The sequence below is a fragment of the Nuphar pumila genome, chromosome 10 (assembly GCF_984573655.1).
Source record: "Nuphar pumila chromosome 10, dmNupPumi1.hap1.1, whole genome shotgun sequence".
In the NCBI taxonomy this organism is placed as follows: Eukaryota; Viridiplantae; Streptophyta; class Magnoliopsida; order Nymphaeales; family Nymphaeaceae; genus Nuphar; species Nuphar pumila.
The window spans coordinates 111,600,495-111,672,583 of NC_143258.1; the positions used below are offsets into that span (position 1 = coordinate 111,600,495).

Consider the following 72,089-nt stretch of genomic DNA (forward strand, 5'->3'; position numbering starts at 1 on the left):
GTTTTCTAGTGTTGATTGTTGAGATATTGTTTTGTTTGTTAATATCGATTAGTAGGCTATTATGTTGAATTGTCATATATCAATTTGTAAGATATTATGCATAATTGTTGTATATCGGTTTGTGAGATATTATGTGTTTTCTAGGGACGAATTTTATGATATTTATAGTATGATTTCTATTGTAGAATTACAACAAAAAATTATAACATTAAAACAAAGAATTATAGAATTACAACAAAGAATTATAGAATTATAAGAAAGAATCATCGATTTACAACAAAGAATTATAGAATTACAACAAAGAATTACATAATGCTAAACATTACAACGATTTACACTAATGAAAGTTAAATGCTACAAGTATTTTGTAACTGAAGAATCCACACGTGATTTCTGTGTTGTGTTGCTCACTTTTGAATTGAACTGAGCATGTCATTAAAGAGAACAATATCAAGCACTACAATAAGTTCAACAAGAAATGCAAACATCATCCCAAAATTATATTAAAAGACAAAATTGCCCCAACCTTACATCTCCTACTTCCCATGTATATAACATGTACCATACATTTGTTGCAAGAGGCGATAGCCATGACCTGCCTTCTCCATTGCCATTGCATGAATCCTCTTCCTAACAGAAACTCCACCGAGAATGTCATCCTTATTTCATCGTCTGCAATTCTTCCCCTCTTTGCCAATCATCATAACCATCGCCACCATCATCATCATCATAGGATACTGTTACCATCATTCCTTGCAAATGTAGTTACCATGATCTGCTATTCTTCTTGCAGCCTAGCCAGCATCACCAACATTATTCATCATCATCCATATATGTTCATATGTAAGGGCAGACATCATCACCCACCCTTGTTCATCTTCTCCCAGTTTTTGTGCATTTTGATCCAATTTTCTGTCTTTGAATATGGTAATTTCTAAGGTATACGTTAGATTTTAGGAGGGTTAAAAAATCAATGGCTTATAGTACCAAATTTTCAAGCCTGCACAAAATATATATATATATATATATTTTTTGACCATGTCTATAAGGGCAGATTTCAACAAAACAACTAAACACTGTGAGTTCCAACTAAAGGGTTCCTTACCCACGAGGGTAGCAAATGCTATCCCTTAATCATTTGAAGAATAGCAAGCAACAGATTTGAAGAGTAGCTTTAATAGTGCAACTCAAACAGGTTAAAAAGTGTAATTGGCGTACCATGAAAGTCTAGTTATAATGAAGAAGACATCACAACTATGACTTCAAATGTTTTCCATTGTGAGGGGTCAACACCATTCGAAACCTTCCCAATTAGGGGCGTCTCTTAAGAGGTATTGTAAGGGTGTGTTTGCAGAGAAACTTATCTGGGAAAAAAAGTCGTGTCGATTGGTCCTCCACACAACTTTTCCCCCCAACTTTTTGAGGATATTCACTCCCCAAAATGGCAGAAGATAGGGGAGAATTAATCGCGTGTTTTATGGCGTGCATGGGCCCCACAAAACACAATTTTTTCAATCGAGAAGAATTAATCAACATCATCAAACGAGCCTCAGCTGGCGTTTGCTTGTCACGGAACAGGGTGCCGTGGCAACCCTTCCATAGATTCCTCCACCGTGGAAACTGAATCAGACACTCCCCCTCCCCACCCCACCACACACACACGAGAACCGTTTCCACGGAAAAGGAGGGTCCAGCGTGAAAATGGCACACCATGACATGTTTGTTTTGGCATTGTACGCTCTGCTTAAATGTGCGCCCATCCATGCATTTCCTCGGAAAACCCAGATTTTCTGTGGCACGCAAACGCCCCTTAAATGTATAAAAAAGTATGTCAATATTACACAGATATCATTCATAAATGGGATCCCAAAATAAAACTAAAACATGTATGCCACTCATTGCACCTGATCCTTCCTCCTCGTAATGAGGAGGCTCATGTACCATACAAAAACACCTAACCACAGACTCCCTCAGCCAGGATCTGTCTTTTTCTTGTTTCTGGGTAGACTATTGTTTCTGATGGCATCACAGTGAAAGAGCAGATATTGGCATATTTTAGCATCTTATGTACGTGACATATCCCTGAAAAACCTCAACTTGTAATAGCGCACTTCTATGTGCATCCAACGATGCACACATCTGGACCATAGGCGATGATGGCTGTTCATCATGTAAGCCTATATAACCAGTTTTTTTTTTATATTGAATATCCCCAATAAATAAAAAAATTATAAGATGAAATTATTTCAGGCTGTTCATCATGTATGCTCTATGCTTGTACTTTTTACCTCTAAATTCCTTGTTTCTGCATGTGAATGCATGTGAACGATGGGCCTTTAACTTTGATATATTGGAAACCGTGTTTGCCTATATAGAAAAAACAATTATTCTCAGTACGCAACCATCATTGCTGCATCAGCTTGCGGTGAATTCGTCTCAACCATGCAAACCAATTGCAATTTTCATTGTATTGGTTATATCTCTATAAATGCTGATTTGTCTCATCCATTATCCCTAGGGTCGAATTATTTGGAGATATTACGTTTTAGGAGAGAGTTAGTATTCAGACGGCATTGCATACACCGTTGTATCTATTTGTGAATAATACAGAACTAACCCCTACAACTGAAAACTCAAGTCACCGTAAAAGTTTTCCAATAACAAAGTCTAATTGGCGTTGGTATTCAGACGGCATTGCAGATAACATTATATCTATTTGGTGCTCAATTTCATTCATGTTGTGCATCCAAATATCTTTCTTAACAATGTCGGCTCCCACAACCACATCGGCATTGTGCTCTTCCTCCAACACGCTTTAATAAGGTACCAATCTACCTATATTTCTTTTATTGTTAGGCCTATAAACATGCATTTATTAAAAAAGAACATACGAAATATCAACAATACTTATGTTTGCCGATGCAGCGCAGTCAACACGACATGCAAGGACCCACCAATCTTCAATCACAAGCATCTTCGTTGCATGACCAACTTCACATTATGACACGTGAAAATTCATGGGTAACGTCGTGCATTTGGGGTTTTTCAATAGATATTTGCTCCTATATCCAAACCAGTATAACAATGATTAACAAAGATTAATGCATAGTATGTATCAAAACATATTATATAGGTATAAGAATAACTATAAATCAAAAGTTTAAGTACAGAATAAATACCTCCAACAACACCAACATCTTGGCAAGATTTTTTTCTTTCACTCTTTGTGCTACTCAAACTTTCATACGGGTGTGCAAGTGTGGTTGCTCATCATGTGTATTGATTGATGTGATTCAGGTCTTTCGACAATTCGATGTACGATGCAAGGACCGACTTTCAATTAAAAATATAGCATGAATGTTATTATTGTCTTGTTCATCCTACTACCGCCCTTCCCACTAACATACGGTAGTTTTGCATTCATCCTCCTTGCCTTACTAGGATCATAATTGCTGCTAAGCTGTGAAAACTTGATCTTATCGGCTTTAAACACATCATCATCTACTTGCAAATAAATATCACACAAGTATTTAAAAAATTTTCACTGTTGTCCACTAACTGACTCTCCATAGCACTTCAGCCCGATTGTTTGTGTCACATCTTCCAATATGATGATTGTTTCAAGATCTTCGAACTGAAACGTGTTGGTTGCCAGATTCTAAAACTGCACAATAGCCTCTAAGAGAGAGTGAATGATATTATATAATGTGATCTTCAAGAATTTACGAAAATGCATTTGATCCAATAACTCATTTGCTTCTTCCGTTAGTGTTAAAAATCATTGGTGTGCTTGATTCCGGTAGAACTGATGCATTAAGGATGTTGGCTTTTTTGAATCAATTGGCTAAGAATCCTGCAATCCAAATTAATTTTACTCAAATCAGTCAATTTCAATGAATTCATGTATTGTAGCATATATATATATATATATATATATATATATATATAGAGAGAGAGAGAGAGAGAGAATTGAACATATTAGACCTTATTTCTCATTCTGCCCCATTATGCCCTATAGGTTTTAAGTGTTTTATGACATATCTGAACTGTTAGATGTGTTTAGCTTAGCATGCTCGATTTAGTGAAAATCGACTCTTGAATCATGTTTTTTTGACGAAAAAACATGGTTTTCTAAGCTGACAAAAACTAGTGTCTTTGGTGAGATTTTTGGAAAATGCCTTTTAAAATAATATTTTTAAATAAAATCAAGTGGAAGCCAGACACCAAAATTAATAAAAACCAGTTCGCACAAGTGGTGGAGTCTGGGTTGATCTCAGGGAACGGAAAATACTTTGTATTCAAGCACATAATTAAACTACGCTTTATTGTCAAAAAGAAAAATCAATTAATTGAGTAAATAAGGAGAGAGTGCAGCCCTCTGCGGAGGACTTTAAACAATAATTAAGCGGCCTTATTACAAACCCAAATTAATTGAAATAAAAGAAAACCTAAGCTAGAAATAAAAGAAAGGGTCTTCAGTGCTTCGAGTCTTCTGGTCCCCCTTGTTTGTTCACTTTTGTATGTGTTTGATTAAGGGCCTTTTGAGGGGACCTTTAAGGACTTCAGAGGTCTCTTCGAGGGTATAAAATAGGCTCTTCTCATATTCGATCATTCTCTTGCAAAAAGCAAAAACAAAAACAAGGCAGAAACGAATTGAACTAAACAAAATCTAACAGCTAATGAACTAAAAATCAACAAGAAAAGAAGGGCTAAACTACACTAGAGGATAAAATAGCCTAACTAACTTAACAAACAAGTGACAAATTCAGAAACAGACTAAGCAAAGAATAACTAATTAACACAAATATACAACTAACTCTAGCACAATAAAAATGTGTAAGAGGATCAATCTATTGAATCTAATCAAATAGCCTAATGAACTAAAAAAATGCTCTAGCTACACAATCTGGAAACAAACTATTTAATTGAAAACAAGAAAGAATTACTAATCAGTAAAACTCAGCATGAATCTAAATAATGAAGGATGGTCTAACGAATGAAGTAATCCACCAAGACGGGTGAGAACTAACTACAACAACCAATAGCTAATGAAGTAAGTCATGGCTAATAAAATAAATAAAACAAGTAATAGCTAATGAAATCATAACTAATGTTGAACAAATAATAACTACTGCTGAATAACTAAAACACATAATGGCTAATGAAATTAAATCTAACAAATAAGAATTAATGCAACTAACGTCAAATGCTGGAATCAATGAAAACAATTAACCAATGCAGCAAATAACGAATGAACTCAATGCAGCTAATGACTAATGTAGTAAATAACTAGAGAAATAACATCTAACTAGTATACCCCTTGAGCATCCAGCGTCATTCACGTTGTGACTAAAAAAAACGCTGACTAGATCATTAAAACAAATAACGTTGATTCAATCAATAACTAAACACTAAACGTTTAATGCAATAAACTAAAACAAATAATTAACTACTGAATCACGGGTAACTAAAACATATAATTAATGAAATAACTAAACGTCTAATGCTAATGAAATAGGTAAAACAACTGACTGACGTCTAATGCATTCAAGACCTAAAACACTTACTGTATTAATATGCTAACGAAATACTAAGGAAATAAAGTAGACATTGCAGATTCCAGACGTTAATGCATAAAACGACTAATGCTAATAAAACTAAAACGAAGAAAACCTTAAACTAAAGACTCCTAAATATAGTTGACGCTGCAGATTCTGATAAATAAAAAGTAAAACTAATAACACTTGCCGTGAATTAACACTAAGAATGAACTAAAAAAATATTAATCTAACGATCTATGTGCAAATCAAGAAAATTGGTTAAAATAGATTAATCTATATATTTTTTTATTTTCTTTTTTCATATGTTAAATTTAAACTAAGCTAGGCTAAATATGCAGAATGTGCAATGATCAAATAAAACTGAATGCAATGCTATGATTTATGAGATGCAAAAACTAAAAACTACGGTGAAACAAAGGAGAAGACTATGGTTTTTACCTGCTGCACCCAAACGAACTTCAACTCTCTCTCCGACAGAGAGGATGCGAGGAACCGACGACGACAGGGTTTATAAGATAGATTGAGAAGCATATGAAGCAAGAAATGAAGAAGGTAGGTAACCAGTTGATCGAAAAAGGGAAAGAAAGGAAGAAGGGGAAGCAGAGAAGAGAGAGAGGGGCGCAGGATCCAATCAAGAAAAAATGAGTTTTCTTTCTCAAAAATCCTATTTATTATCCCAATTAGGTTAAAACCCAAATTTTAAAAAAGTCCTATAATTTTCAAGAATTTCCAAAAGGGGCCTCCTCTAGAAAACATGTATTTCAAAAGGGGGTTTTCTAAAACTAATTAAAAGTAATTAAATAAGTCCTAATCTAACTAAACTATGAATTAGAAAAAAATTCTAAGTAAAAGAACACTGAAAAACGCAGGGTAAACTCTAGAAATGTGATTTTTCCTGGATTTTCTATCTCGAAGCGAATTCTCGAAAACAATGATAAAGATGATTTTTTAATGTGTTTTTATCATGGATCATGCATAAATAAGGATGAATAAAATGCGAATATTATGCCTAATCAGTCTTCATAGCCATTAATTTTGGATCACCGAAAAAACTTGTCTACAGGTCAGATTTTGATGATCCAAAAGTCAGTTCTTACTAAACAAAACCTATAGATCATATCTATGGTGTTAGACGTGAGAAAAAATATTTAAAACTATGATTTTTGAAAGGGCCTAAGAGACCTAACAAAAAAGAGGACCTAAGGAACGTATTATATATATATATATATATATATATATATATATATATATATATATATATATATATATATATATATATATATATATATATCAATTTAATCAGTGTCAGTCAATTGCAATGAATTTCTACATATCTACGAGCACCAAACATTTTCCCCACTGTGGCCTCTTTGTTGGAGCATGCACTTTCTTCGGCGCATGGAGAGCAGCATCGGACTCCTGAGCGGTATTTGCATCCGACCCAGCCACATGACCTTCACTTGCATCTACTTCCTGAGGAGGGTCCACATTAACCTCAGCCTCTTGGTTAGGTACTTCCTCCACCGTCTCACCACTGCCACTACAGGTGGTCGCATCTCCAGCTTCATATATCCGGGCATTAAGATTAGCAACAACTTCATAGTCAACCAATGGGTTACCCTCCTCTTCCTTATAAGCATCCACAATGAGAGACAAGATTGTGCCTACAAACTGCTCCACTTTTTTCTGCACACTCTACCTTAAATACGAGCCACTTTGAAACTTGTAGACGTTCACTGTACGACAATTCATGTTGTGTATCTAGCTCCCTGCTTAAACGCAGTTGTATGTGAATATTGATGCCGCATTTTTTGTGAAAAATATCAGATACCCACATTTTTGGTAATGGATGTGGCTTCCTCTCTATACACTTATGCACACTGAGTTGTGTTTCCAAATTACCAAGATAATCCAGTTCATAGTTTTTTGTTGGCTTTTGTTGTTGTGCTCGAGAAATTTCAAATGATGTGGGTGTGGTCCCTTTATTCTTATTAATCATATTGTATTAATAAACAGATTCAATTTTTTCTATAATAATAATATAAGGAATATTGAACAAGCATTATAAAAAATAAACAACATATTTGTATTTCAAAAAAAAAGGGAACACTATGCTTACCAAAAATAATAAAAAAATATTTCAAGCCAAAAAAACAAAAGTGAACATTATTTCATTCCATTGTTAAACAAAATAGAAAGGTGGTTAATGCAGTCATTAAACAAAATAGAACGGTGTTTTATTCAGTTGTTAAACAAAAGGGGGTATTGTGCTTTCCAGAAAATCACATCATTGATGGTTCAACAACAATGAAATGCCTCTGATGAATAGTTGCCGAAAATAGGTGTCAGAAATATTTGACAAAAATAGTTGCCGAAAGGAAAGCAGGTTGGGAACTATTGGTTGGGGACAAAGAACAAAAAAAAAACTCTAGATTATGCGAAAATAATCAACTTGGGAACCATATCGGATTTATATGTGATTCAAAAAATTTGCAAAAAATAAAAAATATTATATATTTGTCATAATTTTGCAAATATTTAAATACAATATTTGTGAGCGATATCTAAAGTTTCGCAGATAACTTCTACGAGAGCATGCAGTATATGCAAAAAAGTAAGTTATTCACGAAATTAGTGGTAAGTGTTTTGCACATAAATTTATGTGATTTCGAGAACTATATGTGAAACAGTAGGATATTTGAGAGAGTTGTTTCGCAAATATATTTGTGCAAAATATTTTATTATATGTGAAGGTGTAGGATATTTGTGATTTTGGTGGTTTTAGTTTCACCAAAATTTTGCAAATAAATTTACGAGAGTTGGTGAGGTCTAAATTCGCATAAAAAGGTGTTGAAGATAGCCGACCGACAATACAATTTTATCGCAAAAAGGCGTAAATTCACAGTTGTGAAAGGTAAAAAGGTTATCTCGATGTCGGATATTTGCGATTTTAGACATCAAAAGAATATAAAAAATTATAGGGTTTTTTATAGAATCGGGTCGAATTACATTTCCCGTAAAATCTAGCACAATGACCTAACAATTTTCGGTGCTGCTGATTGCCTATAGCATTAGAGTCATTCTTACATTATACTCGCCTTCTTACATTTAGTTAGATCAAGTGCTGCTATAGTAGGTTCTGCAGTTGATCAGGTAAAGCAGGCTGTCAGATATGCAAGCGTAGGAGGCCCATTCGTACTGATTTCTGCCATCCTATTTGGAAGGCATCACAAACCCATTGTGCAACCCTCAAAGCCAAAACTCTGTGTCAGGACCAGTGCAATGTGTAGAGGCTAGAGAGCAAGCTAAAAACTGCAGACGCACCATATCGAAGGGACCTCCCACTTTAAGCTGGCGACCAGCATATGATTCTCAACTGGCTGATTTGATCGATGGCTTCATTTTCCAGATCGTAAACTCAGATGCATGAGCTTATTTGGTGACAGTAATGGGATGTCTTATGATTATTTGCATCCAGTTGAACATTTATGTTGTATTGCTGCCAAAAGACAGCTTGTAATAATGTCATGACACTAATCTTAGTGATAAGTTGCAAAGCCAGAGCAGCCTGATTTGGCAATTCCAGCAGAGATCTGAATTTATGGGACAATTTCCACTCGACATATCCTAGATACACCTCAAAGACCAGTGCTTAGTCAAAACAACCCTGCAGGTGCTCGGTAAGCAACTCGAGCTTGTATGCTCCAGTCCAAAGGCATCAAAAGCCGATACCCTGTGCAGGTTTTCCAAAAACTTCATTGTCCTGAGAACCGACCATGCCAATTGGAGTTTTGCAGAGAGAAATTTTCGATCAAAAATGAAAAAGAACAATGAAAGTACATTCACACAAGTGAACAACTATTTTGTGGTAAGAGGAAAAGGGAGTCCCAGGATCGGTTTTGCCATGTAGGCAGCGGCTTAACTATTGCCTACAACTTTCCACAACTTTATGTTGAAAACAGGAAAAGCCAGTATTTTTTTCTGAGAATAAACCCTTCATTTAGCTAATAAAACACTAGCTCAGGTTTGATTTCTCCATAAATACTTCATAAAACACACTCCCAAACATCTATCAATAAAACCTGAAACTCCGGCAGTGCGACCCAGTTTTCCACAAACCATCCACTTACATGTTCACTGGTTATTCAAAAGGTCAGCAATTTTACAAGGGTGACCCAGCTCCACTACCCAATATAATTTGAATTCTGTGAAGCACCTGCCTGTGAAATTTGTTGCTGCAGCGGCCAACAGGATGACTTGGTTCTTTCCAAGAAGAAGATACATAAACTTGGAACATGGCATGTCAAACCATCGTGATGTTCCACCGTTGACCATCAAACAGCAGACTACCCTGCAAAAGCTTGAAATCAAACATCGTCCTCACCATCATTGCCATCTTGTTGGTCATCAGAAGCGGCTCCACCCTCCCCAACCATGCGGTTTCCATCAGAGCCTTCACCTCTGCCTACACCAGCTGTATCATCTTCGAATTCTGCATCATGCTGGTTCCCACTGTATTGTTGATTTCTCCATCCTCTCTCCCTATCAACAGATTGGTCCTGCGAGAATGGATGTTCACCCTCTGCTATACAGGAAAAACAAGAGTTATTAATGGTTCATAAATTTCATATCGGTGCTTAATGAATGAAGAACAAATGGACAAATTGACCACAATCTTTTCCAAGTTGCCGCAGTCAAAGTGGTGGGCAAGATGTGTATCACATTCTTCACCGAAAATGGGTCCTATATTCTTGGTTCAATGATATTTACCAAGAAAGTGAAAAACTATATTTCAATCTTAATTGTGCTAGAAGATGCCTAGATCTGCAAAAGTAAACAACACAGGGCAACTTCAAGCATGACACTTACGTTTCCATACCACTTCCAACTATTCAGGACAACCTTTACACACTGTCCTGTCGATTTCCTAATCACAGACAAATATCCCCATAATCACCAATAATCTATGTCACATAGGTGCGGGTGCGGCGATGCGGCACTTTAAAAAAACTTGGGTGTGAGGGTGCCGTAGGGTATATATAGAGAGAGAACTTAAAAAAAATACTGTTAAAAAATAGTGTTACTGCTGTTAACTGTTAAAAAATTTATATATATATATATATATATATATATATATATATATATATATATATATATATATATATATATATATATATATATTAACAGTTAACAGCAGTAACACTAATTTTTAACAGTATATTCTTTTTAAGTTCAGATTTGGACATTTATTACCGTGGGTGCATTGACCGCACCCAAGATCGGCTTGACCGCACCAGGTGCCGCACCCGCACCTGAGTCGTGTCAGGTCGACGCGGGTGTGGCACCCTGCTGGCCGAATCCCTGTGACATAGCCAATAATGCACCTGACTAAAGGGCAAAAAAAAGATGACCAAGATAAATTGTAGATATCAATCCTACTCTATTTCCCGGCCATTGGTACAAAAAACAGAGCACTTTTTGGGAAAGACAGAGACATCAAGGAGATCATGCGGAGAAAAAAAGAGAAAAAGAAAAAGCCAACAAACCTTTGAACACACGGCATCGGATGGCTCTGGACCTTACCATTCAAACTAAACATACCAGCCATGAAATAATTTTACAACTCTAACATGGGATCACACCATGGACACCAAAACAAGGCCACAGTCAACATGGCACCTCTTACTCGTAATGGGATGGATGTTTAAAACTTTAAACCAAAGGGGTGGTTTCTCCCCCACTATCAAAAGGGGAAAAAAAGTAACATGGGATCACCATTGAATGCATAATCCAAGTACTATAGCTTGAAATAGTGAATTTCTAAGGTTTGCACTATGAACGCGATATTTGGAGCATGGGCCTGATCCAAATCCAGCTCAGATTTATGTTTGTAATGCTGTTACTGTTTTATTCTTTGTATTTTCTTGTATTACTAAACAGGACTATATGCAAAACATCTTCTGTAACTGTTTTAATATATTAGAAAGGAGACTGCACAACTTCCCTCGTTGGGAATAGTGACATTGCTGCAGCCCCAAGTTTCTTCTCTTCTATTCTTCATGTCTCAAGTGCGGTGGACTGATTAGATACCAAAAGTTAACATGGTATCAAAGCGGGATTAAAGATTGATTTGTCTTGGTGGTTTTTCTTCTCTATATCTCATTCTCCTTGCTTCTTTCCTTAATCTGTCTATTTCTCCAAGTTTTATCGTCTCTAAAGTCTTTCTTGAACTCTTTTTTTGATTCCCAATAGGTTATGAAACCCCTAACGTTTTCTTACCATCTTTCTATATCTAGTGTTTGCTTATTCATGATCTTTGTAAAAGGTTGATTTAGGTTTTCTTCCAAACAGCAAGATAATCCTTTTATTGTCATTTCCTTACTCTGTTCTCATCATTATATGTCATTGTTTGGGTCACGTCATTTATCTGATTCTAGTCTTGTTCTTTCTTTTCTGCTTTTTCCTCTATGGATTAAAATACCTATTCGTTGTTGCCCTCTACCTTTTTACCTCAGTTAGTGCCCGAAAAACTCAGCAATATCAATTACCTTACCTAGAAAAGACAGATCACCCCTTTTATTAGAAATCAAGATCTGGGTGGTCGTCTGGATGGATCAATTCAAGTCCTCCCAGAGTTTCTTGTGCATGAAGAAAAAGTTGAGAAAGAGACTGTTACCAGTGCTTCTCGCATCAAGAATTCTGAGTATGTGGCCTAGATGATAAAGGATCAGGCATTGGTTGCCTATAACACCTCCACTCTTTCTCAAGACGTTCTTATTGGCATTCCAGACTACTGCACAACAATGGAGTTGTGGGCAAGGCTTGCTAAAACATATTCGCAAATATCAGAATCTCGAATTATGTTTCTCAAAAGGCATTTTCATGATTTAAAAAAAGGTTCAATGGGAGTGATTGAATATCTGAACAAGATGAAATTTCAGCTGGCCTTGGTGGGTTGTGAAATTTCAGAAAAGGAAAAAGTTTAGCAAGCATTGAGTGGTCTTAGTGCATAGTCTCATGTTCTATCTACTACCCTGCAGTATCAGTCACGGTTACCTAGTTTTGAAGAGCTGAAAACTAAGCTTCTGCATTATGAGATGACATTGTCAAACATGACAGAATCTAAGATTGGAGGTGATTCTCATGACGTCCAAGCTACTGGAGTAGCCATGCGTGGGAGAGGAAGAGGTGGATTCTATAGAGGAAGAGAGTGTGGTAGAGGAGGCAATCAAGGAGGTTGTGGTCTTCTTCTCCCAAATACTCCAACTATGGATAATCCAAATCGGGGAAGGAGGATACCCACTTGCTACATATGCAAGAAGCAAAGTCATATTAAAGTCAATTGTTAGTTTAAAGATTACCCAAATTACAATCCAGAAGTAAATTTTGTTCAGAATAAAGGGCAACAACAATTTCATCGGAAGGCGCCTAAAGTGGAAACTAGTGGGACTCCAATTGGAGACAAGGAGTTGATTGCTCTTGCCGGTCTTAGTTTGAAAAAGAATGACCAGGGAACATGGTATCTGCATTCTAGAGCAACTAACACGTTTCAGGTGATGCAGGTAGAAATAGTGTGATTACTAGACATGGAACTCAGCACTCCATCACTCACACTAGAGGTGTCCATTCCTTTATACAATTCTGGTTCCATTAATTTGTCCAATGTTCTTTGTGTTCCCAATATAAAAAAGAATCTAATTTATGTTTCTAGATTGGTTAATGATATCAATTTGTGCATAGTTTTACTCCTATCTTTATTTTTGTCAAGGATATTCATATTAAGAAGACGTTTGTTGAAGGATAACGATGTGGAAACATGTATCTCTTAAGAGAAGATCCTCAGAAAATCAAGTTGGTTTTGAAGCCAAAACAAGAGCCATCATCTACTGGGGCGGAGACAAGAATTTAAGCCAGGGTGGGCACAAATGCATAGTGACTCGGGAATCGACTTGCGGGGAGGGTGGAGCCACGGAATAGAGAGAGTGGGGGCTTGGGCTGCCTGGATGTGGGGTCGCATCAGGGAGGGGACCACAGTGGGGACGTAGGGAGGGTGGAGACACGGAGGGCCAGGGAGAGAGAGAGAGAGAGAGAGAGAGAGAGAGAGATTTCAAGGAAAGCCAAAAGAAGAGGAGCATCCCGACTTTGTGGTAAGGACCTTATGGTTGTTGGGCGGGGCACCAGTGCCCACCCTAACCCGGTTAGGGTGGGCACTAGCCTTACAGGTCAGGGTGGGCACGTGCCCACCCTGAGCTTAACGTAGCTCCGCCTTAGATCATCTTAGTCTTTAGTATGTCTTTAATATTTTTGAGTCAAATAAACAAGATGTTTGGCTTGATCAATTGGGTCAAAGCCATCCTTTTATTGAAAAATTCGTTTTTGATAGTCATATTCCTATGTCTAGTTTATGTCATGAGTTTGAAAAAGTTGTATTTGAGTTGTCAAATATGTAAAAGCCATGTTTTCCCTTTTACTTTGTTAAATAAAAGAGCTTTGAAACCTTTCAATATTATCCATTTTGATGTTTGGGGACCAGCATCCAAAAATTCCTTTTTGGGTAGTTGTTATTATGTGATTTTTCCTGTTACTCTTGGATATTCTTTATGAAGCACAAATCTGAAGCTTTTTGGGTTGTTTCATAAGTTCCTTGATATGGTCCAGAATTAGTTTTCCATTTCTATCTTGAATTTCCAGTGTGATGAAAGAAGAGAGTATTCATCAAAAGGATCCATTGAATTTCTGCAAAATAATGGAATTAACTGAAGGGTTTTATGCTCACAGATACCTCAACAAAATGGCATTGCCAAGAGCAAGCATCACCATATAGTGAAGAGTGGCTTGACTATGATGCATGCTAGTTATACAGTATTGAAACTCCGGACTAAAGCTTTCCACTCAGCTGTTTATATTATAAATAGGTTGCCTGTAAAGATACTTGAAAACAAGTCCCCATATTTTATTTTGTTTGGCAAGCATCCAGACTATAGTGCACTACGCACTTTTGGATTGTATTTGTTATGTACATGATAAAAGCTTCCGAAATAAATTTGATAATAAAGCATATGTAAGAAAGTTTGTCGAGTATGCAGATGATTATAAAGTGTATCATTGTCATGACAAGAAGCATAGATGTGTTCGGGTGTCAAGAAATGTTTTTGATGAATTAAATTTCTTGCAAGTTTCTGAAAGGAATCTGGTTCAGAATGAAGAAATGGATATTCCTCTATTGGAGTTTTATGATCCCTGGTTGAGTGCAGATTTATTTTATCATATTACTAATGGTGACAATTCTAACTCATATTGTGAAGTACAAGATACTGTTGAACAGCAAGCTGAGGACCAATAAGTATTGCATGATCAGCAGCAAGCATATGATTTCATTGATGGGCAAGAGGTGCCAAAAATTCAGCAGCAAGATGCAAAGAACACTCGTGGCTTCAATTTCAACAGATATAAAGAAGGGCATGTTTATTCGAGAAGACCAAAGGAGCCAAGCACAATGAATTTGCAGCAAATTACAAATCAAGACATAGTGCCAGCTCAACAAGAGTCTGCTATCAGGTAACATTTAGAGGGTCAACCAGAATTTGACATATGATTTAAAGATAGGCCATAAAGTTTTGGTATGGATCATCAAATATTCCTGAGATAGAAAAGCAAGAGGAGCCTAAATGTTTCCTTCAAGCAGCCAGAAATAAGAGATAGATAAAGACGATGAATGAAGAGATGAGAACTTTGCATGAATGACAGACTTGGGAGGTGGTGAGAAGAGCACCAAATAAAAATGTGATTGGTACCAAATGAGTTTATAAAACTAAGTATAAACTTGATGGAAGTATAGAAAGATATTAAGCTAGGCTTGTGGCAAAGGGTTTCACTCAAAAGTATGGGCTTTATTATGATGAAATCTTTAGCCCAGTTGTTAAAATAGGAATAGAACATGGTTGCTCCATGAGTGGACTTGATGTCAAAAATGTGTTCATTGGAGATCTAAATGAAAAGGTTTAAATGAAACAATCTCATGAATATAGTGAAGGAGACCCAGGTAAAATATATGCAAGTTGAGGAGGGAAACATACGGTCTCAACCAAACCTCCCAGTCCTGGTTTGAGAGCTTTTCTCTAGAAATTCAGAGACATGGATTTTATTGGTCTCCCCTTTATCATTTGTCGTTTGTTCACAAAGGTAAAGAATTCATTACCTTGTTATTGATATTTGTTGATGGCATAATTGTTATAGACAATGTTGTGAAAAGTGTTGAGGCATAACAAAGCGCTCTACCAAAAATGAAGCGAAGCATAAGCCTCGAGGCGTAAAGCGTAAGACTCAAAAATATATTTTTGAAAACTTAAAAAAAAACTTTAGAAAATATCTAAAAATACAAAAAATAAAAGAAATGTTTGATTGATAAAGCAACAACCAATAAGAAATAGAAAATCTCAAATAAATACCGAAAAATATGAGATTAACATGTAAAACTAACATGAATGCAACAACTTGATCTGTGTAAGTATCTAACAAATAAAAGATGATCATTTAATGAAAATTTAAGTAACAAAATCACTAACAATTAAAATTTTCAACATCATGCCAACATATATTCTTTTGCAAACAATTGCTTCAAAAATGCCTTTCCAATCTATTCTTTTGCAAGCAATTACTTAAAAAATCATTTTTTCTCAGAGTGCCTTTTTAACCTACATGTTTGGTGCACTACCTGGCATCAAATATTTTCCCAACAGATATTTGCTCTCAGAAATACTATATTCATATTTTATTGGCCTATTTTCAGGTTCTCCTAGGCTGGATGATAAGTTTCTCAATGGTCGAGAGTGCCAAAAAAAACCAAAAAATGGGAACATATCAAAAAATAATGTGAATACAAAGATATAAAATACAAAGGAAAAAATCTGATATGCAATTTCATCTAATAAGAACTTAAAAACAAAAAAAGAAAACAAAAAAAAACAATATTCCAAGTGAAACTGCAATCATTGTTTACATCCATAGATGCAGGTGCGGATGTGGCACTTTAAAAAAACTTGGGTGTAGGGAGGTATATATATATATATATATATATATATATATATATATATATATATATATATATATATATATATAGTAACAGTTTTAAGTTAACACTAATGAAATAAAAACAATTATCAAGTCATAAATGAATCATGCATAAATTCATGCAATAAATCAAAATAACAATCTACAATTTTCATTCCTTGTCAATAAAAAATGACACCACAACCATTTTAGTCCTTAAAAGCAAAAAATAAAATTCATAATAAAAAAACTGGCCGAACTCTGAACCCAACCAAAACCTGGGTTCAGTTATGGTGAACTCAATCTTGAGTTAACGCTTAGTTGTCAAAAGCATTAATCAAAGCCTAGGTGGAAGACCCCTAAAAGGACTAGTCAGGGTCTAGGCAGAAGACCCCAAATCACTTATGGATCAATCACATAAACCACATAAATCAGCCACTTATGGGCATACAACACAAGTAAAAATAGTAAATGTTATTGAGGAAAATCTCTAAGCAAAAGCCTCACAAGGTGTGGGGTTTGAACCCTTATGGGATCTCCCCAACGGCTCTATGGTCAAATGACCATTAAGCCCTATCCTAATTCTAGGATTTACAAAGATTAAAAGAAAATAAAAATGTTTAAAATAACTACAATACCCTTATATGTACAAAAAGACTAAAATACCCTTATGTTTATACATTAACACTCTCCTTCAAACTTACGGTGTGACCACCGAAACTTTGCCTAATAAGAAATGAAACCTAGTTGAGGGAAGGGCTTTAGTGAAGAAGTCTGCAAACTAATATTCGGATACGATATGTGATAACAAAATCGTCTTAAAAAAATCTTCTCTAACATACTGGCAGTCCATCTCAATGTGCTTAGCGTGTTCATGAAAGGTATGATTCCCAACAATGTATATGGCACTTTTGTTATCACAGCATAACCTGGATGGTGTTGTTGATGGTACTCCCATGTCTGCTAGCAAGCTCCTCAACCAAAGAATTTTGGATGTTGTGGTGGTTATAGCCTAATATACTCGGCTTTTGTAGATGACAAAGGCACATTTTATTGTTTTTTGCATTTCCAGGACACCAGTGAGTCTCCTACAAAAATGTAGAAACCAATGGTTGAGTGTCTATCATTGGGATCTCCTCCCCAATCAGAATAAGAATATGTAACTAATTCAAGAGCGGAAGAGGAAGACAACAATAATGCTTTTTAACAGAATTTCTTAAATATCTAACAATATGCATAACAACACTCATATAAACTGAAGTAAGAGTATTGAAATTGGCTAGAAGTGTGAACTGCATGAGAGATGTCTGGTCTAGTGATGGTCAAGTATGTCAAGGCATTGATCATCTGTCGATATGGTGTGGGATCATCCAACGGAGTTCCACCATCAATCTTCATCTTACAGACTTGTCAATCATCTTAGTAGCACATTTAGATTGATTTAACAAATATCCTCGGAGAGAATAAGCAACTTTAATCATAAAAAAAAATATGAGAAAACCTAAATCAGTCATTTCAAAATGTTATTTAAGTGCATGCTTAATATGAATTACTCCTTGTTTACCTCCTCTTGTTATGATCATGTCATCAACATAAAGGAGAAAAATTACAAAAACTACAAAAGATTTTTTAATAAAAAATGCAGTGTCAATATAGCATGAAAAATATCCAAAGACTAGTCATAACAGAACTAAAATGATCATATCAAGCCTTTGGTGCTTGTTTGAGACCATACAAGGCCTTTTTAAGATGAAGAATCTTTTCTTTCAGAATATCATACCCATGTGGTGGATCCATATACATTTCTTTTAATCCTCTAGTAAGGAAGGCATTTTTGACATCCATTTGGTAGATAAGACATTTCCTAACAACAGCCACAATTATAAGTGCTCTACCAGTAGTCATTCTAGGGACAGGGGCGAAGATTTGATTGTAATCTATCCCATATTCTTGTGAGTACCCTTTGACTACTAGTATCACTTTATGTCTTTCCAAGGTTCTATCACTCTTAGTTTTAACCTTTGATGACTCATCTGCATCCTATTGATTTTATTCCAGGTGGTAAGTTGCTCAATTCCTAGGTTTTAGATTTTCTAATGCTTTTATTTCTTCGCATACATTTTGCCATTCTGGATAGTTTTTAGCTTGATTATATGAAGCTGGTTTGAAATAGGAGAAAATTTTTGCTAGACAAGCTTTGTATTGAGGGGCAAAGGACTCATATGTTATTAATCTATTAGGTTCTTTATGTTGTCATTCAAGAGTGCCTAATATTTCTAGTTTCTTGAGTTTTTAGGTTGGAATATTTTTCTAAAGCATTTGGATGGTAGCTTTCTTGTCTTCTTTTATATTGAATAATTGGAGATTTATCTTGATGTCCACCACATTGACTACGTATTTGAGGCTCATTATCATCAATTTGATTCTCTTCTGATATCAAATCACTATCATTCTTAGAATCCAATTCTAAAAATATATATCCATCTTCTCTCTTAGGCACATCTTTATCAAAAAAAATAACATTTCTTAAAATATAAAGTTTATTGTTTTCAACATCATAACATCGAAATCCTTTTTGACTCTCACCATACCCAAGAAATACACAGGGGATGGATCTTAGAGATAACTTGATATTTTTGTTTGTTAATACAAAACACTTACATACAAAGGTTCTTAGTCTAAAATAATCAAGAGAAATTTGAAAGAGTTTTTCATAAGGAGTTACATTTTAAAGTTTGGATAATGGAAGCCGATTTATCAGGTGAAATGCAGTAAGAGTTGCCTCAACCCAAAAGTGTTTAGGAACACTTTTGGAGATGAGCAAAGTCCTTGTAGTTTCTACTATATGTCTGTGTTTTTGTTCGGCTAATCCATTTTGTTGGGGCGTGTTTGTACAAGGCCTTTGGTGTAAAATTTTATTAGATTCTAAATAATTTTTTAAACCATTTGACATGTATTCTCCCCCTGAGTTAGAATGAAAGATGGATATGTTCGTCTTGAGTAAATTTGTAACCAATTTGTGAAAAGCTTTGAAGTTTTCAAAGAGTGCTTAAAAAAGTAAATTCAGGTAAAGTGAGTATAGTCATCCACAAAAATGACATAATAAATGTATCCACCTTTAGACTTTACTAGGGTTGAGCCACAAATATCAGTGTATTAATTCAAGTGGTTTTGAGGCAAAAAAGGACCTCGCTTGATAAGGAATGGATTTTATCTTAGCAAGTATACAAGTTGTACATTGGATTTTTTTCATTGCAAAAATTTCTCAAATGAGATACATTTAACAATTCAGTAATGCTAGGATGACCTAGTCTTTGATGCCATAAAATCAAAAAAAAAATTTGTACATTGAGACAAAAAGGTTTCTTTTGAATGATTAGCAGATTTATGTAGTAGAGATCTTCTCTATGTCCTCCAATCTGCTTCTCTGACTGGAGATCCTGTATTGAGCATTGGTCAGATGTAAAGGAGACACTACAACCTTAATCAGATATTTGAGAAACCGAAAGTAAGTTTAAATTGAATTTTGGAATAATTCTTATTTTTGGAATACAAAAATTCATAGATTTTTCAAAATTTTCAATTCCTTTAACATCAAGAGAGGTTTCATCTGCAGTGAAAACATTTTTACTAATTGAATCAACACTATGATTGTTAAGCATGAAACCATTATAGGTCATATAAAATGAAGCACCGAAATCAAGGAACCGAGTCATACGGGGAAATAAGTGGAGACTGTAGCACCCGGTGTGGAGGAACCTTTAAGGAGAGGTTGAAAAGCTTCCATCAATTGAGATAGTGACATGTTCCCTATAGATTTACTTGAGTTTTCTTTGTCGACTTCAGAAGTTCCAACTGAAGCGATCTTCCCTTCCTCTTTGGCTATAAATTCCGGACAATATGGTTTAATAACAAACAATTTTCTTCTTTCTATCTCCTTTTCCTTCAAAAGGCTGAGGTTTTCCAAGTGTGAAAGCTTAGATGTATGAGAACTAGCACCCGGTTTTGAAACGGCTAAAACATTATCTTTTAACTCTTTAGATTCGGTTTGGGAATTTAACCTGGTCTCTTTCATGCCAACTTGGGTCAAAACTTCATGAATAGGTGGAAGTTCTTCTTGCTTTCTATGGAGGATGTTGCTCCTCATTTGCTCAAATTTGGGTCGTAGACCCCTCATGAATTGAAAAAATTGTTTATTCAAAATTTGTTTTCTTTCTTTGTTTGTCATTATTTGGGATTTCCCAAATAGGTTTCATTTTTGACACTTGATCCCACAACCCTTTTAGAGTCCCATAACACTCTCTTACACTCTTTTCTCCTTGCTTACAAGTGTGAATTTTGTCTTGCAATTCCCATCTATATGCGGCATCATTTTGGGTATAGGTTTGCTTGATAAAGAGTCAAGCTTCATCGACTCTTTCAAATTTCAATATGTTCTTACATGTGTCCTCAGTCATACTTCTCATAAACAAGGAAAATACCTTGGTGTATCCGATTTTCCATTTTTTCATAGCTTTCTTATAGTTCAAGAGAGCCCTTTTTTTCTCCTTTAAGGACCTCTTATTTAGTAGTTTCATGCTTTTCGCTAGAGGACTTTGTAAGAATAGGTTGTGGTTCTATAGAGGAACCGTCAACCTATACACACAAGCCTTTTCTTATTAGGATCTTTTTTATGGCGGTGGCCCATAAGCTAAGTCACACGGACTCGGCTAAAAGGTCAATGCACTCATGTCGACACGCCCCGACACGGGTGCGGCTTCGGACACGGGGCGGACACAGTCAACTAAGTGTCAGACTCGGTCAACGCACTGGAGCCGAGTCCGTCCACATTTTGGACTCGATCAACTTTGACTGAGTCTATTTTTATCCATTTATTAAAATTAATTTGGACGGACTTGGCAAATTTATGATAAGTTTTGTTGTTATCACACTCACAATCTTCTTTATGTGTTATATTTAGGTAAGTTTGTGTTGTTACTTCAATAGAATTACTTTTTTATTTTTGCTTTAAAATTTACAATCTTATTATTGTTATATATATATATATATATAGTTGTGTCCCCATGTCCAACGTGTCCAAAATTTCTGAAATTGCTCCACACCCGTATATGTACCCGCACCCATGTGACATAGCCCATAAGTTACAATTATTTCCATCGAATTTAATAAGAACCACTGTCCCCACTTCCTTATCGCCCATTGAAAAAAGAAGAGAGGAAACAAAAAAGAAAAACAAAAATATATAGAACCAAGAGTACAAAGTACTTGTTTTGGCAATGTTCCACTCTTTGATATGACGACTATTCCAACCTTCAATGAACCGGCCACACGAGCAACAATCTTCAAGTGAGGCTAAGGGCATCCTTCCCGAGACTCTATCCGATCTTTTCGATCTGCCATGAGTCTCTTGAATGCTTCAATATCATCAATAGAGCATCAAGGCTCTCATATCATGTAATGAAATACAAAGATATTCAAATGTCACTTAGGACATACACAACAACAATGATCACTTATGGATCAATCACATAAACCACACAAATCAGCCACTTATGGGCATACAACACAAGTAAAAATATTAAATGTTATTGAGGAAAATTTCTAAGCAAAAGCCTTTTAAGGTGTGGGGTTTGAAACCCTATATATACACAAAGCAACCAAGGTATAGGCGTTGGGATCTCCCCGACAACTAGAAATGTAGTCATTGGGGAAATCCCAGCGGCTCTATGGTCAAATGACCATTAAGCCCTATCCTAATTCTAGGATTTACAAAGATTATAATAAGAAAAAATTAAATGTGTAAAATTATTACAATACCCTTGTATATAAAACAGGACTAAAATACCCCTATATCTATATATTAACATACATTAACAATATATATGAGAACGGGGTGCATCTTATCCCCTTTTCTTTAAGTCACCGTTAAGATGCTCTAAACATCAAAGTTTTAGGTGTTTTATGCTCAATTTATATTTATATTTATATATATATATAGAGAGAGAGAGAATGAGGATTATCCTGCCCCTCTTTCGTTAGGTCATTGTTAGGATGCAAAAAAAATCATAGTTTTTAGATGTTTTATGTTCGATTTGAACCGTAAAATGTGTTTTGATTGTTGCTAAATAGATAACATGTAATTGATTAAGCATTTTTATGCTCAGATGTGTATTTTAAAGAGGTAAAAAAAACCATCAAATGATATCGTACGAAAATTGCATGATAAAATGTTCACATTTTTAGATGAAATCAATTTGAAACAAAGTTTATTTATCAATAAATAAGTATTGACAAACACATCTAGTCGTTCAAATTGAGCATAAAACACCTAAAACTTTGATATTTGAAGAGTCTTATAAGTGACTTAAAGAAAAAAAGGGATATATATGCATATGTGTGTCAAAAACACATGCATTCATGTAAACAACAAAAATAAAAACGAAAGAAAAAAATGGAGAAAAAGGAAGAAAAAAAAGAGAGTGGAGGGATGAATGGAGGAAGAAGAAGAAAAAAAGAAAAAAATGAAGAAAAAGAGAAGGCGAAGGAGTAAAAGAAAGAAGAAGAAGAAAAAGGAAAAAATAATAAGGTAAAAAATGCAAAAGAAGAAGAAAATGAGATACAAAAAAGGAAGCTTTTGGGACAGGAAGAAGCAAATATATATATATATATATATATATATATATATATATATATATATATATATATATAAAAAAAAATGACAACCATGTCCCTGCAGCCTAGGCAGTGCCTAGGTGGAAAACAGGGCCCTACCGCCTATAACCATATGCCTAGGCGATGGCCCTATGCCTAGGCACAGCTTTTGACAACTAAGGGTTCATCATAGCCTCTCTTGGAGCAGGCCTGAGTTCGGCCCTTCCACCAACACGAGAGGAGGAGGAGGAGGCGAAGGGAGGAAGAGAAGGAAGAAGAAGAAGAAGAAAGAGAGGAGGAGGAGGCGAAGGGAGGGGGAGAAGGAAGAAGAAGAAAGAGAGGCGGAGGAGAAAAAAAGAAGAAAGGCAAGAGGAAGAGAAGGAAGAAGAGAGGAGGAGGAACAGAGAGAGAGAGAGAGTACCTATTTCACCTTGTTGTCGTCGTCGGAAGAGGAGGGAGGATGAGGAGTCGGGGGTCGAAGGAGGTGGCGCGATCGTGCCCTACCCCTCCCCCAACCCCCCTCCCAAATTTCATTTTTTTAATTGGACCAAAATGGACTTGGTCAAAGGTGACCGAGTCCATTTTGGATAAATATAACCCTGGGTGTGAGTTGACAACACTCAGTGTGGCAAATTTTAATACTTACCACACCAGGTGCCGCACCCGCTTCGCATCGCGTTGACGCGGGTGCGGCGGCCTTTTTAACGAGTCTGTGTGACATAGGTTGTTGACCGATTAGATACCAAAAGTTAACATGCACTACAATGGAAACTCTGTGCATACACCCATACTAAGCCTGACAAAATGGAAAACAAAGAAAATACTTGAGGGATGAAACTGAATAAACACCAAGGGATCGTGCACTTTTTAGAATTTAAATTAGACAGGCCACACAACATGTAAACATGAGTATCTTGTACTGCCAACCAAGACCATTTCACTCAAAAGTCAAAACAATGCACAAGCACATGCAGTGCACATAAACTTAGAGATGTTATATAGTACACAATCATGATTGCAACCATGGTTACAGATACTGCCGATATATTGAATATATCAGCTATATACAGTTTTTATTAGTAAAGTGATTTAAAAGGAAAAGTATTGTGATATTTTCAAAAAAAGTTACAGTGATATTGTCACGATAATAACACAATAATATCATGATATTTTCAGTTACTTTTACTTTTTAATCTCTTTTCTAAATCTTAAATGTTTTTCTTCTTCATTTTATATTTTTTATTTATTTCTTTTGTTATATGTGTATTTTATTATCTAAATATGCTATTTTCTTACTTCTGTGATTTTTATACTTTTTTAATTTATAAGCATCGAGATTTTCCCAAGATTTATCAACTAAATCTATATTATCGTGAGAATTTGCTTTGCCAAGCAAAATAGCCAAGACCAGTATTTGTGACTGTTGCTGAAACTTATAAAATCAACGTGATTATAAAGTTCTCCAAGATTATTTTCTATAAATGAAATGCCAAGATCATGAGCCTTTTTAAAGTGAGATACAAGAAGGGCCAGTATAAATGGAGTAGCTGGGTTAAGATCCAGAGGTTACGTTCTTTCAGGTGGCTAACTTTATTTGCAAGGCCAACTCGTCCACTCATCATCCCCATTCCTTCTTTCTTTCTCCCTCCCTCTCACTCCCTTTGTATTCCAGGCATATGCTAACTGGAAAAATGGATGGGCAATGCCATCCATGTCCATTGGCACCATGTCAGACCATTTTCTGCCCACTCCCTGCTAGAAAATGGTCAGGAAGACCCGGCTGTATATAGATAGCTCCATTACAGATACTTTTCTGCCAGACTATGACCAGGAAAAGGGAAAGAAGAGAAAAAAAGGTGGTGAGATTATTATAATATTGATCAGTCATCATGGCAAGGTGTTGATGGTGATAATGAGGACAATTTAAGAGATAAATGTAGCGGTAAAAAATGATGATATTGAAGATCAACATGATCATGATGAGAGAGAGAGAGAGAGAAATAGTGCTAGAATGATGATGACATTCAACAAGGTGGGTCGGGTGATGGAGAAAAACAGATAATCATCATGAAAGTTAAAAAGTAGTGTATCATCAAAAAAGTCTTAACCATGTATTCAAAATTTCAAATCTCTAAGAAAAAAACAACATAACTAAAGCTCCAATTATCAAGTCATCCAAATATGGACTGAAGATTCCCATGGAAACATCAATACGGCATTTGATCTCCAAAAGAGAGAAATTCAAAGTCTCAAATACTCTCAGACATGGTACTCCTACTAACCCCTTGTGCCCGTGTCATACCTGCACTGTTACTTGGGTCATTAGGGTACGGATCAACTGAGTTTCAAACTTGACAACCTATTTTATCCATTTTATGATCCAATCAATGTGTAATCAATACTCAGGATCAAAAGCATCCAACGTTAACTAGATATTTTTAATTATTAATCTTTAGTTAATTATATCTCTTTGACATGTATTAGACTTTTAGTTCAAAATTGACAGTCTACAACTTCATACGTAGAGAATTTTGTAAAATTCAGTATATCTGTGCATTTTTTCTCGATGCATTCCTCGTACCCATCCTTTTAGAAATTCCTATATCGTACTCTTCATACCCATGCTGTACCCCGTACCATACCTATGTCACATATAGCTCAAACAGAAACTAGAATGTATAAACAATCTCTTTAATGAACAGGGAAAAGTATAAAGACAAAAATTGCTCAACCAGATAGACTACAAGGCAAATATTAAGATTTAGAAGGGGGGAAAATCATCTCTTTACCACTTTCACCATCTGATGTATCTTCCAGCCTGGCAATGTTTGATATTGCATCAAGCAGTGTTTGTTCATGCTCCTACCGACAGAAAAGGCATATTAATTGTAACACTCCAAGATTTAGAACCCAGAAAAATGTGTTACATTAATACTTTGTACAACCACAGAGAAAGAACTCTGCAGTATCACTAAGTCAGAGCTCTTACTTTGAGCAATTTCCTTGCCTTCTCCGTCTCCGCAGGATCAGGATGGCTTCCATGGAAAATTCTTTCCACCTGTTCATATATAAATATCATTTTCCATTTCAAGTTCACAATAGGGAGACATTGCTGGTTGTACCTCCTTAATTAGAGATTCTGTGTGAAGCATTTCAATTTTGTCAGGCACCTTCTTTCCAATGCCATTCTGAGATGGAGGAAACTCTTTCTTAGACTGGCTCTTTGGAGCACCCCTCCCTCTGCCTATTCCAACAACAGCACCACCACGAGACATTGATTTCTTAATTCCGCGCCCTGGTCCACCACGAACTCGACGAGAGATACCAGGATCCTCACCTTCCCATCGGATGTCCTCAGGGGATATCTGTGATTTGATATATCAATAAACATGTGTGTAAATGTAACAATTAATGTTTGAAAGGAATCTCAATGTGCTAACACAAAACTCAATACAAATGGGAAAAAAATAGTAGCTATGACTACGGTAGCCCCCATAAAAGCAAATTTCAAAAGAAAAAGTAAGTGTGATGGACAATGACACAACCACCTCTACAACTGGTAGCAAACTTATCATTGTTTATTTACTAAAATCATGCTTTGGATTGAAAAAATTTATTTTTTCACAATAAAGTTTGTGTTACCAGCATTTAACAGATTGAAATGACCAAAACATCCTTAAAAGCAGTAGCATTTTTTAAAATGCATAGTTACTTTTAAAGATAAGAGTAAGTCTTGTTTTGGAGGGAAACAAAAAAAAAACATTTTAAAAAAATGTACTTTAGTAAATTTTAATTTGAAAAATGAACGTGACTTTTTTTAAGTCCAAAAAGTAAAAATGCATTTACGACTATGTTCTTGCTAGTAAGGATGATTTTGGTCATTTCAATCAATTGAACACTGCTAATGGTAATATAAATAGTATAAAGTCATTAGTAATTTGAATTTTAAAAGGGAAAGTATCTTCTTTATCCCCTAAAACAAGCTAGCGTTCTTATATGACCTTGCTTTTAAGGGTGCTTTGGTCATTTCAACTAGTTGAACACTACTAACATTTATACAAGTAATTTAAAGTGTAAGAGCAATTTCAGCCTGAAAAGTGAAGGTGGGTTTTTTTACCTAAAAAGAAACTATACATTTTGAAAAATGCAATTGAGTTAAAGGGTATTTTGGTCATATCAATCAATAACATTAATACACTAGTTTAATGTTAGATAAACCCATAAACCCAAGCACACAAAAACAATTTCAATGATATCGTTTTGTGAACAGTGCATCATTAACAAAATACTAATGTTGTAATATCACTATATTTCTGAAACATTTTGGTTCTCTTTTTCTACGTAATTCTTTAAACCTTTTATCTACCTTTTCATTGAAAAGAAAAAATATATCATTTCTTAATTTTCTTTGTCATTTATATGTTTACTTTTCTAGAAGCTGAGATTTTACCAAGACTCAACAAAATAATAATAATATTTGAATTTTGTCAAGGTCACAAGCACACTTCACTCAGCATGTGTATCTTGTGTCAACATGATACTAGACAAACCATAACACTTCCTAGACATGGTCAAACTCATGTCTAAAACAGTCAATACCATGGTTGTATGTATAGTACGATATGTATCGTTACTTTTATGTTTTGTGATACTACGAGTGTGTATCATATCCATATCGGGTGTATCGTACAGTGTCAGTGCACTTAAAAAAAAAGCTGAAAGTTGTCTTTTTTTATTTTGGGTTTAAAAGACCCCTTGAGAGACGAGTTCTCCGTATGTCTAGAGTCTGTTGGAAGGGAACTTACACACCCTAGGTTCCGTGAGAACGATTTGGGGGCCGATTTGTGTGCAAGAGAGGATTTTTGTGATTTTATCAAGAGTGCATTTTCACAATTTTTTCACTCAAAAAAGTGGGTTAAGGTACAAAATCCCTATTATTTGTTTCTTATTGAGTATTTTGGGGGAAATGCGTGTTTGGTGCTTATTGAATTTTTTAATTGGTTTTGTTTTATTTTAGATCCTTCGATGTCGTCTTCATGTTTATGTCATATTAGAATGATCCAGCATGGCAATACTGCAGAAGCATTGATGATGTACCACGACTAGGGTTACCATTGAATTTGAGATGTTTGTTTTGTAGTGTTGTTATTATAGGTGGGTTGTATCGATTTAAGCAACATATTGCAGGTCAAGATCAAAATGTACGTCCATGTGATTTTTCATATATTTCTACCACTTTTTGTGTTGTTGTCGCTAAACTAGAAGAAATTCAAAGAAGAAGAATTTTGCAAAAATGCAAAGCTGAAAGACTTTCAACAATTGTTTCAGATTCTGAAGATGATAATAATGATGACCCACTTGCCAAAAAAATGGCCCAACATAAAGAGATCATCGAGCTCCAGTTGGATGCAACTGAGAAAATACTATCCTGATGTCTGACAAATAGGCTCTACAAGATAGTTTAGTTTTAGGATCTTTATAGTTTAGAACTTTAGATATGAAGATTGCTATGAAAGACGTTGGTTAAATGTAATATTTTTAGTTATCACGAACTCTTATATGTTAAATGTATGTCTTTAATTGTGTTTAAAATTTAAATTATGTAGTTGTCTTTTATTTACATTGTCAATCATCAGTTGCATGGTTTGTTATTAATTTAAATTATGCAGTGACCTTCATATATGAATTTATGATTGTATTTTGTGCAATTCATCATTGTTTTATGTTATATGAATTTTTTATAATTTATGCTAAATTTTTCTGATTTTTTTGAAATTATTTGAATTTTTTTGAATTTTTTTATTAAAAATTTGCGATAAGTTTACGATACAGTGCTACTTTGGGCCCAACCGATACGGATAACGATATGATACTTACAACCTTGGTCAATACTATGTCCTTGACTTTATCTCTTTTCATGATCTTGATGGTTTTTCTTTTTGTATTTATTTGTGTTTTAAATTTGTAACTAATTACATTATATTTCACTTTTCAACTTATATTTATTCTTTAACATGCACGGCTAAAGATGGGCATGGACCAGAGTTGTCAATCGAGGAAGCGAGAGCGGAAAGCGATTCAGGAAGTGGAAGTGAGAAGTCAGATACTTATAAATTTTTAGGAGGGAAGTGTCGGACTTAGAAACGAACTAGAAATCATCATGGAAGCAAGAAGGGAAAAAAACCGAAATCGACCCAAGAAGCGAAGAAGAAACGAAGAGGGAAGCGACCTACGATTCGAGTGGGAAGCGAATAGGAATCGAGTTTTCCCAATATTAGGCAAAAAAAAATTGTTAAAGGCTTCAAGCCCTCAAAAAAAGAAAATTCACGTCCTGATATTAGGAAGCGAGTTAGAAGCGAAATGGGAAGTGTGCTTCCCAATAATAGGAAGTGTGCTTCCCATTTAAAAGGGTTGCTTCCCCATGCTTTTTGAAAGCGACACGTTTCGCAATTCCGAAACATGTTTCGAGTAAGCATGCTTCCCTGAGTGCTATAGCATTTCCGGTAACCCTGGTATGGGCAAATTATAGATTTGGATCTGGGTCATCTTGATACATATCCACATTAGAGAGTTGTGCAATCTTCCATGATGAAAATATGTGATGCTGGATGGTTTTCTCTCTTATCTCACATTGTATCCAACTTTGGTTATGAAACTTCTAAGGGCATTTTATGTGATTTAGCCATGTATTTTAAATTATTTATATCCCTCAACAGTAAGTCCAGATGCATAGCATCTAGAGCTTTGGATTTTTGCTGCAACTTCTCTCCTTCTCTCTTCTTTCTTCTTTCCACGGTTGTCATGGTATCAAAGCAACATTTCTAGCTAGCCAAAGTGGCAATCCATGGAAGCGGCCCTAGGACTTTTTGTCAAGGTGAATGACCTCCTCATGTTGTGCCCATTCAACTAGAGCTTTTTGGACAAGAGATAATTTGGGCCATACCCAGAAACTAGCCCATCTACCAGCAGTCAGTTCTCCCCACCAGTCTGTCACCTTCTCTTTAGGATCTGAAACATGTATTAACCATACTTCAAAGCAAAACAGGTATGGGAATCTCTGCTAGATTCCCATTTGTGATCACCCCATGGTCCGGGGGAGTTCCTGGGCTGATCCAATCAAGGAGGTCATTCACCTCATCGAACTGTTTGGACACAAGGAATGTGTCCAGCTTCCTCAAAGAGAGGGGCCTTCAGATTATTAGATCAGGATAAATGTCTGCCTCCAAACGAAGTATCCACAAGCTCAAATGAAATTATGTAATATTATATACATACAAATGCAGATATGAATGCATGAATAAGTATTTGTACCCAGAAAAATATGGAACACTGTGTATATATGTCCAAACATATATGCATGTACGCATGCACGGTGCAACGAAAACATTCAGACGGGAAAAAAAATGGGTCCACGCAATTTTTCACAAAGAGAAAAATGAAAATGTAGACTTTTTAATAAACTTGTGCTTAACAAAGCTTGACCAAAAAGGGTGTGAAAATTGTGTATCACAAGCATGAAGAGTGAACATACATGGATGCATATATAGAGAAAATGAGAAAAATAAGGTTGTTCTTTCCAATCTCACTTGTCCAGCAAGTGTTTACACATGTAGACAAAAGACACTGACCTTATGTTACAGGCAGCATGAAAAAGCCATACCTCTTTAAGATTGACCCATTCCCATGTCTCCATGTTTGTATTTATATCATAAACTAGGGCATGCAGACCCTAAAAATAGCAGTACAGTATATGTTAGGTCTACCAGACATTTTGGATTGGCCTTTTGCAGTATGAACTAATAGACTACATTACCTTCTTAAGGTCATAATCAGTGATGACGGCCTCATAAAAGTTGTTGTCTTCAGGCCACCTTGTCATCACTTTCCGGCCAATTAGTGGATCAAAGGAAGCAGCTGCAGTAGGTTCATTTGCAACAAGAGCACCAGATGTACCACGGCTTGCAACTTGGCCCCTTCCAGCAGGTCCACCAGAAGGATACTGTGCCTGCTTCATTGAGTTGACACCAAGCACTGCATGGCCCTATTATGGAGAAGGAGAACAGGGGCGAAAGAAAGCAGTGTTACCTTTAAGAAATCTTGCACAAGTCATTTCTGTTCACAACACTAACTTACTGATTTAGTCTTCTTGCCCCCGGCTCCACGTTTTGCCGCAGATGATGATGGCTGCATGGGTGCAGCAACTGCACGAGGATGCATTGCAGGTGATGGCACTCCTAAAGAGATAGAAGCTACTGAATGAGAGGTCTTATGTTTCTTCCGAGAAGCTGACACTGTAGGACTAGGTGCAGGTTCATGACCAGATTGTGCAGCACCATGAATGCTATGATGGATCCCTCCTGCTTGTCTCCATTCCCTATCGTCATTTTTCCCACCTAATGTCATTTTTCCCAAATGTTTGGATGTAGCAACAAATATTCAACAAAAAATAACCTGATGAAATGTCAAATACATGGGACTGATCATTTGGATGGACTGCACAAAGCCAAAAAAATAAAATAACTGGAACACGCTGTTTCTGACGACTCAATTAGTCATCAAAACAGGTAGCCCCAATACAGAGACCAGCTTTGGTGAAGCCCGCATGATTGCATAAAACAGGTTGCTCCAATACAGAGACCAGCTTTGTTGACGCCCACATGATTGCATGGCTTTCTAAACTTGCTAAGTTGACTCAGTAAAGTTGAAAGATCATTGGATCATCAAGTGCAAGTCCAAAAGAAAGTTCCGCAGCACTGCTAATCATCAAACTAGAACCACATGAAAAACAAAACTGAAATATTAAAAAAAATTACCTTCGTCTCCTCATCATATCATCTGCATTAACCCGCCCTAGAAGTTCCTTGTGTTCATCATCGGACACTCTCAATTCTTTCCGTAGAACTGACATTAACTCTGCTTGTTCCTAAGAAAATCATCAAATTTACATATTAGCAAATAAAAGAAGGAACGTTGACATGACAAGAATGAATTTAGACAAATACCCAGGTGATGACATCAGCCTGCGCTTTAAAAGCCCTTAAAACTGAACTATATGCCTCTTGTTCCAACCAATGGATCTCACTCTCCATGTCATTTTGCATTCTGTTATAAGGTAAATTACCCACCACAGCAGCTCCACCATTTCCAGCAACTCGTGTTCCTCCTCTGGTTAGTCTATTCTGATGAGGAGGAGGAAGATCGTCATCTGTGCCTGCATCCATTTTAAGAGACAACAACCAGTGAGCCCACCAAGAACGATGTGCAACTTTGGAAATAACTAAAATCATCGAGTTTGCTTGCTTCCAAGTCAAGTCAATATTAATGTAGTTTGTCCCCTCATGAAACTCTGTATTTTTAGACATCTAAATCAAACATCTAATCACACTCTATGTAGTTAAAAGCACTGAATGAGATAACTGAGATGGTAAAGTTAAAATTTCATAATCCAGGGTCTTAGATTTGTTTGAACACATGTTTATCCCCTAGCTTTACAATTTAAAAAGGTGAAAAAAAAAACACTAAACACTCACGTAGGTGACCTGAGAAGTGGGATCACCTAGAAGGGCAGATACCAGGCACTCATGTGTGTGGAAATTAGCAAGGAAACATCAATTCTTTTTTACATAGAACCTAAGTGACCCACTATGAGTCAACCACCTCATCTCAAGCCCATTGGTTCTTCTAGAGGTGCTGCTCATATGAAGCTTTTTTCTCTCTCTTGGTGGCTCTCCATTGGCCAGCCAAGATGAGAGTAAGACAAAACTTTCAAAGGTTGGCTCTTCATTGGCCTCATGGAAGGTGGCCTCCCAAGACACCAATGAGAACCACAACCACTTTCAGCCCCATTAAAGACTCCCCAAAAAATGTGAAGGGGGGTCTTGGCTAACTATGAAAAAAAATCTGAAAAATTTAGAAGCTTGCTGGAACTTATTCCATGGAGAAATCATGATCTTGAAGAAAGCTTGTGAAGCTTGGATACTTGGTGAACTTGAACCAGAAAATCATGAGCTCCGTGGGTCATGAAGAGCATCCCCCTTGTTTCATCATCTTCAACATGTTGTCACCCTTGTTGCTGGCGCCATTGATGTTCGTGTGACTTGTTGCTGGCAACGTTGATGTTTGTGTGATTGTTGTTTGTGTGACATTGCTGGTGGCATGATGTTGTGACTGAAATCTTCACCGTGCATCTGAAAACCCGGTAGCTGGCGTGAATTTGACTGCTGCTGACCCTGGCTATCCCCAAGGGTGATGACCAGCGAATTTGTTATTTAGCCCTTTGCCGGGCTGTTGTTCGAGTACCTCGACTGAACATTGGTGGCTGCCGAAAAAATCAGAAGTTGTTGCTGCCCACAATAGTTTTTTTTATCACAGTTTGCCTACTTAAACTGTTCTAAATTAGTTTCATGTGCTGAAGTAGTGCTGAACTATTGAATGTGGTTCGAAGTAATATCATATCTTTGTTTGTTTTATGTTTTAAATATCCTGATTCGTGAAAACGCGAATGTTGTTACAGATTGATTGTGAAAAAAAGTTGGCGTGATTGGATTGTCAATCTGCTGAGACATTCATACTCGAAACTATATTTGAATTGATGAGTTTTGTGATTTGAATAGTCTTGAATTTGCTAGTGACTGAACTGTTAGGTGTGAATCTGAAAATCTAAGTGCAAAGTTGTTCGTTTAAAATTCGAGTGGTGTCGCTTGATGCAACTCATTCCTTGAATTGTTGCGTAAACAAACTAAACTGCCATATTAGTATCGTGTTCATTGATTTTTTTTTAATCTGAACATTGAAGTGCATTTTATCTTGATTCTTGGCGTTTGGTGGAAGTTGGAGAGTGGAATATTGGAGTGTTCTTTGTTGCAGGGTGTGTAAGTTTATATATATATATATATATATATATATATATATATATATATATATATATAGGATAAGCCATGTGCATGCGATCAGCACATCGAATCTGAAATTTATTTTAAAATTTTGCCCCTTGTTTTAAAACTCAAACTGCTTCTGCATTAGAGTTCAAGGTGTAGGTGTGTTTGTGAACCAACCACCATAGTCGGTTGCATTATTTTAGTATCAAAGTCAGGTTAGGTTTCCCTACCTTAGAGTGATCCTAGGTTGTGTTCGCCATAGCCGGACGACAGGGAGGTCATGGTCACGGTGACTTCGCTTTTGATAATGAAGCTTGAGATCTTAGGTCTGAAAATAGGAATTGGCAGTGTAAAGTCGAAGAATTGACTAGAAGGCTTGACGACTTTACCCAAAAAAGGGAGTGTCAAACTGAGCAAGGTGCTTACGGTTCACAGGGCTCACATGACCCAAAACCAACTAAGAACACTAGCACCAAAGCATAAGTTGGGATCGGATTCCGAGTTGAATCTAATCCAACTACGATCCAATAGTTAAGTCTTAGTTTTTGGGTTTGTTTTGATTTGGATCTTCACAAGATCCAAATCCAAGGAACCCATACTAATATATATATATATATATATATATATATATATATATATATATATATATATACACACACACACATTAGAATAAAGGATGGAGTTCGGTACAACTGGACCCAACCCAACCCAAACTGTTTTGGGGTCAGATCCAGGTTGGATCCAACCAAAGGATGTCGACACCCCCCATCGACATCCCCAAACCGACCCGTTTTTATTCCCTATATAAATCCCTACAGGGTTTCATTTCTTCAAACTCTCGCTCGCTCTGTGATTTCTCTCTCTCTCTCTCTCTCTCTCCCTTATTCGTACTTCTGACATGCATACCGAAGCACAAGCAAATTAAAAACCTACGCTCGGAATTGTTAAAGATTCATACCATCTCCAAGGTAGGGGAAAGCTGCATACGATGACGGCAGCTGAACATTTTGGATATATATGCATTTATGTCAAATATAAATAATAACATTAATATATTTATATATATGTATGCATTTATCTCAAGGACGCAATTTCGTTTATTCTTGTCCCATTTAAATTACGTTATTTACTTTGTCGTCGCGTTGTTATATGCACAAGCTTCTGCTTAATATATATTACTTATACATACATATATAACTATTCAAAATACGCAATTTTGCGTATTCTTATCTTATTTAAATTAGGATTTATTTTGAGTTCGTGGTTTTGCGTATTTTCGCGTTATTTACGATGGCCTTTTGGCGGACACCGCTTTAATATATATGTATTATATATACATATATAATTATTTAGAGTACGCAGTTTTGCGTACTCTTGCTCTATTTCAATTATGCACGCATTTATTTAGAGTACACGATTTTGCATACTCCTACTTTAAATTATGTGAATATTTATTTAAAGTTGCAGATTTTTGCAGCCCTGCTTTAATTCAATTTCAAAAGAGTTTTCATACGAGATTTCAAGTTCGCATGCCCCTAATGTTTCATAAAATAAAACAAGGGTTTTACGTTCGCACGTTCGTGATATTCGATGTACATATGTGCCGCTTATCCTACAAACAAAATAATGCTGGCATGCATCAAAGTTGTTACGTCCATTTTGAACGAACAATTCTCAAGCATTGGAGTGTTCTTCGAAACACCATTCCAACTTGGTTCGAACTTTAAAATAAGTTGAGATTGGCATGACTCAGGCATTTGCAATTGAGTCTTCTCTTCGAACCAATAAAATGCAAAGACTTCGACTACGTAGACGTCGGTCATACTTACGGCAGTCCTTCCTTTTTGCATCCGGAATAACCCAGATATGCCCTCGGTCTAAGGTACAGGAAATCGTGAATTTTCCAAAGTTGTGATTAGTCTTTTTTTTAGAAATCAATATTATTCTCATCATTGATGTACTATCAGACATGCACGACATACTTGTACGTCGATGAATGGTTTTGAGGTTTATGACAAACCTCGTTGTGCGACAATGCACCATATTATGGAAAAATCATATAAACATACATTATCGCCTTCACAAGCAAACTTCGTTGTGCGATAATGACCGTATTATGAAAAAATCACATAAACATACATGATCATTTTCACAAGCAAGATGCTCGGTTTGGTTTAAAAGACCAATGCATGTTAAATAGGTCGTTGGATAAAAGAAGACCCGAGTCACACCCATTCATCTTTTAGTTTTGTCAAGAGAGAGGATAGGAGGGACAAACTCTGATGAACAATATTCTTAACAACTACGCTCCTCAAGTGGCAATGGCTTCGTCGTCTTCGATCATCGGAGTTAGGGGACAAGATACCAATTATTATCCTAAGTAGTAGATCCCACAAACTTCTGCAGAAGTTCGAACGCATCCCCCATTTATTTCTGCCTCTAGAAAATTCTCTCTCGATCACTGAAACCATCCCCATTGAAACGAAATCAGCAAGTCGTTCGGGTTATAAATTTACATAAAATAATAAACCCCAAAACAGTCTGAATTGTTTATACGTTTTATCCTATGTCGATAATTATCGAAACAAGATTATGATGCTCACTATGCTTCTTTTGAAACTGAATGTTGTGAAATATAACAATGCATTTGTTAGTCTTGTTCTCTAGTCTATTATCGTTGCACCTACCAGGCTTTCATGAGTCTGACTCATTTTATGGGATATATGTGACGAATAAACGGATGTTGCACGCGATGGTGCGATGATATCAAGAATTCACTTTCTTTGTTCGCTCCTGAGCACGCTTTGTAATTTTGAATAAGGATTTTTGTATAACACTATTTATATCTAAAACTATGTCACAAGGATGCGGGTGTGAGTGCGAGTGCGAGTGCGAGTGCGGGGGCGAGGGTGCGTCACTTTCAAAAAACTTGGGTGCAGGGGTGCGGCAAAAATATAAATATAAATATAAATATATATATATATATATAATTTTAAAGTTTTAACAGTTAACAACAGTAACACTAATGAAATAAAAAATAATTATCATAATTATTATCATGCATGCAATAAATCAAATTAACAATCTACAATTATATTCTACATCATAAAAACCAACACCACAATTATAAAAACAATCAAATAAGTAAAGCAGAAAAGAAGTAAATTGTATAGTATACTAACAAAAGAAGCAAAAAATACATAATTACATACCAAAAGCATATCCTACACAACGTATATGACGATGAGGTAATGGATCCTAATAATTTTCTTCTTCATTATCAAATGCATCATAAGAAGGAAGATTGGGCTCAGATAAATCCATGTTTGTAATGTTGAAATCATGTTCTCCCTCTAAGTCACACTCTTCTGGTTTTACATCCCAAAATTTGGATGATCCTTGTCTGCATTACAAACTCAATTTGAAAATGTTAAATACAAGTATATTTAAATGAAAAAACTAAGAAATAGTCAAATAACTAAGAGAGCAAATTAGTATATATATTCATCATTGGTTCACGAAATTAGTCAAAGATTTGAATCAACATATACTAAATCATCTTCACGCTTGCTGGTGAGTTTGTTTCTCTTCATGTTGTGGATTTGAGAATATGTGCTCCAATTTCTTTCACAACAGGATGAACTAGCAGGCTACGATAACAATCTCAATGCAAGACGTTGGAGAAGAGGTGTTTATGATCCAAATGTTGACCACCATGTAATAGAATCTATATTATCCTCCTCTCTCGTGAGTAATGCATGTTCATATAATCTCGAAGATGCAATTTTTTTAAACTCTTGTGTGACTTGATTTAAAATATGTAATTCTGGATAAAGTCTCGTCATACACATATTTATATGCCTTGATAGCTTTGGGTCTAAATTTGGAGAGACACGACTAATACCACCTTCCTGTCACCTTTTTGCATAATATTTTGGATTAAGAGAATGTGTCACGCAATGCAAAGGAATGTTGCTCTTATCCCATCTTCTGACTAAAACTGAATGAATATGGTTAAAAAATTCTGAACCATTCAATGCAGGATTTTTTTCTTCATGCTTGAAAACTACAACTTGTATTTTTTCAATCATATTATCCCACATTTCATAAACTTTGTGAAGCATGGGCTCATCCTTATCAATTTCTCTCAACATTTTCCAAATAGGTTGCGTAAATTGAAGAAAATATATGACTTTGTCCCAAAACTCATCATCAACAATAAATTTCTTAATTTCTTGAGCCTTGACATCATCATCAGCATGATAGAATGTCTAATTATCATCAGTCACCATGCTAACCAAAACATTTTTCACTTCCTTAATCCTCTTCACCGTCACAATGATGGACGCAAAACGTGTTTCAGCGACCTTTAACAATTTCAGGTCAGAATGCCTAATAAATATAGCATTAGCATGATGATGGTTGATAACAAAATTCCTAATGCTTTTGACATTTTTTTCTAATTCTTCAATTCATGAACATAGAGCATATGCTGGTGAATTTTCTTCTTCTTTGGGGTTGCAGATGCTCTTTAGGGCCAGATTCAAGTTGTATGCTACGCAGGGAGTCCAAAAAATATGAAGATACTCACTCTCCAAACTCCATGATGCACTTTTACAAACTAGAGCGTTGTCAGTGATGATTTGTACTACTTTCTGAACACCCACTTCTTTTATTACTTCTATAAACAACCCTTCAAATACTCAGCATTTTTTATTTCCCAGATGCATCAACTGCTTTCAAGAATAATAGGTCATTAAGCAAAGAAGCAATGAAATTGATTAGTGGACGCCTTTGAATATCTGTTCACCCATCAGAAACAATGGAAACTCCATTTTGCTTCCATGAATATTTTTTTATTTCTAGCAATCTCTCAACATTTGTCCTCTCTTATGCAAGAAGTGTGGTTCGTAGTTTTTTTGAACTTGGAAGTACATAGCCACTCAAATTACAATTTGCCAAAGAAGTAACTAAATCCTTCCAATAAGGATTTCTAGCTACATTAAATGGGAGTGAACCAGAATAAAAATACCTCGTTACTTTTTTATCCATCTCCTCCTTTCCATATGTATTGAGAGTTGTTTGTATCATTCCTCTTCTTCTACCTCCTACATCCACTTTTCTTTTTTTTAGCATATTCTTAGTGGTTTAAAAATGACACACTAATTGCACAAGAATCACTCATTGTTTTCTTCTTCTCATATTCTTCTTTTACTTGCTTGTATTGTTTTCGCATTGCCTCATCAACTCTTCTGCATCCTGAAATGCCATGTCCTGGTATCTTCAACAAATGAGCCTTAACTCTTGTATAAGACCCAACAAAATCTCTTTCACAGAGCTTACATCGAAATCTCTTGTTTTCACCAACTCCTTCAGTTTTTGCAAGCTTATCTACATGTACCCATAATGGCCTCACATCATCACTCCCACTACAACTATCAACAACACTAGCAACAGAACTCACACGTGGGGATGAGGATGATGCAAGTCCTTTCCCTTTATTCGTCATTTTTGTCTTATAAACACAAAAAAATTATATTAAAATCAATTATACACACAATCAAGATTTATAATATTGAATGCAAACTCAATAACATATACAATAAGTTCTAAAAAATATAGTAGTAGTATGTATAAATAAATACAGAAAGGTACAAGAAAAATATATAACAATAACATTAATGCAAAGTGAACACTTCTAAGCAAGGGATTATAAAAGATAATATGATCCTGAGAGGTACAGAATCCACATCTTAGTAGCATAAACAGCTAATTGGATACACTTCTACACATAATCAAGAGTCTATTGGTTTTAAATTCAAGTGTGAAGCTTCAATTGTTCAACATGAATTCAAATCTAATTGCTAATTAGATGCTCCTCACTTTATCAAATCCGAGTACACAGATTCGGGTTTGGTTTGGATATCTGACCCAAATCCGAACCATTGACATGCATACTCCCAAGTATGATAACTATTCATGCATATGAATTCCACAAATGCTTAGCCTTAGCCAATGCATACTCTAGGATCAAATGGCACCTTTGTGTGCTCAATAGAGATGGTACATAGATGAAACTGCAACCGGACATCTGATTACTACTTTCTAGAATTAGCTTAGCATGCTGGAGCTATGCTTGAAGGAGATAGAACAACAAAAGCCATCTATAAATTAGTGATGAAGAGAGCATTCTTAGTCGTAGTACTGCAAATAACAAGTACAAACATGAACTGTCAATGCAAGGCAGCGTCCCCCTGCGGATTAGGCTCGGTAGAACTATCTCTATTCCGGTAAAACCAGCAGCTCAGCAGCTGATTCTAATGTGCTTTCCTAGTTGCCCAAGGATAATGGCACTGTATACAATGTGTAACAGCATAGTGTATGAGAAAGCAACGTTGAAATCATTGGGAGCACTTCATAAACGCACAGAAAATGAAAGGAAGAGTAAGGTTGCAAAGAAAGGGAGAGGGAGGGCGGGATAGAGGGGTTTGGGAGAGGGAAAGAGAAGGCGGGAGAGAGAGGAAAAGATAGGGTGGGAGAGAGAGCGATAGTGAGAGAGACAGAGAGAGTGAGAGTGAGAGACGGAGAGAAGAGAGACATGGCGAGTGAGATAGAGTACCTGAGGAGGAGAGGTTGTCGTCAACGTCGAGGTCTAGTGGAGAGGTCGTCGTTGGCTTCAACTTCAGGAGGAGAGGAAGGGAGGATTAGGGCAAAAAAAATTGCCCTAATCCTCCTCTCTACAGCCCATTTCATCGGGTGTATTTTTTTTAAGGTCTAAAATCTGGACAAAATGACTCTGGGTGCGTTGACTGCACCGAGTGCCGCACTCGCACGCACACCGGGTGCCGCACGCGCACCTGCGTCGCATCGCGTCGACGTGGGTATGACACCAGGTTGGCCGAATCCCTGTGACTTAGATCTAAAACCTTGTTTTGAATCTTTATAGTTTCGCATGGATGTACGAAAATGCAAACCCAAATCGAAGACATTTGGGGACCCAATTTGTTGGTTAGAAATTTCGCCTGTAATCTGCCCAAGGTTCGCCGACTTGAACTTTTCAAATATTATTTTCGTTGAACTATCGTTTTAACTCTGAAAAATGATTGATTATTAAAATTTCAATATTTTCCTTAAAATTTACAAGTTCAAGATTTTGATGCATTAGAGATCTTGCACAACAATGTTGCATAAGCATTGATGATGTACCACGACTAGGGTAATCATTGAATCTAAGATGTTTGTTTTGTAGTGTTATTATTAGAGGTGGGCTGCATAAATTTAAGCAGCATATTGTAGGTCAAGATCAATATGTACATCCGTGTGATTTTTCATATATTCTTGCCACTTTTCGTGTTGATGTTATCGTTAAACTAGAAGAAATTCAAAGAAGAATTTTGCAAAAATGCAAGGATAGAGAACTTCCGACCATTGTTCCAGATCCTGAGATGATGATAACCCACTTGCCAAAAAAATGGCCCAACATACAGAAATCATCGAGCGACAGTTGGATGCAGAATTGAAAAAATACTATCCTAATGTTTGACAAATAGGCTTTAGAATATAGTTTAGTTTTAGAATCTTTATAGTTTAGAACTTTAGAGATGAAGATTGGCATGTAAGACGGTGGTTAAATGTAATGTTTTTATTTATCATCAACTCTTATTGGTTAAATTTAAGGCTTTAGTTGTGTTTAAAATTTAAATTATGTAGTTGTCTTTTATTTACATTGTCAGTTATTAGTTGCATGGTTTGTATTTAATTTAAATTATGCAGTTGCCTTCATATGTGAATTTATGGTTGTATTTTGTGCAATTCATCATTGTTTATGTGATATGATTTTTTTATAATTTATGCTAAATTTTTATGATTTTTCTAGATTTTTTTAGAATTTTTGGATTTTTTTATTAAAATTTTATGATACATCTACGATACGATACAATATTACTTTGGGCCCGACCGATATGGGTAATGATACGATACTAACAATCTTGATGTGGACAACCGCTATTAAGCAGATTTTGATTGGCAAAGATATGTGGGAATATGTTGATGGCTCCTTACCATAACCTCAACCTATTTTCACTAAATTCATTTGTGGAGGAGTTACCAAAGAAGAAACCCTTAAGGGCAACGAGAGAGAAAAGGCTTTTTTGGACTATAAAAAAGCCATTAAAGCATGAGAAGTTGGACATGCAAAAGTTTTATCCCTATTTATGGGAAGTATTTGTGAAGAACCGTGTGAAAATATATTGGAATTTGAGAGAGCCGATGAAGTATGGGTATTTATCAAACAAACCTACACTTAAAACGATGTCGCCCATAAATGGGAATTGCAAGACAAAATTCATAATTGTAAATAAGGGCGAAGAGTATTATGGAACTCTCAAAAGATTATGGGACCAAATGGCTAAGATGGAGTCAATTTGGGACAACTCCAACAATGCTCGCCATAGAAAAAATCAAATCCTTGGAGAACAATTATTTCACTTCATGAGAGGCCTAAGACCCGAGTTTGAGCAAGTTCGAGAAAACATTATCCACCGTAAGCAATATATATAGATATATGAGTAGAATATCTGCCTACACCAATTTGTGCCTACCGCTAACTACAGGGCTTTTGAAAGGTTCTTTTCCATGTTTTTTCTCAAATCTGACCATACAGATGTGTTCTACGTGTTAAATTTTATAGGAATGGACTCTTGCATCATTCAATTCTGACGAGCAGGTAGGTTTTTATAAGGTTCAAAAATCGACGGTGTAAAATAGTTATAAATATCATAAATATTCAAGGCTTAAAAAATTGTGTTCTTTATCGAAAAAACACAATCCAAGGGTCATTTCCTAGCAAATCGACCATTCCGAACGCATCTGCGTGGTCAAATTTGGGAAAAACAACTTGAAAACCTCCCTCTTTGCTTGTGGTAGGTTGTTGTAGGCACCTAAGGTTATAGGCAGCTACTCTGAGGGTGTTAGGACTTTTGTTAGCTTTCTCGGCAAGGCGCTAAGGAATGGTGGCACTAGGGCTTGTTATGAAACCGATTTAAGGTAGTGGAGTGTTCGAGAGATGCCATGAAGGTGGTCATAATCGGACTGCCACGTTGGATAAGGTCAAAAACTCGATCCGAGGGGTTGATCTACAACAAGACCTTGAAAGCTTTTTCAAGTGTCAGTAGTGGATCGTTCTGTCAATCAGGAAAGATTTTTGGTGACAACACCTGGAGATATCAAAAGTGAGAATGCAGACATGATCAATTTCCTCTTTCTACGATGATTCCTCACCCAAAGACGGTCGAGTGTAGGCGGGGATGTTCCCTTTCACCCAACGAATTTCAATAATGCCCTAACGGAAATTGTGAGTGCTTTGTATCTCAATACATCAACAATTTTCATCTCCTTCGGAGAGATTGGCCGCCCCACTTGCATCATGCCGTGGAAAAATCAGCCTCATTGGCATTCCTATATATATATATATATATATATATATATATATATATATATATATATATATATATATATATATATTAAACAATCATAAATATCGTTCTTGAGTACATCTCGACAAGGTAATTTCTCGTGATAATATAGGTTTAGTTGATAAATCTTGAGAATATATCGAAAAAAAAATTGGTGCTTAGGATATTTTAAAATATAAAAATATCATAAATAAGTAAAGATAATATCATGTTTAGATAATAAAATACACATATAATAAAAGAAAGAAGAAAAACATATGTAAGATATAGAAAAGTAAAAAGTTAAGACTCGATAGTGATAATATCAAGATATATATAAATTTCTGATATTTTCTAAATATCATGATATTTTTCCATTAAATCATTTTACGAATTTACAATGATATTATTGGGATATTTTCAAAATATCACCTTTATTTGTGATCATGATTTTAACTACCTAAGAACACGCTTAAAAGTTCTGATTTTGTATATATTACTAGAATCTCATAAACCAAAATTAAAATAACCCTCCATTTTTTAAAACCAAGGGCTTGCTTTTATATTTGGTTCCCTTTTTTGATGAGGCACCAAATTGTTCCTCTCTATTCACTTCTTTCCTTGTTTTGCTCACTAAGGGAGCACTAGAGCTTGATCATTCCTAGGACTATCAATTCCAACAACTTCTCACAAAAAAAAACGAAAGACATTGATTATAGAGATGAGTGTGGGAACATGAGCTGACGTGGATGACCGCTTGAAGACAACATCTACCTTTGCAAAATTCAAGTTAGTAAAGGTGATTTTGCCTAGAGAAGTGGGGATCTCTCTCTCTCTCTCTCTCTCTCTCTCTCTCTCTCTCTCTCTCTCTGAGTTGCAAAATTTGGGAGCATTTTATTCTTTTGTTTCCAACAATTCATTCAAACAGTATTATTCTTTCCATTTTACTATATATGATATATTTATGAACACTTCTTTATTCGTTGTTTATAGACAATGAGCAAAAATGTTGCCAAACAGGGCTGTAGAAAATGTGGTAAGAAAACTAAAATATATCTTGTAAAGGTAACATGCAATGCAAAAAAATACAAAACAAAATAAAAATACAAAACCCCATTCACTTATAAATTGAACATGCAAAGCTATTATCACAATTAGTTCAATTTCAAACAAAATCGCCAACATTCAAAAATTCAATTTAATGTGCATCTTTGCATGGATAGATAGATTCATAGAGCCAACATGATCAAATTGCCTTGATCAAGCTCTATTTTTCAATTCGTCACTTTTCATTATCCCAAGGTGGCCATTTGTGTTTTAAATATCGTCTTGGATCAATATGGAGTATTGATTCATCCACCCATAAGTTGATACAATTCTGTTACGGGCCCAACTTGGAAGGACTCCCCTGGATCCAGGCTCCAAGATCCACACACCACCTCACACCCCTAGAGAAAAAAGTTTGGCTTGTTTGTGGGGGTCAAAAAAGTGATGTGGCAGCTGAGGTGGCTTCTCCACGTGTGGAAAAGTCAAAGAACACATGTCCCCTTCCTATTCAAGCAAGGGAGGAGGATATGGGTCCCACAGGGTGGATACATGTCAAGCAAAGAGAGCTCCCTACAAGATGAGAAACTTTTCTTATTCAAGGAGACACTAGGCATTGGGAAGGAAGGAGGAAAGGAAAGGAAGATGGAGTCACAAGGTCAACGAAGTGGGGGCCACATGGGGTCTCCCTTGTAAAGAAGAAGCAAGAAGAGAAAAGGAAAGGGGGGGACATCCCCCTCCCCCCACTTTACAAACAAGTGGGGCTATGCCCCTCTCCTCTACTTTCCTATTTTGTTTATAGGTCCATCTTGGACTTCTTTCTATTATAACTTAAAGTTATTATTTTAGAAACTAACTGAAGCCAACTACTGTATAATGTGGACCAGGTAGCCTCTGGTTGGGCATGCATGAATTTAAGAATTTGGTTCTCTCGTGGGGCTATGCCCCTCTCCTCTACTTTCCTATTTTGTTTATAGGTCCATCTTGGACTTCTTTCTATTATAACTTAAAGTTATTATTTAAGAAACTAACCTAAGCCAACTACTGTATAATGTGGACCAGGTAGCCTTTGGTTGGGCATGCATGAATTTAAGAATTTGGTTCTCTCTATCCCTCTCTCGATCGTTTTTATCTCTTCTCTCCCTTATCTCTCTCTCCTCTCTCTCCCCCTTACCTCTATAATCTCTCTCTGATCCACGTGAGGACCAGACCCTCAAGGGTTGGTCGTTCATTCTCGTTGGAAGGCCTAAAGCTTTCCAGGCATCCCGACCGTGCGGTCTTGCTTATCGATGATCCCATCGTCGTTGTTGCATTACTGATCGTGTGCCAGAGTTACAAAACGTTGGAGACATCATCCCAACCTGTTACAGACCTCCAAAGTACCCCTAGGATCCTTTCATAGCTTTAGATCAACCTCCCTCTAATTCCTAGAACCCAAAATCTAAAAACGCTCTTTACTTGAAACCCGATTGGCCCAATTTATCTAAACATAGATCCCTTGACCTACTGCTGATCAGCACTATTACCAAACCCTCCCACACGTCCTTAGGCCTCCCTAGGACCTCTGGTCTAAGTCCCATACATTTTGGAATATATTCCTTTCATAGCTTTAGATCAACCTCCCTCTAATTCCTAGAACCCAAAAACTCAAACCGCTCTTTACCCGGAACCCGATTGGCCCAATTTACCTAAACCGAGTTCCCTTGGCCTACTGCAGGCTTCTCCTCTGATCAACACTATTACCAAACCTCCCACACGTCCTTAGGCCTCCCTAGGACCTCTGGTCTCAGTCCCATACATTTTGGAATCTATTCCTTATCCGAACCTCTCATTGAACTCAAATTGCACCTACCTGATTAGCCAGTTAACCCTGTTTTCACCCTACCGCCTAGTTCGCCACAAGGAACCTTCGACCATTCTCTCACCATGTCAATCAAGGAACATCAAACCCACAGGTGTCAAGACAAAAATATTGCAGGTTTGATCCATTAGAGTCCATTAGACTCCAGTTAGAGTACCCGTCTGCCACAAGTCCCAAATTCTCGATCGGACCTTCTTCAGGTCCGTACACATGTTCGTCCAGCATGAGCCTCCAAAATTTTGAGGGTACAACATATTGGTATCAGAGTGAATCCCATACCATGGAGGTACCACAACCCTCGCACATCGACAACAATAAGGAGAACTGCAAACACGCGAAACAGGCTTGGGGGATTGCCAAGAAAGCTCAAACCGAGTCGATTTGGCTAAGGCAAGAGAGCATCGACCACCTAGAGCGTATTGAGAGGGTTGTAATAGCCCTAAGAGTGCGGATGGATGCTCTCCACATGCAGAACCACGGAACCGACCAGGGTGCCAACTTCAACGATGGCCGAATGGGGAACCCAAGCGAGTCCATTCTCGGGGAGCCACCGCAAGACTTCATGCGAAACATGGGTAAGAAACCTCAGTTCGAAGTCCCTTCTTTTGCTAGTGAAAATGTGCATGAGTGGTATGTTACGGGCCCAACTTGGAAGGACACCCCAGGATCCACACACCACCTCACAACCCTTGAGAGAAAAGTTCAGCTTGTTTATGGGGCCCAAAAAAGTGATCTGGCATCCGAGGTGGCTTCTCCTCATGTGGAAAAGTCAAAAAACACTTGTCCCCTTTCTATTCAATCAAGCAAGGAGGATATGGGTCTCACAAGGTGGATACATGTCAAGCAAAAAGAGCTCCCTATAAGATGAGAAATGTTCCTTATTCAAGGAGACACTTGGCACATGGGGAAGGAAGGAAGAAAGGAGATGGAGTCACAAGGTCAACCAAGTGGGGGCCAAATGAGGTTTCCCTTATAAAGAAGAAGGCAAGAAGAGAAAAAGAAAAAGGGGACCATCCTCCCCCACCACCACATTACAAACAAGTGGGGCAATGCCCCTCTCCTCTACTTTCCTATTTTGGTTATAGGTCCATCTTGGACTTATTTCTATTATAGCTTGAAGTTATTAGTTTAGAAACTAACCTAGGCCAAACACTATATAATGTGGCCTAGGTAGCCTTTGGTTGGGCATGCATGAATTTAAGAATTTGGTTCTCTCTATTCCCTCTCTCAAATGTTTTTCTCTTTTCTCTCCCTTATCTCTCTCTCTCTGCTCTCTCTCCCCCTTACCTCTCTGGTATCTCTCTAATCCACGTGAGGACTAGACCCTCAAGGGTTGGTCGTTCATTGCCGTTGGAAGGCCCAAAGCTTTCCCGGTATCCCGACCGTGCGATCTTGCTTCCCGCTAATCCCATCATCATTGTTGCATTGCAGATCGTGTATCGGAGTTGCAGAACATGGGAGACATCATCCAAACGTGTTACAGACCTCCAAGGTACCCCTAGGATCCTTTCATATCCTTAGATTAACCTCCGTCTAATTCCTAGAACCCGAAACCGTTCTATACCCAGAACCCAATTAGCCTGATTTACCTAAACTGAGTTTCACTGACCCAGCCTTCTCCTTTGATCAACACTATTACCAGACCCTTCCACATGTCCTTAGGCCTCCCTAAGCATTTTAGTTTTATCCTAAGTAGTCAAAAGCGACAATCAGGCATCTAGTCTAGTCAAGTAAGTATAGGTGTGCGCTATGTGACTAGTCTAGTTAAGTGAGTCTAGGTATGTTGGACAACTAAGGGTATAGATTTCACCAACCAAAAGAAGATCGGTTGGTGATGTTAAAAATATATGTAATTCATATATATATATATATATATATATATATATATATATATATATATATATATATATATATTTATATATATATATATATTTATATATATATATATATATTTATATATATATATATATAAAATACCTGATAGGGGTATTTCTGTCATTTCACAAGTACCCGATAGGGGTACTTGTTTTTCTTATTTTATTTTTCTCTTTAATTTTTGTAAAATATATTTTTTTGTTTTTTGTTTTTTTGCTCACACTAAAGGGGCCCCACCATGTAGTCGATGGGGCCCCCAACGGTCACATTTGTGACCGTTGGGGGCTCCCAACGACTACATGGGGAGCCCCCTAAGTGGCTCTCCTTTTAAGGCCTCTTGGCCCTCTCCCTCTCCTTCTCTTGTGTATAAATAGGGGTGAACCCCTCTTGTATTTTTCACTCTTGAGAGCTCTCTCCCTTTCAATAAGAGGCATTTATATTTTTATGTTGTGTTGTCTCTTGTGGGTTTGGGTATTATCCCTTCTTTGTTTGTTCATTAGTAAATGTTGTAAGTGCTTAGTGCACTCTTTGCTTTTCCGCATATTTCATTACATGGCATCAGAGCCTTGTGTATGCTCTTCTTTTTAATATAGCTTGTGGTGTAGCTATATTTGTTTTTTGTTTCTCTCTCCTTGGTATTCTCTTGTGAGTGGTTATTATGGAAGGAGAACAAAAGATTGATCTCTCCTTCAAGCTCAATGGTTCCAACTACATGATGTGGGCCGTCGCCATGGAAAACAACCTCAAAGGGAAAAAGCTTTGGGGATATGTTATGGGCACCATTCCGGAACCTCAACTCCAACTAACTAAGATGGAAGGCGATCAAGAAAAAGCTCTTGAAGGAGATACCCGCATAAAGGCCATTGAGGATCACCAATCTAAAATAGAAGATTGGGAGAGTAAGCATGCCAAGATTCTTGCTTGGTTCATGAATAATGTGGAGCTCAAGATTTGCGCCAACATTGCCAAATTTAGGATGGCAAATGAAGCATGGTTCTTCATGAAAGGTATGTTTACACAAAAAGACCTTGCTCGTCAATTCTTTCTTCAAGAAAAAATCCGGACTATCAAGCAAGGAGAAATGAGTGTTAGGGACTACTTTAGCACTCTTGGCCCTCTATGGGATGAGCTATCCTTACTAGAACCAAAATGGGTTTCTAGTATAGATGTGGAATTAAGGAGAGAACAAATGGAAAAAGAACACTTTTTCCAATTTTTACATGGGCTTAGGCCCGAATATGAACAAGTTAGATCCTCCCTCCTACATAGATCAAAGCCTCTTCCCTTGGAAGATGCCATAGCCGAAATATGCCAAGAAGAAACCCGTCTTGGCATGATTAAAGGAGGAAATGATGTCTTGGCCGTATCAAAACCCGGCAACCATATGAAAACCTACAAACCTCCACATTTTGGAAGGCAAAATAACTATAATGGCAACTATAGAAAAGTCATTTGCCATCATTGTCAAGAACCGGGTCATATAAGACCTAATTGCCCTAAGTTGAATGAAGCACCAAAAAATAAGGTTGCTTCCGTTGAAGAAGCTACTCAAAAGAAAGAGGAAGCAATCAAAGGAACGGACTCTTTTTCTCTTGCTCAACTATCGGAGGCACTACAAACTCTACTCAAGATTCCATCAACTTCGGGTGCCGCCGTAGCTTCCTCCTCTCCTCCAGGTATGTCGTCTTGGATCCTTGACTCTGGAGCTTCCTTTCATATGACCCCCCTTGAAAATGAGCTTTCCGATTTATGTAATAACTTTAAAAACTCCTATGTTTCAACTGCCGATGGTACATCTTTACAAGTTAAAAGTTTTGGAACCTTAAATTTTTCAAAAGACTTCTTTGTGCCAAACGTGAGAGTTGTACCTCAACTTAATTTAAATCTCCTCTCTGTTGCTCAAATATGCGATCATGGATGTAAAATCTCCTTCTCAACTAAGGATTGCTCTATACAGGATCTCCGGTCCGGGAAGCTGATTGGGCAAGGCCATAGAAGGGGAGATCTCTATTACATGAGCAACTTGAAACTCCCCATTAACTCTTATTGTAACCATGTCCAAGATAAAAATATTGATATTTGGCATCAAAGACTTGGACATCCAAGTTTCTCAAAAATGTACTCCTTTCCATTTGGAAAGAAATTTTGTAATGAGAAACATTTTGTTTGCAAGAATTGTATTTTTGGCAAAATGAAATCTACTCCTTTTCCAAACCGAACTTTTGTATCCAAAAGACCTTTTGAGTTAGTCCATTCGGATGTTTGGGGTCCTTCCCCAGTCATGTCTAAAGGAGGGTACTCCTATTATGTCACTTTCATCGATGACTACACTAGGTATGTATGGATCTACTTTCTCAATTTAAAATCCGAAGTCTTTGAGTTTTTTAAAAAAATTCATATGATAGTTAAAAATCAATTTTCAAGTAATATCTCTACTCTTAGATCCGATTCGGGTGGAGAATATTTATCAAATGAATTTCAAAACTATTTAGAAGTAAATGGGATTTGTCATCAAAGATCGTGTCCTAGGACTCAAAGCATAGACATATCATGGAAACTACTAGGACACTCCTTATTTCCAAAGAAATTCCAAAGAATTTTTGGGCCGAAGCGGCCTTAACCTCAACTTATTTAATAAATAGAATGATATCTTCATCCTTACAAAATACATCTCCATACGAAAAACTATTTGAAAGAACACCTGACTTCAATAGATTAAGAGTTTTTTGATGTAAATGTTTTGTCCTTACTCATAAACGGGACAAATTATCTCCTAAAGCTATTGAATGCGTTTTCTTGGGTTATGGAGAAAATCAAAAGGGTTTTAGATGTTTTGACTTGAAAAATAACAAACTCTATGTATCCAAAGATGTAACATTTTTGGAAAATGAAAATGGTTTTGTGAAAACCAAAGATATTGACGAAAGTGAATATACTTTTTTATTTGATCTTCTATCTCAAGAAGATGAGACTCCTCAAGAAGAGGAAATCTCTAATGAGTCTTTGAATGACCTAGAGGAAATTCCTCTTGATAATGCTATAGATGAGAATAATAGACCAATCCAAACATATGTTAGGCGTGGTCAACAAACTCAGATAAGTGCCTTAGAAAAATACTCTCAAGGATCCGACATTGAAGAAACATCTTTAAGGAGATCCAGTCGGATCTCCAATCCTCCAAATAGGTTTGTTTCATATGAGTCCCTAACTCCTAGATATAGAGCATGTCTAATTGCGTTGCATTCATTTCATGAACCTTCACACTATAATGAGGCCAAAAATATTCCCCAATGGGTTGAAGCCATGACCTTAGAGCTTAGTGCCCTTGAAAAAGCAAAAACTTGGGAAATAACTTCGTTACCCTCTGGAAAGAAATCAATAGGATGTAGATGGGTCTTCAAAATTAAAACCAAGAGTGATGGTTCATTAGAACGTTATAAAGCACGATTAGTAGCTAAAGGATATGCTCAGGAATATGGTATAGATTACGAAGAAACCTTCGCACCTGTTGCTAGAATGACTAGTGTTAGGACTCTTATTGCTATTGCGTCTGTAAAGAAATGGCCTATTTATCAACTTGATGTTAAGAATGCATTTCTAAATGGCGAATTAAATGAAGAAGTTTATATGGATCCCCCACCGGGAGTATGTATTGGTAAAAATAAAACTCTTAAACTTAAAAAGGCATTGTATGGTTTAAAACAAGCTCCAAAGGCTTGGTTGGCATGATAGATTTAGTAATGTAATGACAAGTTTAAATTTTCGCTCATGTTATACTGACACTGCTTTGTTTGTGAAAAGTGCAGGGTCTTCTGTAGTTATTTTACTACTTTATGTTGATGATATGATCATCACAGGAAGTGATGAGCAAGGCATTAATGATATTAAAAAGGTTTTGAAAGAAAATTTTGATATGTCTGACCTTGGTTTCTTAAGATATTTTTTAGGAATTGAAGTGGCGTACTCTCCTCGAGGGTACATTCTCTCTCAGATGAAACTGGCTGCTGACATCTGTTCCAAATCGGGTATCTCCGATGACAAGAAGATAGAAACCCCAGAAGTCATCAATGCAAAATTAAGGTTGGAAGATGGAACACCTCTCGAGGATCCTACTCCCTACCGGCAACTTGTTGGGTCTCTAACCTACCTATCCATCACACGGCCAGACATTGCTCATGCCGTCCACTCTGTCAGTCAGTTTCAACATGCACCTACAACCGTGCACATGAGTGCAGTCTTAAGGATTGTCAGATATATCAAAAATATCATAACTAAGGGAGTTTTTCTTTCTTCTGCCTCGTCACTTGATTTAATTGCTTATACTGATGCAGATTGGGGAGGAAATCCCAATGACCGTGTCTCAACTACCGGTTTTTGTGTTTTCTTAGGTGACTCTATGATTTCGTGGAGATGCAAGAAGCAACACAAAGTATCATTGTCCTCGACGGAAGCAGAATATCGTGCTATGGCCACTACAACCATGGAACTAGTGTGGCTAAGAAGCCTCCTCAGTGATATGGGCATTGTCATCTCTACTCCTTCGAAGATGTGTTGTGACAACAAAAGCGCAATCTATATTGCAAGCAATCACACCTTCCATGAGCGTACTAAGCATATTGAGATGGACTGCCATTACGTTCGGGATGAATACCTAAGAGGAACTATAGCACTACCTTACGTCACATCAGAGTACCAGTTGGCGGACTTCTTCACTAAGGCTCTTGCGGCTCCTCGGTTTTTGTTTCTCCTTAACAAGCTTTCGGTTATATCCCCGTAAAGCTTGAGGGAGGGTGTTAAAAATATATGTAATTCATATATATATATATATATATATATATATATATATATATATATATATATATATATATATATATATATTTATATATATATATATAAAATACCCGATAGGGGTATTTCTGTCATTTCACAAGTACCCGATAGGGGTACTTGTTTTTCTTATTTTATTTTTCTCTTTAATTTTTGTAAAATATATTTTTTGTTTTTTGTTTTTTTGCTCACACTAAAGGGGCCCCACCATGTAGTCGATGGGGCCCCCAACGGTCACATTTGTGACCGTTGGGGGCTCCCAACGACTACATGGGGAGCCCCCTAAGTGGCTCTCCTTTTAAGGCCTCTTGGCCCTCTCCCTCTCCTTCTCTTGTGTATAAATAGGGGTGAACCCCTCTTGTATTTTTCACTCTTGAGAGCTCTCTCTCTTTCAATAAGAGGCATTTATATTTTTATGTTGTGTTGTCTCTTGTGGGTTTGGGTATTATCCCTTCTTTGTTTGTTCATTAGTAAATGTTGTAAGTGCTTAGTGCACTCTTTGCTTTTCCGCATATTTCATTACAGGTGATCAAGTACAAGAAGGGCCAACAAGGTGGAAGATTTTTGGACCCCCAGCCGCAACTGCTCTTTCTACCAATTTGACAAAGGGGACTTGACGGCAAAGTACTCGGAGGGACATTGAAAGGTGCCCGAGAGAAGATGGCAGATGGCTACAGCTGGCTAGATGGCTGACCCTACAAAGATGACAGAGTGTGTTGTGCAAAGAAAGGTGTCTCGCGGTCCGCATCCATTCCTAAAAGCAGAGTTGGTTTTTGTTTGGTGTTAATAAAGGCTTACCTGGAAAGGCACTCTTATTTGCCCAAGATGGAAGCAACTGGTGAGGGTTATGCTCTATGCAGCATGGTGAATCTTGAGTGGTTGAGCTCTACCTCTTCCTGGCACCCATCGATGAGAGGGAACCAAAAGAAAGCTCGGGCCAATGCCATCATTTTAGTTGTTTATGTATAGATGCATTTGATGTTCCAAACTTCCATTAGCAGTAGTCAAAAGTGCTAGCCGATGCCTACGCGGCAGACGTCTAAACGCCCTAGGCAAGACCAGTCGTTCTAATCATAACCCCTCAAAAAACTGCAGAATTTACAATAATATATATTTGTATAAGTCAATAGAATCTATACATGCATACACACATACATGTATATATAAAGCCTATAATACATGTATCTGAAGAAAAAAATAGAGAACACATATTTATATATCTGAAGAAAAAGAGTAGATATACATCTAAAAAGTACAGTATATATATGATAAAAATAATAAGTTTGGCCTAGGCAGGGACTAATCGACGCATAGGCGTGGACTAGTCGGCGCATAGGCAGACTAGGCGAGGGACTAGTCAGTGCCTAGGCGGCCTAAGAAAGGACTAGTTGTACTAGTTAGGAGCCTTTAAATCCAGGGCACCTAAGTGCCAGGGACTAGGCGTTCACTCGACACATAGGGTGACTAGGCACCTAGTCGTTGGTTTCGACTACATAGGATTTTAGTGATTTTATATATATATAGATCATAGTCACATGTATCATTAAAGGCAATTTCTCAGCGAGGGTCCTTGGAGAGATTTTCAAAAGTTGATAAATCTCTGAAATATCTCAGGAAAATCTTGATAGTTTTAAAAATTGAAAAAATAAATAAATAGCAATAAAAGAGCTAAGAAAATAATAATTTTTCATTATTTTTCTTTCAAAAATATAAAGAAACATGTTTTAAAGGTTTCAAAATATAAAAGAAACAAAAAAATAGGAAATGCAAACTTAAAATTAAAAAAATCTCAAAAAAATATCACGATATTATAGCGATAATATTGCGATATTTTGTTTTTGACGATATTTTGAAAATATCACGATATTTTCAATATATCGGTGACAGTGTAGATAATTGTTACTTTCTTTGTTTTTCCCCTTTATAACCTTTTTAAATTTTTAAAATTATTTGCATTTTTTTAAATCTTTTGGTATCTTATATTGTGATATGATATGATACAATCTGATACACCCATGTCTTAGACCCTTTTAATATGTCTTTTACTATGCTTTTTAGAACATTGGTTCAGTAGATTAGTAATTTATCTACTTAACTTTTTGTGGCATGATTCATTGGGAAGGCAGGTAGCTTGCACTTGTAAAACATTGCAAAAGAACTCCTAACAGACAACTAAGGTTCTTGTTGTAAAGAAGGCTGCCACTTCCAACAAGGATCTCTCCAAATAGTCATAAAAATTACTGAAAAGGGACTCAGATTGGTCTCCCTAATCAAAGATAAATCATATTCTTGGTTACCCAGGATGATGAGTATACGACAACTAGCTGGATTATAAGATCCAACAGAGAAAATTTGGTTACTTCTAAAGTTCAATCAAATGGTGCCCATTCATAATGGCCATAGTTTAGAATTTGAAGGTAGATAAAGTCATCATTCAGAGTGGCACTTATACCTTTATTCAGTAATCCTATATTTCTCATGATCTATTTTCATTCATATTTTAAAGAAAGGCTATTTTCCAGAAATTGCCAGTTTCCGGCTGGTGTTTATACATGACACTAACAATACCACCACAAGGCATGATTTTCAGGCTTCCTGAAACATTAACAGAGAAGTTTTGCCATTACTAAACATGTCTTTAGAAACAGTTATACGGGAATGATGATGTTTAAGAATCTCATAAAAGGTAAATAACGGAACTTAAGAAATGCTGCAATACTTGTCCATCTAAAGCAATGTTTCTCAGCCATAGTAGAATGTACATAAATGCACATCAAGCTGTAAAAAACTTTAAAGAACAACAGCCATCATGTTACGTAAGGCTTCCATCTACCAACGAGTAAATAAACGGAAAAAGTACAAAAACCAGCTTTTCTCCTGGGAATAAAATAATACCTGCGACGAACTTGCACCACTTGCCTGCAACATAAACGCGCTCATTGCGGCTCGGACCTCCAAAAGCCTTACTTTTTGCACGAAAATCCCTCACAAACCCCAATACTAATCAAACCCGACGCAAGAAACCCTAATCGCAGCTCAAAATCGATGAGAATTACCGTCTTCCATGTTTCTCCATGAATCCCGTTCGCGATGAGGCAAACAATACAACCAACTAAAATCAAACCCCAAAAACCCCTTTTTCACACGAACCAAAGATCTTCCCAAGAACCCTAGTTTTCCCGCACTCGAATTGAACGCTAACAATATAGAAATCGCAACACTCCGACACCAAAGCGCCCTCACAAGAAAAAAAAACAAAACAACAACAACAACAAATAGAATTCGCCGTTCTCAGCTGTTGTGAAAGGCCAAGACCACAGAAACACCAAAGAATCATGAAGAAGAAAGAGGGAAAGAAGCGTGAATCGACAACAAAGACTCACCGCTACTATCGGAAGGGCCGTAGTCCATTGCTGTCGCCTTCGTCTAGCTCCTCTGCCGCATGAAAACCCTAGAAATCAATCCAAACGCCTTGAGACGAGCTTCTCGGAGATCGAGAACGCCTTGAACTCTCATTTGCTCCTTCCAATCAAAGGAATTTCACGGCGCGGGGCGAAGAGAGAGGTCCTCGAAATGTGAAACGCGGTAGCGGGGGAGAAGCGAATGACGGGATATTGGATGCGCTTTAGGGCAGCGAAAGAGATTTGAGAGGTGGAATGGAAAAGCAAAATCAAGGAGAAAAAGAGAGAGAGATCGGGCACGGGCGCGAAGGAGAATAGCGAGGTGGGAAGACGACGGACGCGAAGGGCGTTTTATAGACATGGGGGTGGGGGCCCCAAGTGGCTAAAATTTCGTTTTGACTTCCGAGAGGGCGCCGGCAGACCTTTGGCGATCCGACCCTTCAGAGAAGCCTCCCCTTCCCTTCGGCACCTAACAGTAGGGATGCACGGTTAAGCTTGGCCCAAAGCTCGTGCGTGCTTTAAATAAATCAAACTTGTATATGGAATGACTAAACGAGCTGGGCTTGATAAGGCTCGATAATATGTTTGCAAAAAATGTATTGAGTTTGAATCCCGCTTTTAAATATTTTTTATGTACGTTAATTTAGAATATTTTTAGTATGTATATGTTTTTTTCTATCACAATAAACAAAATGCATGATCTGGCAGGTGGGTCACTTGTGAAAAGTTGAGTCACTCTCAAAAAAATTTGCAAGATACAACTTTTTTGGAATGCCATTCAAATTCGGCTCTAGCTCGGCTCGGCTCGAGCTCGAGACTGAAGAATGTTATTCAAGCTCGGCTCCAAGCTTGGACAGAGGCATTTTGAACCCAGTCAAGTTCGGACAGCCCAAGCTCCACTCAAACTGGGCTTGTGTGCATCCTTACCTAACAGTACACATACATGACACCCTGCCTTGCAAGCCTACTACTTTCTAAGTCAGAATTCATATTGGAGCCTCTTTAACGCCCTTTTCTCACACACAAAAGGTACCCATCTGACGCAAGCCTAGCTTCCTGGTACCCTTTTTCAGGTTTCTTATTTGGGAATTCGGACCACCATATCGGATCTTGTACTATGCTTTTACTCTCTCTCCATCATGGACGCGTGTTTTTCAGTGAAAATAGGTTGGTACCCTGGTTGAGTTGAGTACAGTCCCCCCCAACTAATCTCTCTCTCTTGGAGATCCTAATTGGCACGTGTTATTATTCAGCACTGGATCAAGTATGTTGTTGCGGGTTTGGCTAGGTTTTATAGCCTTGGATCCATTTTGACCATGTAGAGGATGCCATTTTTTTAGGTTTTTTATTGATATATGTAGATTTCGGCAAGTTGAAACTTTGGCACTCCATGAGGGTAGTGATTAAACAAGTGATGGAAAAGGTTTATACTTTATAATGTGTTACAACTATTGACCATGGTGACAAAAGTTTCTAAGTAGCAATTTATTCACCATGAAAATTTTTGGGACATTTTTTTAATTTTCATTTTTTCTAATTTTTTAGAAATCTTGACAAAGCTAATCAATCTAAAAATTAAAATATGATAAATGATGAATATAAATCCAGATATGTGAAAATAAAATAAGCATTTATCCAGAGATTTAGAAATCATGATATCTTTATTTAAATGAACAATATCATTTTATTATAATTTTTAACATCTACCAAGATATCATGTTTTTGCAAGAGTTAAAAAAATATCACAAATCGTAGGCCTCCACTGATAAAAACACTAAGATCACTATGCCTCCGGCAGTACTCCCAAGCTCCCAGCTTCAGCCTTTTTGCAAAGAATCACTCAACGCGTATTGAACTCATGACATCCTTCAACTTGAACGCTTTAATTAGTGATTGAATTTTGACTAGCATGTAGATCAGCGTTTTTTACTTTGCCTCATGCGTGTATGGATACCAATGAAAATCCAAATTTTGATAGATTTTTCATCTTGCAAATTTAGGAGAAGTTAACAACCAAGGAGGGTGTGCTTTGTTACCAATAAAAATCTAGGATTTGCATTTTAAAACCCATGCGAGAGAAATAAATTATGGATGTAAAAAAGTTTGAAACGGCCAAAGAATTTACCCCTAGTTCTCTACCAAGCATCAAATAGATGTACTTTTTAACTCATAACAACAGTGACTTGGTAGGAAAATCTCAAGAAGTCAAACCCAAGAATAGTTCAAAGCAAGGTCAAGGATAATTAAAAGCAAACATGTGACCTTTTTCCAAACTCAAATCCTTGTAAAGGTCCAAAACTTTATTTGTATTGACATACATTTATTTTTTTGAAAAATGATCATATTGTCCTTGTAAAATGGTGTGATTTTCGAAAATGTCTCATAATTGACCAAAATTCTCTCTATGTCCAAAAATGTCTTATTCTTGATACTTTTTAGAACATTTTTACCCTTTGGCACGATAGATATGTGTGTTGTTTGAAAGTCACAACATCTCATTAAAAGAGAGATTAGCATGAACATTTTGCAAACTTGATGAAACTCACATAAATTTTTTACGAACATGACTAACTTGAATCCCAATACTGGCAATTCGCATATGAAATATGTGGATCTTCTGTGATTCACAAGCCCAATGTGAACCTTCTAGAATTTAAAAGTTTAAACTCGGTAGGTTCACTCCATATAATTGCGATAGTCATCATATTTGCATAGACGTGGTGTAAACCTTCTTTAACTAAAAACTTGCTTAAAGTCAGGACATACATCTACATATGTATGTCCCACATTCGCAAATGTATATTGTGAATGTCTCTAGCTTCACATGTTTTTTAATTTGAAACGACAAGATCAGGTTACATATTTGCAAACATCGCAATTTTCATGCAAATACCATGCGAACCTCCTTTAATTAAAAACCCGCACAAAGTCTGGACTTATGTACGTAAATGTATGTCTCACATCCACAAGTATGTGTTATGAATATCATTACCTTCTCATGTTTTCTTGTTTGAGCTTGATATGTTCGCGTCACACATTTGTGAACGTTGTGACATTTGTGATTGTCCTCCTGATGTTTGCACTGATGACTCGCGAACCTCCTTCATATATGCAGAGCTTCTGATCTCAGTTGTAGACTTACTAAACATTCACATATTCAGCATGAGAAGTTGTCAAGTTCAAAAATATTCTCATGACCTTTTATGAATCTCCTGACCCTCACATGTAATGTTTGTTGACCTTCTTGCATGCATTAAATGCGACTCTTTATGCTCTATTTTGCATTTGAGGACCCTTTTTGCATAACATTAGGGTTTCTTAGCAAGGGTTTTGTGGTCCCCAAATTATTTCTCTCAGTGATTATTCTGACGAGGTTTCATTGTTCTTGCTTAAACTTCGTCGTGTGGCGGCACATCATCGGTGAGTTTTTTTAGCGGTAGGCACATCATCGGTGGCAAGATTTTCCTGTAAGCACAAATTTCACTCCTTGTAATGATTGAATCAGTTATTTTGGCATGAACCAATTATTTTGTGAAATAATAGCAAGATTCTCAAGTTATTTTTTCACATTCAATATCAACAACAAACAACAACAACTACGCCTTCATCCCAAAACAATTGGGGTCAGCGATATGAACCAAAAAAGAAATTCATTTTGGGTCTTCCACATGAATCCTTTTCCTCCAATCATTTCTATCTAATGCCATGTCCTCGGTGAGGTTCAAAGCATTCATATCCTTTCCTATCATCTCTATCCAAGTCTTCCTAGGCATTCATATCCTTTCATATTCAATATCCTATTTTATTTAAATTAATTTTATGCATGTATCTTTTGCCCACTTTTTTCCTTTAATTTGGTATGCCTCTATCCTCATATTTGGTTGTTTATCTTATTTTTATCTTGTATTATAAAGATGACAAAGGAACAATGGCATGATTCTTAAGTTATTTTTCATTTTCAATAGTCTATTCTATTTCTTTCAATTCAATTTCATGTGTGCCTTCTTTGCTCACTTGTTTACATCTATCATCCAATTTAATTGTGAAAAAAATTATGAAAGTAAAGAAAGTGTCATAAGGAACCAACACCTAGTGTTTGATCAGGAAAACATATAGGATATATACATGATATAAATAGGCCGATTGAAACTACCCTCTCTACCATAAATCTTGTGTAACATACTGAAGTTGCTCTCTCTTGAATACTATTTTTTTCAAAAAAAAAAAACAATGATAGATGGTTCATGCACTGTTGTACGATAAAATATTGATACTTCGATAGACAGGGAACCTGCTCCATTGACAAGAGCATCAATTTATGATGCAATTTACAAAATTTATACCATTAGTAAAATGTGGTCGAGATTGCTAAGATCAAATAAGAAGCATCTAAAACTTGAGACTTTTGTAAAAAAATATTACAAAAAGTTATTGAGTTTGTGTCCAGTATCATGTCTCTCATCCAAAAAAGCATCTAAAGAAGGGAGTGTTAGTGAGCAGTGAGTGGGTAAGAAGTGGAAGGAGCTCATAACTTTTGATTTCTTGATGATTGTTAATCTGACATAGCCACTTGTAGTGGTAGTGATGAGGTTAAGAGAGAGAAGGTAGATACCGCGAGGTGAAGAGGACAGGGAAAAAAACTCAACAAATAGACAAGGCCAAGGTTGAGGTGGAAGAGAGAGTGGAGAAGGGAAGAGATTTGTCTCAAGCAAACAAAGAAGTCAATATTAATGTGGAAAATTAGAGTATGGGTGATGAGAGTGCAGAGGAATAACCTCAGTAAAGGGAGAAGGTCACTGATGAGGTAGAGAGTGAGATTGTTGGTGGTGAGAGGATAGAGGAGGATCCTCATCAAAGAGAGGAGGTTGAGGTGGAGGAGAGGGTGAAAAGGGACGATGACCCAATTGAGTTGGAGAAGGAGGAGATAGTAGATCATCTTATGAAGGATGAAGTGCATGCTCCCATGAAGAGGTCTAATACTCACGGACAAGTACTTTCTAAATATGTTATGTATATGCAATAGTGTATCAGTTATTTGATAATGTGTGTAGTTGTAACTAGTGTACCGCAATATGTGAGTGTGTATGAAGCATGTTTATGAGAGAACCAATTATATATTGCAATTTATGATCATGTATTCAATTGTTTATGTGTATGCAATAATTAATTAGTTATTTGTTTATGTACGTAGTTGTAACTAGTGTATTACAATGAATCAAATATAATGTTATATTTAATGATTAAATTATGATATGTAAGTGTCTATGAAGCATGTTTATAGCAGAACTAGTTATATACTATAATTCATGATCATGCATTCAATTATTGTTGTGTATTTTATAGTTGATCAATTATTGAAACTTTAAGTATGAATGTCAAGTTTTATTGGGATCAACTGATGATGTATTTGAAGCTGATAGGCTCAAGCTACCATAGTTGAGGAGGACGTATAACAACAATAAAGCTACGAGACTGAAAGAAAAGATACCTTGCATAGGAGAGAAGGTTGGTTACATACAATACAAGGAGTTGATGGCATTTCTATTGTATTTCTTTGGCACACATCTGTTTATCGATATTGGTGGAAAGACCATTCATGCATCTTACGTGCAAGTTGTGCAAGACCTGAATCATGTTGATGACTTTGAATGGGGGCAGCTTCACTTGCATACATATATAAAAGTTTGACTCATGTGAAATATGACAAAAATAACTTAGCTAGCATGTTAGTTTTCTTGCAAGCACAAAAAATAATAGCTTCATTTGATTTTATTTGTATAAACACATGAATTTGTGATCATTGATGTAATCCTTATAGCATAACTTGTTCACTTTACAAGCTTGGAAATAGGACTACATAAACATTAAAAGACCCCTTACACGTGACCTAGTGCATGAGTTTTCATGTACGACAATGTGGAGCAAGTCATGTAAGGGAGAGAATGAAGACAAAGAGACACAGAAAAATTTATGAAAAAGGGAGGAGTAAAATCGTAGAAAGGGCCCTTTGGCATGAGAAGTTGTGCATGCTAACCGAAGCTCAAGTGAGTATACGTGAAGCAATAGATTTTTAATTTTATAAATAATGCAATATACTTATTAATGAATGAAACTCCATTATGTAAGTAATGTGGTGCCTCTACAAAAAAAAATAAAGATGATGATGTGGATGTGGATGTGGATGTGGATAACCATGTGATAGAATTTGCCAAAAAGGATACATGAATGCACAATATGAATGAAGTCAAACGATAAATGTCGAGCCAAGTAGTGCGACAACTTGGCTATAGTCAACCACCACTCAATCACCCTCTCTCTATGAGCAAAATCATTTCATGTTTGAAGGATCAATCAAATAATTACCCCACCATGTTCCTCAAGGATCTGAAAAAACGACCCGATGGTGTAGATGACATTGCATACTACTTCGATATAGGTGTCCGCCTAGGGTATGTAGATGCTCACAACCAACAATTGACTAGCAGTTCCAATATCAAAAGGGGCGGCGAAATAGTAATGCAAATTACATACTTTGATTACCTCGTACACATTGTCATGGTACATGATATTTATAATTTTAATATCAAATTTATAGACTTTGTTTACAAATACAAGGAGGTGAGCAAATTAGAGTTAGGAGTCTGAAGCATAGAAGAACTGCAGGTGAAGTGGGAGTTGCAACTAATCAAATGGATGCAAAGAAAGAATTAGCACTTGCAAATATTGAAATCCCTTAATTGAATGCAACTCTGATAAGCTTGAATTATGAGTTTATGATAAAGGAGAAGCTTCTACCTGCTCAAAAAGAGGTGCTCACTACAAAAGAGAAACTTCTACAAGCCCAGAAAGAGGTGCTTGCTACGAATAAAAAACTTTTACATGTTTAGAAAAATGTGCTCGCCATGACATTAGAGTATACATGCAAGATTTGTGACATTCATAAGAGTTGCAACCCATAGATTTGTCAACTATATGATCCTTAATTTGTAAAGAAACATGAATTCTTTTGTAAATAGCATACTTTGTTTATACTGTGATTGATATGTATAAATGTATTGACAATTACCTATAACATACCTTTTATATATTACAATTCTTTGTGATTTTTTACATGAATATGAGATGTTATGTAAATAACAGGTTTTTTATATTGTGTTTGAATATATAAATGTATTAATAAGGTTTGAATTAATGCAATGGCAGGGTTTGAATATATGAATGTATTGGCCGGATTTGAATGTATCGAAATGATTTTAATGTATCTTTACATGAACATGAGATATTATGTAAATACTAACTTTTGTATACTATGTTTGAATGTATTAGCAGAGTTTGAATTAATGAATGTATTGATAGGGTTTGAATGCATCAGTGTATTGACACGATTTCAAAGAATAAATGTATTGGCAAAATTTTAATATATTTTTATAGAATCATAAGATGTTATATAATGAGTAGATTTTTTGTATTGTGTTTGAATGTATGTATATATTGGCAAGGTTTAAATAAATGAATATAACTTAACCTTTCAATCTGATGTTCGCATATCAAAGTGTGTGAAGATCAAAACATTGACACAATAACTTAACCTCCAAAATTGATGATGTTAGCATATCATAGTTTGCGAACATCAAGATATTGTGCAATAACTTGACCTCCTAATTCAATGATGTTCGCATATCAAAGTATGCGAACATTAAGACATTCACGCAATAACATAACCACTTAACTAGATGATGTTTGCATATCAGAGTGTGTAAACATCAAGTCAATCGATGATGTTCGCATATCAGAGTGTGCGAACATCAAGACATTCATGCAATTACTTAACCTCCTAATTCAATGATATTCACATATCATAGTATATGAACATAAAGACATTCATGTAGTAACTTAATCACCCTATTTGATGACATTCATATATCAAAGTGTGTGAACATCAAGATATTCACCTTGTTACTTAACATCTAAATTCGATGATGTTCACATATCAAAGTGTGCAAACATATGGACATTCACACAGTTACTTAACCTCTTAATTCTATGATATTTGTATATCAAAGTGTATGAACATCAGTACATTCATGCAATAACTTAACCTGTCAATTTTATGATATTCGCATATTAAAGATCAGAACATTCACACAACTTACCCCCCCAATTCGATAATGTTTACAAATTAGAGTGAGTGAATGTCCTAATATTCACACACTATGATATGTAAACATAATTGAATTGGAAGGTTAAGTTATTGTGTGCATGTTCTGATGCTCACACACTCCAATATGCGAACATTGTTGAATTGGGAGGTTAAGTTAAATTCATATAAATTGCTAAGACATCCATACATTCAAACACAGATTCCTAACTGCTATAGCGGTTGAACCTACTTCAATTAGTCTTTTTTCATGAAAAGTAGACAATTATATTAAAATCCTACCAATATATTCATTAATTTAAATTCCGTCAACATATTCATACATTCAAACCTTGCAAATACATTCATTCATTCAAACTCTACCAATACATCCATAAAAATCCTATTATTAATTTAACATCAAATATTTCTGTAAAGAAAAACATAAAGAATTATAACATTATCAACGGTATATTATATGTAACTATCAATACATCCATACCTATCAATTATAATATAAAAAGTATGTTATTTATAAAACATTTCATGTATCTTTATAAATTACAGCACACAATAATTCATTTGTCCTACAAAAATACAAAAATACCCATCATAAATAATCATACATATAAACATGAGTTAGGGTAGCATAAAAGGCTAAGAATATATATAGTGTGATGTCATTAGCTACACTCAATTTATAAAAAAACATGTCATATTACCTATACTGAAACCCAACATTAATGATACCTAAAATGAGAGCAAACTAAATACATTCGTTGTGGTCTCAGTAGAATTGTACAGCTTGAACTCATTTGCATTCATGTCTATCTCTCAAAGAGCCTAGTGTTGATTGTCTCAGTTGACAGGAATTAAGATATGCAACATAAATTGGGTTGAAAACATAAGCACGCATCGTATGTATTGTAAATGTAAATATAAGTATCCGCTATAATATAGATTCAATACATTATGATAGATACCTTGTCACTTTCAGTAAAAAGATACTGTAAGTTATAAGTCTCTACGAAAACATGATCCCCCAAATTGCCCATTGGGTTTGCTAATCATTTGTTGTGAATAATAACATTAAGCATATAGTTTTTGTGAGTTATAAAAAAATAGAAATATCACTTTTGAGACTCACCGAGAACCATGAGTAAAGGTAAATGGTATTTGATAACACCTTTTATACTGACCGCTCTCCACATTACCTACACTTCTCAACACTCCCTCAAAAGCTTGGGATGATACTAGAGGAATCATTCCAAGCTTGGAAAGAAAATATTGAAAGTATAAGGAAACCAAACTCTTTGTGAACCCATGCAATTTGCTCATTTGAGCTTACATGCTTCAATGATATGATCCTAGCTTCATAGGTGCTCATAGTAAAGTGACAATCAATTTCAATGTGCTTTGTCCTTTCATGAAATTTTGGGTTCTTAACAATATGGATAGCACTCATATTGCCGCAATACAAGGTTGTCCTCCCAAAAAGTTGCTACACCTAGTTCTCCAAAGAGCCATCTAATTGAAATGATCTTTGTAGTGACTTGAGCCATGGACAAGGCAACACACTGCCATTTTTTGTTTTTGTAGAAAATCAAAGAGATCTCAAGAAAAACATAAAATCTGATAGTAGAGAGACTACTCTTACTTGATCCTCTAAAATCTGAGTCAAAACAGGCTAGTATCTCGTACGTACCAAATTATTCTAAGTACAACAACAAGATAAACCGAAGTAGGCATGCTCATAAATTGCTTGAGTTAAATATGCCCAAGCTTCTTTTGCACTTTAATACATAATGATATTCACTGAAATGTTATGCTTCACTGAGCCCAAGAGCCATGACTTCACTTTGGCATTGTCTCTCTCCCATTCTACTATGCTCATCTCATATTTTTCATCTTCTTTCTTGGGCTTGGCTTTGGTGTCATCCAAGATCCCAATGTATTCATACCCCTTTATTGTTCACATAAAATCTACCCTATATGCAAAGTCGGTCCCGTCAAATTTAACAAGAATAATTTGAATATTCTATTTCGTTTTCATACTTATCCAATCCCCAAACTACAAATCAGCCTGCACAAGATATATCTAGCAACATGACAATTAAACAAGCTAAATCACCAAAATGAAACAACAATAGACCCAATACAAAGTGGCAGTCACACACTTTAAATAGGTTGTTCTTCACAATAGGACTGCAAATAACAAACAAAACTAGTAGTCAATACACCAATTTCTACCCATAAACTAAGAAGTTACACTAGGATTTGTGTAAACACAAATCTCAATAAAATTGTGATAGAGATGGCACAATAACACATCAACATGCTAACCCAAGCACAAACAAAGGCAGTCAATAGTAAGAATACATTATTTCAGTTTATTGCCACATATATATAGCACTAAACTTCTTCATAGCACACATGATCAAATGCACTTTTTTTCATCATAAAACCACCCACAACACACATTTAACAAAAAAACAACTTCAAAGATACTTAACAAGGGTATCTAAACCCACTAATAGGTCTTCAACAAGCAAGGAAAACAAAATATGGACAATGTTCACACCCCAAAACAGAAAATCCAATAAAATGTTCAAAAATTCTAATATGATCCAGATGATATTTTTTCTCGATTCTAAATCCCTCTAAAATCAACAACTACTAGGATGTTACCTCAGATTATTGAAAATAAAAATTCCTTACAAGGGTTGCTGATGTCACCTTCATGCACGAGCACAATATTGCAACACCCTTAGATGACTGAATGAAGGTTGATGAGTTTCTCACCTTGATCTTAATCCTCTATTCCTGACCCTGATACCATATTTTTGACAAAGAAACAAGGGGAGAAAGATAACTCAAGAATGAAGGGGGCACAATGAGAAAACCTTTGTTTCATTAGTTTGCAAAATGATAGAGTAATACAACTTAAGGGGGGCAACCACTCTTGGTTGCACAACAAGACAAAATTAGCTAACTATATTAATTTCCTACAAAACTACAACTCATAAATAATCATATGTACAAACATGAGTGAGGGTAGCATAAAAGACTAAAAAAACATATGGTATAATGTCATATTATATACACATGTCTGGATTTTCATTTTTGTCACCGTAAAAAAAAATGAGTTGCATACATAATCCATGAGTATTATTATTGTTGCAAGATATCATAAGCTGACAATGCATTCTTTAGTTACGTGACATTAGATATGCATAAAAAAAAGAAATATATGCATATAACAGATTTAATGTAAATGTTATACACCTTGCTTGTAGTGTATACTATAAGAAAATGGGGAACACACACACTTTACTCAAATATGTTTGTGGTTTATTCAATTTTTTTTTTCTAGTTCACATAAACATCAGGGACAAGCTTTGGGCAACTAGACCCCAACCGATGTCCTATGTGGTTGTGACAACATTGGCTTAACCGATGGCATGGCTCAGTTGACCCTATATACTGAACATAGTATGCTCGGCAGGGCACACAACCCCTATCAAGGTCGTTGTCGCACTATCAATGCGCAAGACACACCGGACTGGGGTCTGCATAGACCCCAACGTACCGCGTGTTGTTGTAGGTGGCCGATGATACGGTGAAAAGTCGATTGGAGTTGTCTTGACCCCAACTATTGTCAGCACTTTGATATCCAACACCACTACCATAGCAGGCCGACTGGGCCTGCTGACTGAACCGACTGCTAAAGAAGGGCAACCTGGTGTAGTCGTTCTGTTGTGTTAAGCAATGGTAAATAGTGTTTCACCCTAGTGGTGCATCCAGCGGGATGTGTCAACCTGAGCCATCTTGTCAATTTCGGGTTACTAGTAGAATACGCCACCTTGTTGATATGCCATGAAAAAAAATAAAACTAAAAATGTTTTTGCAAATGATGTATATTTTACCACTGGTGCAAGGAAAAGAATGAGTCAAGTCAAATCAACCTGAATGAAAAAAAAAACAATGTAATACTATTAAGGGCAAAATGCATTGTAAACTTAGAGTTTGGTTATGTGGGCCATAGAGATTATTGATGGTTGGGTTACCTTCCTTCTTGCTCACTCTGATTATGCTATCAGTAGCCTCAACTTGATAGTAATGTATTTGAGATTAATGAAACAATAATCTTGATGTGTGTGGAACAAAATCATGTTCACCCAAACCTACTCGCATTCATTTATAACAAATAAATAAGTAATGTAAGCAAATGAGGATGCATGATATTTTAGTTGCATATGATGTACAGGTAAATGTATTGTGCATGAAATTTCGATAATTTTCATAGAATGAAATGGGCACCATAATTAATGATTGTGTGCAATGTGTTGTATATTAATTTTGACATATAACTTGTATCATATGAAGTTGATTGTTGAAAATTTGCATATTGTTATTACATGTATGCATGCATAAGAGATCAACTTGTATATGAACCTATGATTATGAGAAAACTCTGATATAAGAACTATAATGCTAGTTCAATTGCATTTGCTTTGGAAATCTATCAAGCATGATCGGGTCTCACAGACTCTTGCTCATCAAACACGTGAGATTATGTATCTTGCACTTGTGAATGTCATGACCATGGTTCTAGATATAAAATGCATATTATTTTATGCATGAGATTTGATAAATTCTATTGATATGGCTGGTCATGAATTATGAAACATTCAAAATTAAGTTCGCGGTTCCATAAAACCCTTATAATGCCATACATGCACTTATGAAATGTTGAACTTGTGATATGCCATGTGGGGGCATAAATGGGTGGGGTACTATACGTACACCCTAGCTCAAAAATAAAAGCTAAGATGATGCATATACAAGTACTTGGCTCATGTTTAAATCGAAATTCTGAAAAGCTGTATTAGTGCTTACTGCACACTGAATTGGGTAAGGTGCATACACTAAGATCACCCCAAGAGTGGATTGGAATTTTGAAAATCAGCTATGGTGCAATGACTTGCACACCAAAAAATAAATAAGAATGAAAAATATGCACACATAACCTAAATACGGGATTCTGGGTATACCTGAAAGATGGTATATGTTACTGGTTTACCAGAATTCTGGGTATACTTGACAACGATATATGTTACCAGTTTCCTAGGGTTTTGGGTACATCTGAAAGACAGTGTATGTTACCGGACCCATGGTCTACCTTGGAGAGGGTAGATGATACAAGTTCCGAGGGACAATTACATTTTTGTGACAGCTAGGCGTCCAACCCGGTCTTCCGGTCTCCCGTCCTCGGAGTTAGGGGGCTAGGACTACCAATGTGTCCTAGGTGGTAGATCTAAGTCTTCTTCTGAAGTTACAAGGTGCATCCTAATTCTAGTTCTAGCCACTGAGGAGTACTCTTTCGATCACGGACCGTCCCCTTTGGATATCCGTACGGCTAGTTATACGGGTTATTAAATAATAGACCCCTGTATGGTCTCAGTCCGATACAATATCGAATGCATGTGCGTACCCACAGGGTAATTAACAAGAGAAACATAAAGTAAAAACACATTTGAGAGTCTTCAAGTATACACACAATACTTCATGTTGCATTTGTTATAGTATGATTGTGATTCACTCACATGCCGCATAGCTTAGCAATTTTTTTTTACATTTAAAATGTGATAACCTAAATGTGTTTCATTCATATAATGTGTCATTCTTTGATATCTTTCTTGTATGTTATAAACCATGAAATGATTGTAATGAGTAAACTCTACATTCAGAATTTGTTTGAATGGTTGACATTTCTTATACCAATGTGTTGCACATATACTTGTACACATGACACTGAGCACATTCATATAGATATAATGCTTCTTACTCATACGAGGTAGTATGACACCTTCTAAATTAATATTTTCAGGAAACAGATAAATATGGGCAATTGCAGTCGTCATTGCGAACGGGTCATGAGACCATATCTTATGTGGATGTCCTGAGGAACTCTGACTTTAAGAAGTCCATTAAATTTATTATTTATGACTTGTAATATTTCAAGGCAAGATTTTAAATTCGCATAATGTTATTGAGTATGTGCTATTACCTGTAACTCGCCCAATTTATTTTACTGAGGGATTAATACAATATTTTCATTGTGGTTTTAACAAAAAAAAATTATCTCGAAATTTTTGAGTTTAATATTTGGAGCGTTACAAACTCTACCCTAGATCTAACCTAAAACTAATTAAAAACTAAGAAACTACAAGAAGACACTATATTAAAACTATCAATTTGCCTAAATTAGTGTTATTCTCTACATAAATCAAGAAAACGACTAATCTAGATAAATCAATATATTTTTTTCCAGGTGTTGAATCTAAACTAATCTGATCTAAATATAATGAGTATGTGATGATAATATGCAATGATATGTAAAAACTAAAACTACGGTGAAATGGGGGAGAAGAAGCAAACCGTGATTTACTTTCGATGGAGGGGTTGAGAAAAAAAAGATGGTCTTTTCGTTGAGCAACACACGCTTACGTCAAGTAAGGCAAGAAGAAACTGTGATAGAAGAAGGTTAGAAGCAAGATGAATCAGTGAGAAAAATAGAAGAAATCAAAGGAGAACCAGTTGGGATTAAGGAGGAGGAAGAGAAAGAGAGGGGACAATAAGTTGCATTTTTTTTAAGAGGAAAAACATGGGTTCAACCATGAAAAATACTATTTATAATATGAGAATTAGGTCTATAATTTTTTTTAAAAAAACTCCACTTAAATTTTAAAAATTCTAAATGGTTCTTTTGAGAAAAGTGTGTTTCATAAAAATGGTTTTTCCTAAACTAATTAAAATTAATTAATTAAGTCCTAATCTAACTAAACTATAAATTTAAAAAATTATAAACTAGCTAAAACATTGAAAAACGCAGGGCCAAACTAGAAAATGCATTTTTTTCCAAAAAATCATTTTAAAACACTTTCTCGAAATAAACAATAAAAATGAGTTTTTAACATGATTTTTCCATGGATCATGCATAAATATGTGTGAATAAAATGCAAAATATAAGCATGATCAACAGACAAACAAAATCATTTTTCTAAGATCTACCACTTAAATATGAAAGATAATAGCTATGATATTACTGTAAATTTTTATGGAGTTATATCTATTCATTTTGATAGTCTGTCAGACCAGTGAAGATGCAAATTTTGATATTATGAAGTTCTCGATTTTAAATAATATTTTAACTTATGAATTTATTTTGTTGACATCGTGTGCTTGACTATGATATGAGATATTAATCATGTATATATTGATATAAAATTTTCCATGAATATGCTATATGCATGCATGTGGATTACTTGTGTAGGATGACATATGAGTTTGC

At 36.1% G+C, this 72,089-nt stretch overlaps 1 protein-coding gene across 2 annotated transcripts; it reads right to left on the reverse strand.

Annotated features, from left to right (window-relative positions):
* Positions 1-9,422: 9,422 nt before the first annotated feature.
* Positions 9,423-57,060, reverse strand: LOC149827923 (protein EMSY-LIKE 3-like). Of its 2 annotated transcripts, none has more exons than XM_090019732.1 (10): positions 56,581-57,060; positions 32,264-32,472; positions 32,075-32,184; positions 31,395-31,635; positions 31,075-31,302; positions 30,922-30,990; positions 26,384-26,626; positions 26,251-26,319; positions 26,051-26,123; positions 9,423-10,143 (listed from the first exon to the last, which is right to left on the reverse strand). In XM_090019732.1, the coding sequence occupies exons 1-10, from the start codon at positions 56,606-56,608 to the stop codon at positions 9,929-9,931; spliced, it is 1,485 nt and encodes a 494-aa protein (XP_089875858.1). In that variant the 5' UTR covers positions 56,609-57,060; the 3' UTR covers positions 9,423-9,928. The 2 variants fall into 2 exon arrangements, with proteins under 2 accessions (XP_089875858.1, XP_089875857.1); XM_090019731.1 differs by having other exon boundaries at positions 9,423-10,146; positions 56,581-57,055.
* Positions 57,061-72,089: the final 15,029 nt, after the last annotated feature.

Bases quoted from the DNA above. Each gene is read 5' to 3' on its own strand.
- LOC149827923 (XM_090019731.1), bottom strand. From the start codon at position 56,608: ATGGACTACGGCCCTTCCGATAGTAGCG. The intron at 31,303-31,394 runs GTAAGTTAGTGT...TCTCCATAATAG, and splicing joins GGGGCAAGAAGACTAAATCA to GGCCATGCAGTGCTTGGTGT. The intron at 10,147-26,050 runs GTAAAGAGATGA...TTTCCTGTATAG, and splicing joins TACATCAGATGGTGAAAGTG to CAGAGGGTGAACATCCATTC.